Here is a 72,089-nt window from a genome sequence, read left to right as displayed (position 1 = left end):
CAAATACAGTTTCTTTTTAATTTAAAAACTTCGGTCTGAAGCACCTTTTTGAATCATAGTATGAGTTTTAATAAAATTTGTAGTAGTCCGAATTTTTAAAAGTATTTAGAATTACTGAAATAAAAAAAGCTAACTTTTTTAGAATTTCTTTATCAAAGTATTACATCTTAGGCCAGCAAGACTTGATTAGTAAAATCTGGGAAAGGATCTATGATTGTTTAGTAAGAAGTAAAAAAATAGTACTCTAGGTCTAAGCAGTAAAAAAAAGCTTGTCCCTCTGTAGAAAATTGTCACGTATGTTAGAAAAGATTTTGCAAGACATTAATATTTTAGCTCAAATAATGTTTTTTTAAATTTAGTCTCTTGTTTTGGAGATGGTGTTCAAGCATTTTACCAATTTTATTTTCACATGTGCAGAATTTTTATATTTTTTATTGATCGCTGTATTTTTAACTTCCATAGCATAAATTAAAGAAATACACATAGCAACTTCAGCCATAAACAGATGACTTAAGAGAAATTTGTTTTGACATATTATGTGAAAGAATAAATGTTAAATGCTTTTGCATTTATGTTACATGACAGTAATTAGAAAACAATAAGTGTAGATGCGCAAAAAACCTGTATTTATAAACCTTCTGCATTTTTAAAGAAAGTACAAAATAGTTCAGAATAGCAGATGGCTTCCAGATCATTCAGTAATGTCATCGTAAGTATATTCTCTTCACGTTTCGGAAGAACTGCAGTAGTTCAGATTTATCGTAAAAGACTAATTACAACCCTGGGGATTGGCGTACTTAGGGAACGGAAAAACAAGCTTTGAAACATACTCATACAAAAGTCCTACCTTTCCTTCGACAGATAAATGACAGATGTGATATTTGAACACATGCTTTCAATCAGTTGTTTCCTTCTAACAAAGCGTCTAGCGCGGCTAGCAGGATCCTAGCAAAGTCTTGTAATAGTCTCTCGTTTTAAATATGCTGTGTTCGAACTCAGACTCAAAGACAGGCATTTAAAGATTTTATTAATGCTTTCTTTTACATTCGGCGATTCAATATTTATTAAAAAAATAAACACATAAATAAACTTGCATAGCAGATCAAAATTATGTTGCTGTGGAAATGTTTCATCAACAGTTATTAGTAGTTATAACAGCATAACTAAATAAGCCCATTTCGAAATATGGATGAAATATGCATTCATTACTTTTAATCTGAAACAATATCATGTTGTTATACTAGATAAAATGGCTTAAAATAAGCTGACACATTATAAGAAAATTTTTTTAAATGAAAATTAGATTCACTTTCTTTCACATAATTTATGACCAGTTCTTCCAAAATATTTTAAAGCTTACTTTACTACATAACAGAAATGTTTCCACGTTCGTTGTTTTTATTTAGTTAGCAATTTTAATTGGGGCTGTTATATAAGAAGGCTATTTATCGTTGTTGTTGTGTTAGAGTACTTATTTTATTGTATAATGCAAATTTTGATCAATTGGTTAATTTTATAATGTATAGAGGAACTTCAAAAAGAACAAAAGTAATTTCCACCGTTATAATATGTCCTTAAATGGTTCCCAATAAAAACATAGTTAAATAAGTAGTATACTACATTATATTAATTAATTTACTAACCAAATAGCAAAAACATTTCAAATTCGAAATCCATCTTTTTACTAATTACTTTTTGCAAAGTAACAAAAATTCTAATCCCTTTGCTGTTTAAATTAAAGATAAACAAAAAATGTTGTATTTTTTCCCCATGAAATGCTAATTTTATGTTATTTGTTAAAAACTGGGAAGTGCAAAATCAAAATCATGGCGAAATACATATACTTATGAATGAACACAGCACACAAACATTTCTTCACCCTAAGCACGAACACAAATAATATTTTAAACAGCTTAAAATGAATCCAATTTCAAAGTATTTAATTTGTGATAGATAATGACAGCTGAAAACATTTTCCAATATTCCAAGATAAAATGAGGTTATTTCTCACATAGTTTCACAAATAAACTCACAAAATAAAGAACGCTTTTTAAAATTTTTAATTTGCAATATGTTAGATGCTTTATTGAAGAATTTGCAATAATATCATTCTGACTTTATTTTATCCAAGATTGCCGTTATTTTTCCCTGATGAGCAACTTGCTAATTATTAGTCCAATGTAGAGTCCTCTTTCTGTTTTCTCATAAAATCGCCTTTGTAAATTTAGAGTTTAATTTAGCAAAACGTTTTCCACCTAAGTGGTAAAAAGTCTTCGAAAAGGATTCCCTAAAGAAATCTGCCTTGTATTTATGTTGCATTTAGGGATATTTTCAAAAACACACGCTGCTGATTGTTATTTTTAATAGGTGAACAAAATATTTTTTTAAGAAAGAATATAACTTAACTGCATCTTATTCCTAGATAGCGAAGCTTGATTACAAACTCAATTTTTAAAATACATTTAATTATCTTTATGCTTGCCTTGTCTGGTAATTGTAAATGCATAAATCACTTGTTTTTTAAAACTAAGTGATCCACTCTAAGTTGAATAATTACAAATAGCATAATGTGAACGATTAATGAAGCTAGACCCGCCAGTTTATTCTTATGTAATTAATAAAAATTTCATTGTTTCAGCATCCTAGTATCTTTCTTCTTCCATACTAAAGCTCACATTTAAGCTTTAGAAAATAATCATATTTCTTTCAGTTACCATAGCTCAGTGGAAACTGATGAATAATAGTTTTCATGCATAACAAAGGTGTTTTACTGGGTATTCGGATAGAAAAAAAAATTCTCGAATAATCTGAGTTGTTAATATATTTTTGGATAACATCCTGAGAGGAATTCATTAATAATAGCCATGAAACAGGTAAAAGCCATGAAACAGGTAAACTCCAAACGTCCTTGGAAGGATCAAAATCATGATCGATTCAGTTATTTAAATAACGCAAAGCTGCCAGGGCTACCTGCCTATGAGGAAGGATGCCTTCGTGGAGGACATTCTGAAAGAAACTAACATATTATACAGGGGGAAAACTACAAGAACCAACCATGCAGCCGGTCAGTTCGCTTGTGATCGAACCCGAAACAGGTCGAACTGCCAGTATTCAGAGGTGTATCTTAACCACTGATGAGGCTTGGATCACAGTCATGAATCTTCAAACTTATTCATCTAGACGTGCTGTCAATTTACCTTACAAGGGCACCAAAAAAAAAAAAAAAAAAAAAAAGATCTTTCCTTATATTCTCCTCCCTTAAGAACCGGGATTCGAACCACAGATCTTCCAATTTTACTAGCTGGATCTGCTACTACTTGCACCACCACAGGACGCAAGGTAAACCAGTAAGTCTTTATAAATGTACTAGCACGACAGCATTAATTATATGAATTGTTGAGCATTTTAACTTCGAAAATTAGATAGAATAGTATTTGAAAATGAATATTATGCTCAATTATTTTTAAGTTTGTTTGTAAACTGATCATTGCCTTTCCAATTCAAAAAAATTTCGAATCATATCTAGATGCTAGATATATCATTAAAATATTTACTTGATTTGGCCACCCACTTAATTTACACGTTGACCATTTAAATAGAGCACTACCAATTGGCACATTCGCATCACTTTTCTGTTTCACATCTCTTTCTCGGAAACAAATCTACCTCTGTAGTAGATTAATGTATAGGTAGCAGACATTCTGTCACTGTCAGCCGAGCGGTAAAGTCGCTGAACAACACTGGTAGTTCGGTCCGAGGTTCGAATCCCGCGAACGGGCTGGCTGCATGGCTGTTTTCGTGGTTTTCACCATGTGTAACGTGTATACGAGCCAGTTTCCCTTAGAAAGTCCTCCACGAAGCCATCCCTCCCCTTAGGCAGATAGCCCTCGAGGCTTTCCCGTAATTAAATAACCTAACCTTTAAAAAGTCCTCCACGAAGAGACCCTCCTCTTAGGCAGACAGCTCTAGCATGCTTTGATGAAGTCAAATAAGCCAAAACATTCTGTTGGCGAAAAAGCAAGATTGCATTTATCGTGAATAATTTTTAATGCAAAAGTTATACTTGTTACTAAGGAAAAAATTTATTTTTGTGTAAAATTCAGATTGCCTGAATTTTAACAATTCTCAGAAACGAAACACAAATAACAAGAAACTAAAAAAATATTCATAATTAATTAGGATATATAAACGATGTAATCATTAAGCATATTTTTAGTAAGAAATAAATAAATGAATAAATTGTAATAAATAAATGAAAAATATATTTCATATTAAAGAATCTTCTATATATCTCTACAAAGTATAAAAATTACAAATATTTTTCAAGGTGCATGTGTATATATATATGTACCTGATAAAAAGATTTACATTGTTTATTATTCTAGCGATATTTTTAACCAGATGCATATTTTCCGTGAGGCATTTTCCGGAGATTTTTTTCACCGATATACATTTTCAAAATATTTTCTTGGCATTCGTTTTACTCAAGTGGTTAGATTAAAGTGTTATTTTGTATGCTGTGAAACCTAACTAGAATTTATTTTGATTCTATAGTTACTTCACATAAATTTTCGATTTCATGTAATATTCAGTTTCATAATGGCATTTTGAGATTTACTATACTTTTCAGTTTTTTTTTATTAAATGTCGTCTACAACTACTTTCAATAAAATACTGATATATAATAGGGAAATATAACATACACGCGCACATACATGCTCACAAACATACATCACCATATGTATACACAGTGTTTTGTATGTGTGTTTACATATATAGATATAGTTTACATACAAAACCGTTTTAATAATTCCTACGAAAAATGTGATAAATTTTCACGAAATAAACTGCTTGCGCTTTTTATAGTTTAACATAGATGAAGATTTTAAAGTCTGAATTTAAATAATGATATTGTGTTTATATGTACTGTAATTACTGATGAAAGGATGTTTCTGAATTTAAAGTCAGGGTAGTTTAAATTACTAACAGACGGCAAATACACAACTTGAAATCAGAGCCTTTGGAAGAAGCAATAAATTTAGAATTTACGGCAGCTCCATTTCTCGTCATAGTTAACAAAAGGAACAAACTGAGAAAGATCAGAGTTATAGATAGCGGATGCTTTCTTGTCCTTGCACAAAGGTAATGGTCTCCCATACAAAGTAGAAAATGTACAAAGGTGGTAAGCTTTTAGTTCAGTACCCCCTGGAGGTATATTTAAGTTGAAGTCAACTTGGAGATTCCGCTATTAGGTGTTTTCTTTGAAAAGGGTAATATCTTTTTCAGCACATAACCAGAAATAAGAGTTTATGTTTTCATTACTTAATCTTCAGAGCTGTATAATTTGGAGCATCTGCTCGGAAAACTGTTAACTTATTTTTCATCATTCATGAAAAGAATACACACCTGCGTAAATGTCTTGGAGAAATAATATCGTTAACAATTTTGCTACAAAGAATTTTTTTTTTTGGGTTTCTATTAACATCTCGATAATACACGTAGTATATAAATACTTGCATTGTAATTCTTATATAGTTAATTACAAGGAAATTGCATTGTAACTCGAAAATACATTTATTTTCTCAAGAAGCTCCTTTGACCAAGCTATTTACTTGTTTTCTACCCCCAAAGTGATTTTACTCTATAAAAGCCGAACTGCCTGATCTCATTCATCAGCCACTTCATCTAGTCTGCTGTTGTGTTATCTGCTGCTGCTATTTCGTGCTGTTTTGAAAAGAAGCATATATGGCTAGTGAATCTGAAGAAGAAAGTTTATTATCTAGCTCAGAAAACGAGTTTTTATCTTCATCTGAAACTGAAAGTGATTCAGATGAAGAACAATTAAGCAAAGTGCGGGATTGGTGCAAGATAGACACTTCTAAAACTCTACCTGTTCCTCCTAAATTTCCATTCAGCGCTTTCCCAGGTTTAAAAATGACAATAAAGGATGCGAATGATCCTTTACAATTCCTCCTTCTCTTTATCGATGACGAAGTTGTAAACATTGTAGTTGAAGAAACTAATAGATATGCCTCCCAGTATTTGGCCGCAACTATATTAAGTCCACGAGCAAGAACACGCGCATGGACTGAAACAAATCCAAGTGAAATAAAAGTGTTTTTTGCATTGTTGTTATTGCAAGGAATTATGCAGAAGCCAGTGAAGAAATGGTTTTGGACTCAAAGACCAATAATAAGCACTCCATCTATAGGCAAAATAATGACAGAGAGGCGATACAGTCTCCTTATGAAGTTCTTACATTTTGAAAATAACGAAACTTTCGACAAAAGTGTACATCCTCAGCCTAAACCGAAAAAAAAATTATACCTTTTCTGAAAGGCTGCGACAAAAATTCAAAAACGCATATATCCCTGACAAGTATATAGCTATAGATGAATCTCGGCTGGGTTATAAAGGCCGCCTAGGTTGGAAACAATATATAGCGACTAAAAGAGCTAGATTCGGAATTAAAATATTCCAATTATGCGAATCGTCAAGTGGATATATTTGGAATTTCGTACTTTATACCGGTAAAGGTACTAAATTTGATCTGCGATACGAACAATTTGGAGTTGCAACGAAAAGCGCAATGACGCTGATACATGATTTACTAAACAAAGGCTATAGCTTAACGCTAGACAACTTTCACTTGAACTTTCGGAATTACTTATCGCGGGAAAAACAGATATATGTGGCACTTTGCGTGCAAATAGGAAAGGTCTTCCTCAAGAACTGAAATCAGAAAGATTGAAGAAGGGCGAAATTATGGCCTTTCAGAAAGGCAAAATATGCGTTCTGAAATGGCAAGACAAAAAACCCATTTCATTTTTAAGTACCTACCATGGTACAGATTTCGAAACTCTTTCGAAAAATGATAAACTCATACGAAAACCTACTCCTATAATTGAATAAAAAAATGGAAGGAGTGCATAAAGCTGACCAGTGTCTAGCGTATTATCCAGTCATAAGAAACCAACAACGAAAGTATTATAAAAAGATTTTTCGGCATCTCTTAGATCAAGCCGTATGGAATGCTTTCGTCATTTATACGAAGTGTGAAGGCCTTAACAGGCATCTTGAATTTAGACTAAGACTGATAGAGAGATTAATTGAAGAGCATTTAACACAGTTATAGCACCCAAATGACGCATCACAATATGGTAGCATCGTACGTTTAACTGGAAGACATTTTCCTTCTGTTATTCCTCATACTGGTGCTACTCGAAACAATCCTTCGCGTAGATGTGTTGTGTGCAATAAATAAAGAAATGATAAAGGAAAAAGAATTAGACGCAAAACCAGATACTGGTGCGAAGAATGTAATGTAGGACTATGTGTTCACCCATGTTTTAAAACATATCACACTGTTCAGGACTTCTAAATTATGGTATGTTTCTTCATTACTTTTACTTTTAAAGTGAGAACGCTATTATATTTTGAATTCATCTTATCATTTTCATTACCATAACTCCGATATTTAGATAAAGAACTTTGTCTTTTTAGAAAATCTTTAAAAAAATTTTGGTTAGATGTATGCGAATTCAGTGAAAAGAAGAACTTTTAATTGGTGGTGAATCCCTGTCATTAAGTATCAAATCTGAGTGTAAAATATTTTAATTTTGAATGTATGTATTAATTATATCGTAAATTTAAAGATTATTGTAGAATATTGTGAAGCGTTAAATTTTCAAGTAAAAGCTAAGTACAACAGTAAGAACTTATGCTTTTGCTAGTTAAAGAATAACTATTTATTTTCCCACTTTATTTTTAATTCACAATATATTTCATATTATTTTACTCATTGAATGTACTTAGTTTGCCTTAGATTTTGCTGAAGTGTATTTTTGTTCCCTGTATAATTTTTTACTTCATTTTAAATTTATTTTTAGTGTCATCATTAAAAATATTTCATTCTTTGTCTTTGATATTTACGTTATAAAAATATTAAATTAATTTTTGCATTATATTTTAGAAATGCTTTTCATTTTCATTTTAATTGACAGTCATTTCACCGTATTTACAATTGTAAATACTTATCTAATGAAACATAAGAAAACTTTTCATTATATTAAGCAAAATCTGCCTATGTATGATACTTAATATTTTTAGTGACTCAAAGAGATATAATACTTAAATAATAACTGTGTCGTGTCAGAACTCTATTCCTGGTAAAGAGGAATGGCTACATTAAGTATTTCGCGGTATTTTTTACATTTAACACGTATTTAACGAATTGTAATCCGAAAAATCTGCATGAAGGGAATTTTATACTAATTAGAAGCCAGAATTACTATATTTGACTGCTACTAAAATGCTTCAGAATTTTTTTTTCATTTATTGGAACTTAAAAGGAAAGGTAGCAGCCTAAGTAACAATTGTTTTGCACATTCGTAAACATTCTTTGAATTATGATTTTGAGGTTTTGTTAAATAACAAATATTAGCGTATTAATTCTTCGCTTCCATTTCCTTGAAAATAAATTTCTAAATCAATGTAAAAAGGCAACTAAATTAATAAGCTGAGTTTTTTTAAAGCATTAATGTTATTCTTTATTAACAAGTTTGATATCGTAACAAACCTTGAACTGAAGAGGAGGCTCATACAAATAGCAATTAGGGCTAGAAGCATTACTTATATATATGTTAGATGCAGAAAGTTGCTCAAATCTCGAGGTAAGCTAAAAGGATAAATTAATGAAGGATGCTGTAAAAATCTGAGGTAAGTTCCCAAATCAGTTGGGTTGGATTAGATCCGTAAATTACGGAATAACACATTAAGATTATAAGAGGGACTTCTTTCAAAGAGGGCGTTCTAAAGAGAACTTACTTAGGTTACTTATGAGAAAATAATCATAACCTTTTCATATGGGCTCTAGATTTTATTTTTTTAAATACTGAAGCCATTTAGTCAACTATTCAGTCAACAAGGAATAGAAAAACGAATCGACATAAAAGTATATTAAAAAAGACATATATTTTCTAATTAGCCTTTGATTAATTCAGAGCGAAGTGTCAGATTTTGTTTAAGAAGGGGCTAACCAAGTTAAAGATTTAATCTTTGACATGTTTTTATGTGTAAAGTAGCATAGATATATACTAAATTTTTAAGCATGTATTTACACAATCTTATATGTTGCAAAATATATTTTGTGAATATCCATAATCAGCATGTTAAATATAACATATTAAAATAAATTAGTATTTTAGATAATTAGATTACATTTATTGATTAGTAAGGAAGCGAAACAATTTTCTAAAATATCGATATAGTAGATAAAACCGAAAATTGAAACTAAATTAATCACGAATCCAAGGCAGCAAGCAATACACAGTGCTAGTGTATTTTTTAGGAACGAATTCTTTTTTTCTTTAAAAAAGAAGCCGTATATTCACAAATCCATCGATAGTTTCTTAAACATTTACGTATTAACGTTTGTAGCATTCTGCGTTGTGATTAAGTTCACTTGAATAAAATCAGGTATGATGTTTTAAACTGTCTTTAGATCAGACCATAATTTATATCATTTCTGAAAACGTAAAAGGACTTGTGAACAGAAGAAATATTTCAAATGAACTAACAAGGATTTAATAGTTTTAAATCATTGTTGTTATTTTAACATAAATATTCACATACAAATAAATGACCCTTGAATTTTTTCTGTGTTAAGGTAAATATTTTTCTACGCTATGTAATTATTAGATTTGTCTCTGCTATATTAAAAACACTTTTTTGGAAACAAATGGGGGGCATTTTGTTACGATTTCCAATTTTTTTCTGTTTATTGGAGTTGCATGAATGAGTTGAATTTTAAAGGAGAATTTTGAAGGAAATTTTAAAGTTGAATTTTAAAGGAATTTTAAAATGAGTTTATTGGAGTTGAAAGAATGAGTTAAATTTTAAAGGAGTAACCTGATCTTTTAAAAAAGACATAATTGTCTGTAATGTAAAAGTTTTTAATTCGAAGGTAAAATAATGTACAAATTAGAGAAGTAGAATCGACGCTCCTTACTTTTGTGCACTTTCCAGGAAAAAATATAAACAAAGGTGAGATGGACAGTGCAGTGTGCGTAGAAGTTGCAAATGAGTTACCAAAAATAGTTTAAATCAGCTTTTCAGGTTCTCGTATAAAAATTGTTAGGTTTTTCACATACGATTAGTATACTAAAATATGCTCACCTTCGAATTAATTTAATTAAATCAAAAGGATAGAAATTTCTCCATTCACCACCAGGACAATGTCATCGTTAATCCATCCTTTTAGCATGTTGAACAACAGTGTGAAATTACAATATCCGCGCCATCGAATTCTTCAATAAAAATAAGAAAATGAAAAAATCAGAGCCCTGAAATTCTTCTTAACCCCATTGCATAGCATGCACTACAAGTGAATTACATACCTAACATAATGTTGGTAAACGAAGTAAAAAAGAAATATTTAGTTCAGTTATTATACTTGTCGCAGATGTGTTCTTTAGTCCTGCGCTACGCTCAGCTGTAATATTTAATCATTGAAATAAACTGCTATACGACCTAATTCGACGAACCTTTTTATTTTGTTTCAAAAACAAGGCTTTGAAATGTATGATACTACTGTTTTTCGTTACAACTCTACAAATCGGAAGCCAAATGCTTTGCTATCCTAATAATATGTTTCATATAAACTTTACAAATTAGTTCAAATACCTCTAATTTAATGTAGAAGAGATGTATTCTTGCACATCTGTTTATCAGCAAAACCAAATCAGTTGCTAGAAGTCATGTGTGTTCAAAATTTCAGACGCTAGTGCCATAATTTCCATAATCTTTTAGTTTTCTGCATAAAAACCATACTTAATACTCAGTCCTTCAGTATTTAAAATAAAGATAGATGTATGCAATATAAATGATATTAGAAGTCTTTTAATTTTCCCACTACTATCACTTTAGCAGATTTTGTTTCGTGGGTAAGATTAAAAACACGATTTTACTACATAATATATATGAAGGTAACTGAAAAAATAAATGGTAAATACTGAACCTATGTGTACGTGAAAGAAAGAGCAAAAAACAAAAACAATGTTGCTTTGAAAATGATTAAACTTTGTTGTCGCAGATGAAATTCGAAATAACACTCGAAATATTTCCTCTGCGTAAGCCTTAACGTTTAATATATATATGATTATTACAAAATGATAATTCTTTAGGGCCTTTCTTTAATCGATAAAAAATAAGTGACAGTTTTAACATATTTTCATTTAATTTTTAAAAATTTTTACATATTATTTACAATTAAAAGAAATCAATGCGCAGAAAAAAAATCTGAAAGGTTTCAGATTTTAAATTACTTCCAAAAGGGCGTTTCTTTTTAGTCCAAAGGGATTTGAATCCCGAAGGTCTATTAGTTTCGTTTTGGCATTTTGCGTCGGACTCATAAACGTCGGTTCACTTTTCAAACTGTTGCCACAAAATGTTAGAGTCCTGCATTATATTTGAAGAAATTAAATAATGAAAAATCTGCATAAATGTATGTATATTTCTCGTATTGTGATAAAACAACGGTACATAGAGTCATCGAATTTTGAATAACGTAATCCTCCAACGAATATGAGCATGTGGAAGACCAAATTTGAAATTTGAAATTTGTTTTATGATCGATTTCCTATTTTTTAAAACTTTGACGAATTTTTGATTAACAAACTCAAGGATTTCAAAGCGAGCAATGGCAACGTTGTGCAGAAAAAACATTTTTATCTCCAGCGCGTGAGTCTCTGTATCGGAAATTCTAAAGATATGCTCGTTTTAAAACTATTTTGCGATATTGCTGTTGCACTGGATCTTATGGTTTAAGTGCGAGGAACATGATATTTAATAAAGAAAGGTAACACACAAAATGTTACAAAAACGCCCCTTTGGACGTAATTTAAAATCTGAAACATTTCAGATTTTTTTTTTTTTTTTAACGTTTTGTGTTTACTTTTATTTATTTACCTTTGTTAACGTTTTGTGTTCACCTTTATTTATTAAATATTATGTTGTACGTACTCAAACTATAAAATTTAGTTCAACAGCAATATCTCAAATTACATATCTTTAGAATTTCCGATAGAGAACCTCGCGCTGGAGATATTTTTTTCCCCCGTACAGTGTTGCTATTGCTCGCTTCGAAATCGTTTCGTTTGTTTAATCAAAAATTCGTTGAAGGGTTACAAAATCTGAAATCGATAATAAAATTAATTTCAAATTGAAATTAGGGCTTCCACGTGTCCATATTCTATGGAAAATTATGTTATTCAAATTTGGGTGGCTCTAGGTACCGTTGTTTTATCACAATGCGAGAAACATACGTACATTTATTGAGATTCTTCATTATTTAATTTCTTTAAATATAAGACAGGGCGATAATACATGGTGGCAACGATTTCAAAAGTGATTCAGCCTCTTAGCAAAATGCCAAAACGAAATTAATAGTCCTTCAGAGCCAACCTGCACTTTTGGACTTAAAAAAAAAAAAACGACCGAATGGATGTAAAATGCACAATTTAAGGGAAATTTCCTTGCGTGACAAGGTATTCCAGATTACCTCAGCTTAAAGGTAATAATTTTATCAGATTTTAAATAATGAGAAAAGGGAATTTAGACTCCCAGGTATATGATATACCGATGAGACAAATAATATGTACGTATGTCCGATCTGTAACAGAACTGCTATAGACAGATATTAAGTTGCATTATACATAAAGTTTTGCTTAATTTAATAACATACATGTGAGACATCAGATAAATAAACAGCTAATGAGCAATATATCGAACAACTAAGCAGTGAAGAAAATCACGTCATATCATATGCTCCTGTTTTAGAAGGCGGCTGAAAAACCGGCAAAAATATTTTGTAATTATGTTATTACATTAAAATTGCATAATTGAAATGGCGATAACCGAAGAATCGAATTATCGCAGTTAATTTAATATACAATTTTAATTTAGCTGTATTAAAATTTTTAATACTTATAAATTTCATTACATTAGAAGGTATTTCTCCCGCCTTCGTGGTGTGGTCGTCTGCACGCTCAGCGCGTAATTGAGAGGTCCGGGGTTCGATTCCCGGCAAAGGCGTTGCATATTTTTCATCACTCCTGCTTTCCAAAAATTACCTAATTTCTCTACAGTGGCGCCCGAACTAAAAGGGTGTTGGATGATGATTCTCTTCTCCCTGGATTTGGCGACCTAAAAACCCAGTTGCCAAATCCCACCTTCTTGGTATGCCTTCGTGGTGTGGTAGTCTGCACGCTCAGCGCATAATTGAAAGGTCCATGGTTCGCTTCCCGGCATTGCTTATTTTTAATTTTTTCTGCTTCCAAAATACCTAATGTCTCTACAACGTAAAAAATAACAAAAATTGTGTTTATGATTTCTCATTCATGAATAAGTTTTTTGATAAAATTATTCAAGCTAATTTGTTTTAAGTGCATTCTGCACTCTCATTTATCCCAGTTTGGAAAGTGTGTCTAGAAGCAAAATATTGTTTGCATTTTATTCTCCTTCGAAAAAAGTTTCAACACTTCAAATGTATTTACTGCCTTTTTTATGTCATACTTTCTCTGTGTATGTATATCGTACTTCCTCAGAACGATATATGTATATAGAGGACTGTCGTACTTCCTCGGTCCTACTTTTACATCGCACTTTATCGGAAGCTCATTTGATTTAACTGTAAGCGATGAAAGATACTAAGCTTATCTGCCTAAAGAGCGTAATGCTTTCGAGAAGGATTCTGTAAGGAAACCTAAATCACATTTGTACTCCTTATGGAGAAACCCACAAATGCAGCCAGGCATTTGCCATGATTCTGGCCCAGATCGAAAACTCAAATTCTTTGGGCTTATCCAATCGGCCATCAGAAGGCCCAGTTTTATAGAAAATTACTTGAATCAAGTCATTGAGAATTTAATAATTTGTTGTTACATAGTATCTGCTAAATAACTTAAAGATGACATAGATTTAAAATTCTAACATAGTACAGCGGTAATATCTCTGAACACTAGTACTTCGAGCCAGTGTCTAGTTCTGGCGAACAGGCTGACTCCATGGAGACTTTCATGGTTTTCCTTATGTGTTAACGTCAGTGCCAGCCAGTTTTCCTTAAGCAGTTCTCCACGAAAGCATGCCTTCATTAGGCAGATAATACTTACGAATACTTGTTTTGCCGCAATCAAATAAATAAAACTAAACCTAAAACACTTATGTGTTTTTGCCACCTTTTAAAGGACGTTTTACACACAACATCCTCCTGTAACAGCAATGAGATAATTTTACTTGATCGCATATTTCATATTGATATATTTTACCCATTCCAATATTCAAAAGGATAATTATAACACTATTTTGGCTGATTATAGAGTTAGAAATAGATTATAGAACAGATGGACATAGATGATAGAAATCGATCTTTACACAGCGCTTGTATAATTGTTACATTGTGGTTGAACTGACTGCTTATATTATATACAGGTAGATAACATAAATTTAAGCATACCAAATTTATGAGTAAAAATATTACTTTAGAATGAATATTACACAAATATTTTTCAGAAAAACAATTTAAGGTGGAAATATTGTGCGATATGCATTCTAAAACAATATTTTCCTCCTTAAATTGTCTTTCTGAAAACCGTAACTGGTTTTATATGTAATATTTTATAAAAGGATTTAAAGAAAATTTAATCAGTTATTCTTTAAAATTTCAACTTTCCTTGAAAAGAAAATGTATTTAATGTGTTTCTTCTCAAGGTATGCTATTTAGATTATTTCTTGACTTCCTTGTAGAATATTTACAAACAAATAAAGCTGATACATTTGAGATTCAAACCATATATTTATTTATTTTGAAACATCTTAAAAAGTCTGATGCGGACACCACATGACTTCCTTGTACGACAAATAAATGAAACGCAATTTTTGCTAAACTTCATTTAAACCTATTTCGTTTGAAAATGAGATATGATCTTCCATTTCAAAATGCCCCTTTGGCACTGCCGAAAGCAATAAAAAAGGGAGCTGCACAATTAGGTGTTATACAGATGCCCCATACAGAAACTTTCAACATTCTACGGTTAACCGTTTTTTGAGTTATGCGATATACATGCATACATACGTACAGACATACGTTGCGCTAAATCTAGTCATAAGTCCCAAATATAAAATTTCAACATTTTATGTTAAGTTATGCGACATACGTACGTGTAAATGTCATGATGGAACTATTCAAAATGGAAATTTCCTTTGAAATATGAAAATCGAAATGTTTCGTGATTACAATATTTATTTCTCACAAGTCAAGTCATAAATAACTAACTACTAATAAATTTATGATGCAATCTAAAGAATTATTTAAATCTAACACTTTAAACTGGAATAAAATTATAATATTTGAAAATTAAATATAAACATAATACTAAAATAAGTTGCGAATAATTTGTATTCGAAAAATTGGAACACGAGAGAAAAAAATTCTCACAAATTCCCTTTGTATATTAAAAAGTATTTCCTCAGAAAATAAGGATAAAAAAATGCAAGATTAATTTTTCACCATTATCGAAGCAATTCCTTAAAGAAACTGAAAATTTAAAGCATTTTACGTAGTTTCTCTTACTGATGTATATTGACTAACTTTCTGTATTCGGCACACATCTTGATTTAAGGTACGAGTAATATATAGCATATGTGTTAGTGTGCAAATTATAAAGTAGTCAAATAGGCGATAAAATACTATTTTAGCAACCATTCTCGTGACGAAGATACCATAGGGAGAAAAACTAATTTCACTCGCTAAATTCAACGGAGGGGAGAATTAGCTTAATTATATCCACATGGTAAGGGGGGCCCGCTTTTGAAGCAGTTTGAGTAAAAATGCTTGCCGCTTTTGCGACAGTCCTGGTAAGAAAACACGATTATTTTTACGTCGTTTCCTGAAAAAACCCGGAACGCTCGGGGGGTTAAATAATATTGCATAATATGATACATATCATATGCTTAAATGCTTGAAAGTATTTAACTGAAGTGGTTATGTAAAAATAAATTATTTGTTCAAATATGCTACACGTATTTTAATACACAGCTATCATTCTGTCATTGTATATAGTATGGTAATTTTAATGTGTTTCATATTGACAAAAGCTTATGCAATTTATTAGGATTTATACTTTTTAAATATATCATTTTGAAAATAAACATACTATGCACTTTATTATTAGAAAGTTGTATACTGAAGTATTTTCATCAAAACTCGATTTTCTTAAAATACGTTTTTTCGCAGTTGTATGCATAGCATTTAAAGTATGCTAAAGTTACCCCGTGGAAGAACTATTAAATGATTTATATGTTTGATATACAATAATACTTTACAGAGAACTTTACCTGAAACATTTGCTAATAAGTAAGTTCCAATTTGTAAGAAAAATTTTAGTTGTATCATTGATTGCGTAGAAGTTTCAAATCACTTTTAGTTGATATGTTATACTTTGATGAAGGCAGCTTATTTTACATTAATTATGCTTATACCAACTATTGGAAATTGTATAATATTACAATATCTCTCAGAAAATAAGCATTTTATATATTTCATAACAAGAAAATTATTTTAAAAAAATATTTACATTAAAACTTGATTATCTCAAAACATGAATTTTCAATGTTGCGCGCATGATATTTTAAAAACGGTTCTTAGTACACACTTTAAATTTAATGGACTTCTTTATATGAGTATTATCATCTAAGTGAACCAAAAATATATTTAATATTTTAATAGTAAAAAATTTTATGCATGGAAATATTAAAATTTTTTTATTAAAATGCATTGCCCTACTAAAAATGCCCCATAGAAACCAGTAAAACTTTTTATGGGTACCCATAAGATTTTATGGGTTTTTATTGACTTTTACTGGTTTCTGTTGGTCTCTGTGGGTTTTTTTTACTGGTTTCAAAATGACCCATAGAAACCAGTAAAACTTTCTACTGGTACCTATAGAATTTTTGATGGTTTCTATTGACTTTTACTGGTTTCTATTGATCTCTGTGGGTTTTTCTTACTGGTATCAATTGACACCCATACAACCAACATTCAATGGCAGAACTTTGTACTGGTTTGTATAGGTTTATATTGACTTTTGCTGGTTTTCTTACTGGTATCAATATAATAATAAATCTTCTGTTGTTTTATATGGGTTTGTGCTATTTTTTTATCTGACGTTAATATACTTCTTGTAAACAAAATTATGAAAATATGATCTCTTTAAGACCACCAGAGTAACCTGTAAACGCAGGTGGTCGTTTTAGAGAGGGTTTTTACTAAATATGCTATTTTTTTTATTTAAATTTTTTTTCGGAAGCAATAACAGTAATCATATACACTACACACAACGAGGTCTCTCCAAGGCGACCAGCCGCAAATAAAAATTCATCTTTGCAAGTGGTCGCCTTAGAGAGGTGATGCTCAATACCAATAGATACTCACGTTCTCAGAGATACGTTTACCTTTTAGATGTGGTCGTCTTAGGGAGATTACATCTACGGAATGAATCTCTCTAAGGCGACCAGACACACTTGCAGAATTTTCTTTGTGAATGGTCGCCTTACAGAGGGAATATTCAATACCAAAGTATACTTATGTTTTCAGAAATACTGGTTTCTTTCAGAGGCGGTCGTCTTAGGGAGGTGGTTTTTGCTACGAGTTGGTTCTCTGAATACACACACATAAGCACTTACATTTCTGATATTACAAATAAACACCGGTATCAACCAACATCTCTTTAACGCGAACAAGTTCATTCACAATCGCAAAACTTTTCTCTCTGTTAACGCTGACGTGAAGAAAAAAATTCTCCCTCCCTCTCCCACTCTCAGAAGTTTCCCAAACAAGCAATATGGCGCCGCGCTAGTTATTGTTGTGTGATGGTGGTGTTATTTTCTTCGTGGTTGTAGTAATGCAATATATTATTTACTAGGATTTACTGTATTACAAATTTTACTGTTTTACTGTTTAGAAATTAGTAATAAATAATAAAATACCAGCACTGACTATGAATATACCACTAAAGCCATGCATGTGTAATCGTGTCTAATGTTTGAGAGAACGTTGCTGATAACTGACTATTTGTGAAATGTAGTTTCTGAGCGTGAAATTGATTTTCCATCTTTACTTTTATTCTGAAAAACAATGTGCTTAAAGACTGAAAAGTGATAATTTCAGGCTTGATAATTTGTTTCAGTGTGCAGATGCAGAAATGTAGTTTTTGCATTCTACTGAAACTGTATTTTGGAAAATTTATTTTTTTGATTGCAGTTTAGAAATACTTTTTTAAAGCTTGTTCATGTAGATGCTTTATCATTTGAATATTATGTACTAATAAATTTGAGCATACCTTACTTAAAAATGATCTTGCATGATTTAATTTTGAATTTTTCGACTAATGTGATGTGGCCGAGCAAAAAGAATACTAATTATATTTCGCGAGCAAAAAAGGTAAGTTTTATTAATGAAATAAACATTGAAGTATTTAATGTGTTTATTACTTATTGAATGGGGTAGACAAGACATACAAGCTTAAAGAATCTTTTTTCCACTACTAAAATTATGTGAAAATTTAGATGATCATAGTAGCTGACATTGTTTTTTCTTTTTGGTCTATTTTTCAAGTATGAGACTAGAACCACATTTTTACATTAAATATTTTGTGCTATTTTGTTAAAACACATATAATCATTTTTATGCATACTTTAATTTTCATTATTATTAGTTTGATGAAGAAAATTTCAAATGTGTTTTTCATAAATTGCTTTTGAAATAGAAGTAGATTTAATTAAATAACAGGACATAAAATTCATTCATAGTTTTGTCAGGCTACAGGAAACTCGCATTATCTCGAATTGTGGAGTTGATTGTTTTAGGAACGTTTTGCTGTATAATTAATTGGTGTAGTAATTTTTACGTGGGTATGAATTTTGCAGAAGTAATTGAAAGTTTTTACGAGACATTTAAAACCAAAGCTTTTCGGATCATGAGTCTTATAAGGGCACTGTTATAGCATTGCTTTCAAATATAGTTAGAGTAATATTTAAACATTTATTTTCGGAATCACTTCCACAGGGAATCCGGTTGTTCTCTGTGGATGAAAACCCATATAAATAAATCTTCTGTACAGCCTTATACAAATGCAGTTAAACTTACTGTCATTACAATTAAGCGAATGTAGCCACATTTGTTTACAAAAAGTTATTATTGCTAAATACTGCACTATATCAATTTCATTTAGCATTGTAATTTCAGAAAATGCTCAGCATGAGGTATTTTTATATTATATAATCTACTGTCAAAAACAATAGCTACCTTTTCAGTACTTTAAATTTTACTATTGAGAAATTTTATGTTCAAAATAATATTTCTATACATTATTTCAAGTATTCTTTCTACAATAGAAATCTAAATAACTTGCACGTAAAACACTGACTCAAATTTATTCCAATAATGCATCGCTTTAATTAAATTTATGTTCCTTTGAGATGATATATGAAAAACCTTGTGTAATAATAAATTATATATATATATATATAGGTAAATGGTATTTTTATATATTTTTCGGGTAAAGTGCAGAATCGCCCACTTATTTATTTGGCACTTTATACAAAAGTAAAAGGAATTGGATTTTTGTCAATTTTCTTTTGACTTTTTAAGTGAAAATAGGTTGATGTGTACATGAATAAAGTCAAAGGAGTGCACAATGGCATTTTTGTGCAATTCTGAGATGTTTTTTTAAGTGAAAATAGGTCGATGTGTACATGGATACTGAGTATGTGCAATTCTCAAAAACACGCCAAGCAGTGGACGATTCTACACTTTCCCCATTTTTCTATAGGAATTTAGTTTCATTAAATTAGTTATTTAGTATAATTATGTGTATATGAGTATATTCATACTTATTCACATAGATGGAATTTTTACAGTACGAAAGTTATCTTTTTTACATCAAGAACTACATATACTATAAATACCCATTACGTTATAGATTTTAATTATATAAAATCTGTGGAAGATTATATAGCACTAAAAGTGAGATACGGAATACAACATTATACGCTATGAGATATTTTCTTAATTCCCGAACTGTGCGTTGAGAATTGGTATTTGTTGACACTTGTAAATTTTTTTAAATTCATTTTGTTACAATATAATTTATTGTATTTTGGGTACTATTAAGTTTATTATATGTTATCTTCATGTTTCATTTATCTTTTGAGAGATACAGATAACATTCAAAGTATTGTAATAAGGGGTCGACACAGTATTTGTATATTATTATTTCTTCACTACATTATATTCTTGGATTCATCCTTTCTTCCACGCAAAACATCTATGTGTATGCATGTCATAATAAGCTGCAGGGTGTTACTATCATCGGTAAGCGAGCTTTAAGGGGATAGCAAGTATGCTAAATTTGAACTCTGTGTTAAGTTTCTAATTTGCAAGTCCCGTATTCTTTTTGCTTGCTTGTTAATAATGTTTCTCTTCCTGAAAATTTGGGTTTCTTCTAGTTTTGTTTTTTAATTTGGTTTAGTGCATTGTAGGTAACTTAAAATTTAAGCAGATGCTAGAAAGTACCATCCTTTGGCAATACATTTCTCATTAGGTATCAAATTGTTAAACAAGCTGATGTGATTAAATACAATTGTTTAATTTCCCAATTAAAGAACTGAAATACAAATATATGCAGTGAGGTACAGTACTATATGTATATATTTATAATGAAATCAATAATATATATAGAGTCAAAGTAATGATTCGCAACCATCAAATGAAATGATATTATATATATATGTAAAATATTCTGTAGTCAAATACAAGCAGCTGAATCCGTAATGAACAGCAAGAATTTTGATGGCTTAGAGATGTTGAAACTCCAATCCACAATGAATAAGAAATTTTGCAATCGAGGTAGATTTAATTCAACTTTTCTTTCAGCAAATATGTTGCAGCCACAAACAAGTTGGCAATTTATGCCTATTCCAAAAATTAACATTTTTGATAAATGTGTAGTAAGAAACAAGGAGCAGACAGACTGCAATCCAGCTAATACAAAGCGTAAAAAGCAAATGCGTTACGTTAAGGGTGAAATCTTAATTCAGACCGAGTTAATTTTCGTTCTCGATGAATTTTTACTCGTCTTTGATAGTTAATACTGCTGTAAAATTACTATTGGCTGTTTGAGTTTTAGTTTCTTTTACAACATCAAATTATGTAAGAGTCATATGACATGAATTAATCTCCAAATGATGCAGTGCAGAAAGATTATTGTTTTTAGAATAGAGAAGGAAAATTAATTTTACGCTGCTAATTTAATCTTTTGCATATTCCTTATTTTTCTTACATATATATATGTACATATATCATTCGATGGTTGTGAATCATGACTTTGGTTATTATCTTTCTATTCATTTTATTTTCAGAATTATATAAAGGTAGTTTAAAATTTTGTAAAGAGAATTTATACAAATATTTTGTAATATGTTTATAGATATTGACGTGCATTAAGAAGGACGGGCTCGTAGGCTTCTAGATATTTTAAAATTTTTATTTATTCGCACTGAGTTTTATTTAAAATTACTTTACATGCTATCTCCGCAATTTAGTTCTGTACATTTGATCAGTGCTAATTATGTACTTCTGCTGGTTTATGTTTTTATGGAAATTTGATTTACAGTTCTATTTTTGTGTATTGTTTTTTATAGGGATTCTGTATATGGATACCCGTTCTATGTACGATTGATTCTATGTATGGATACTCCACTATGGTATAATGCTATTGGTTCTGTTTATGGGTTTTGTGCAGCGATTTTTCCAAGAGGTACCTTTATTGGTCTGTGGACTTTTGTGTAGTGTTTTTACAGGATTTGGCGTATGGGTGCCTGTATAGGTGTACATGCTTTTGTTTACTGGTTTTTACAAGGCATAGACCTACGGAATATCCATTTTTTTAATGGAAATTTGGCCAATGGATATGCATATAAAGTTTTGATTTTTGGCTATGGGTTTTTACTGGGATTTTGTTTATAGTGCCTACAGTTCTACAGAGATTTGGCCTACTCGTAACCGTACAGTCGTACGGGTTTCCGTTTACAGGTTTTTTACGGGTATTTCGCCTACAGGTACCTATACAGCCATGCATGTTTCTTTCTATGGGTTTTTACGGGTATTCGGCCTATGGGTACCCGTACAAACGTACAGGTTTCTTTTTATGGGTTTTTACGGGTATTTGGCCGACGGGTACCCGTACAACCGTAATGGTTTCTTTCTATGGGTTTTTACGGGGATTTGGCCTATGGGTACCCGTACAACCGTACGGGTTTCTGTCTGTGGGTTTTTACGGGGATTTGGCCTACGGGTACCCACAGAGCTGTATGGGTACCCGTAGGCCAATTCCCCGTAAAAAAATTTTATCGGTTTCTACGGGGCATTTTTAGCAGGGTGTATAAATTGAGTTCTAAATAAAATGAGAATTTAACATGAAATTCTTAAGATTTTTGGTTCGCAGTAGTCTTTAGATGCTATACAAGCCATATATTAACTATGAAGTTAAAATATATAACAGAATGTTTTAAATTGTGCGCGCAAGGTGGGAGTATTACGTGAACATATAAAAAATTACCTCACAAAGAATATTAAATTATAAAAATATTTGTGGCAACACAAACTATTTGCTTACTAATTCACAAAGCAGCTGTGCTATGTAGTCAGCTGTAGAAAACTGGAAGTAATTGCTTTCAAAATAAATAAGCTATCCAAATTCTTACAACAGGATCATATTCAGAGATTTTGAGGGTTTTAAGGTGTACGAGACCATTTAAGGTAGTTCAATGGAGAACGTGATGCAACCACTTCGCATTCCCCAATGACTTTCGCTTTGGCACTTACGTTTCAACCGTCACCGGAATGACGGCCTTGATAATTCAACGAAAGCACATATTACTATTACTCCTTTCCTGCTCTTAACGTTCTTAGCATATTTCATAATGCCTTACCGGAAATTTCTGTTTTCAGCTATAATCCTGGAAGGAAAAGTTCTGTTCATGCTGGTTCTATCATCTCGACTTGAGGTTTTTGAGAGTTTTTCGAATAGCCTTAACTTGTTTTTAATTGCTAATAGGATTACATAACCAGATGCTGAATGCCATTCCATACTTTTAAAGTAAAAAAAAAATTAAAACTATATTTCCTTAGAAAGACTAATCCGAGCAAGGGTCGGTACTGTTTGCCCCATAAGCCATGTGATGGTTGTCAAAAATTCCAAACGGGACATTATCGTATAATTTTTCATCGATGTCGCTTTTATCACCGAATACTTTCAAGGCAGGGCAACATTCAGATACGTTTACCTTCAATCGTTGAGCCAGAACGTTTCGTATGATGGTAAATTACTCCTGTATCGATTGTTATATTAAAATGCCTCATGATTGAAAAGTCCATTATTGCCAACAACCATAACAGAAATCTGAAAGGATTTTATGTGCGACTTCTAAATATCTGGCAATCTCTGGCAAATTACGCTCGACATCCACGATTTGTTTTCGTGACTTCTTGCTGATTAGCAGCATTATCTTCTGTGTCTTAATGTCTTCTGCAGTTCTTTCGTAAGTGTTCATCACCACTGCAGTTCTAGCATTCTAAGGTCGCTTTCGTGTAACGTCTGTTCCGCCTCAAGGCACTTACTTAAGTGGGTATACTGTCTGGACGAGCTGTCACTTGTCTAGTAGCTCCTGGGTTGGAGTATTTCCGATTGGGCAATGGTGTGTGCAAGTTTCTGAAAGGACTGCCAAGTTTTTCAGGGCGTACACTCTAGGCATTTTTTTAACTCCTTGAGATCCACTATTCGCAGTTGTTTCTATACCTCAGGTTCCCGTATGCCACCGAGGAAGTATTTCATGGATTGTACTTCACGTATTTCTGTTGAGCAGTCAAAAAAGGAGAGATGGGAGAGCATTTCGATATCAGTGGCGAGCTTCTGGATTATTTTGGTGGGCTTCTGCTATCGAGATATTAACTGCAGCCTTCTGTAGCCTTTCAAACACTTCTTAGTAGAGCTTTAGCGTACTGGGTACAGCATCAAAATCTAGCCTCTGGTTTTTCTGGAAGAGTGGGACCGATATCGTCTTCTTCTATTCTCAGAGAAGCTGCGAAATTTCAGGTTTGTCTTCGGAATCCTACCCATTTCCATTTGGAGCTATACAGAACTGAGCCTTGTACATATGCCAAATGTTTTTTCCATCACACGTGGAAAGCATGAGAAATGGGTCGGAAAACATAGGTACCAATTTAAAGGTATCAGAATCGTCTCCAGTTGTCTTTATGAATGTGTTCAAGCTGTCAGATTCTTTTGAGACAACAGCAGAAACTCTGTCATCGATTTGTTGTTCGACATCGGAAACTCTTCCTTTGATTTGTAGTTTGACAGCATTAACTCTTTCTTTGATTTGCTGTTTGACAGCAGAAACACGTTCTCCAGTTTCTCTAACTCTCCTTTCGACCATGTTATTTCTGCTTTCAAAATCCTGGAAAATCTTCTACTGTTTTCTTTTATTTCTTCTTGACAGGCTTAAGTATCAATTTTGGATAGATTCCGTCTTTCCTTGAACTGATATTACTTCCCCTTTCCCTCTTTTGTTGGACGCATTTATCTCTTCTGTAAAGGAATCAACCTCTCATTTTATATCTTCCTGGAACGCAGCAAAGACTGTCATAAGCTGCCTCAGATGCTCCTCAACCGAACAGATAGTAGCCAAAGGATACATCCTCCCAGCAAGTCCTCAACTGTGACGAGACAGGGCTTTTCTGGAAAAGGATGCCGAATAGAACTTACATAACGGCAGAGGAGAAGATGCCAGGTCACAAACCTATGAAGGATAGATTAAATCTAGCAATTTGCGCGAATGGGAGTGGCGACTGTAAAATCAAGCCTCTGCTAGTATACCATTCGTAAAACCCAAGAGGCTTTAAGTCATATAATATTTTAAAAGAAAACCTGCCAGTTATAATTTTAAGAAGTTATGTGGAAGGCAAATCCGAAGGCGTGGGACAGAATGAAATTCTTTGTGGGGTGGATAATTCTGGTGTTCTGTTCTGGTGTTGGCCTCGACAGTGCCCCTACTCACCCACCAAATCTCGAAGATGATTTACTCGAAGAGTTCAAGTATATAAAATTTCCCTACCTACCACCCAACACCACTCCTATCCTGCAGCCCATGGATCAGCAGGTGATTTCTAATTTTAAGAAGTTGTACACCAAGCACATTTTTCGCCGCTGCTTTGAGGTGACGGAGAACACAAAACTTACCATTCGACAGTTCTGGAAAAACCACTTTAACATCGTGATATGCCTAAGAATTATTGATCAGGCCTGGCTGGGTGTTACAACGAGGAACTTAACGTCTGCATGGAAGAAGCTGTGGCCTGAGGCTGTAGCTGAAATGGCATTCGAAGGATTGGAACCCAAAGTGTCAGTGGTAGAGGAGCTTGTTTCTCTGGGAAAATCCATGAGTCTGGAGGTGGATGAGAGAGATGTGAACGAAATCATCGAGGAACAGTCTCAGGAGCTGACAACCGAGGAGTTACACGATCTGCATTTGCAGCAGCATACGGTGGTTCAACGAAAAATTAGTTTTGAAGAGGAGCCAGAGATGGAGGAGGTTATCCCTAACAGAGATATAAAACAGATCTTGGGAATGTGGGAGAAAGTTGTAGAGTTCGTGGATAAAAATCACCGCGAAAAAGTTGCAACTAGTCGTGCATCGGAGTTTTTCAACGAAACTTGCGTAACTCATTTCCGCAATACCTTGACAGGGAGGAAGAAACAAACCTCCTAGGACAGTTTTTTTAAACGATCTGCGGGTGAAAATGAGCAGATCATGACAAAAAGAGCGAAGACCAGTGACAAAAATTAAGCGCTTCCGTAGGCACTTTTTCTTTTAATTATGTTTTTATAGAATATGTATTTGTTATTTATAAATAAATGTTTCTTCTTGTTTTTGAATAAGAAACTACATTTTTCTTATTCAAAAACACTTAAAAAAACAGCTGAGGTCGTGTTTTGGGAGCTGGAACAGATTAATGGCATTTCGATTACTTTCAATGGGGAAAATTGCTTTGAGATACGAGCAAGGTTACGAAACAAATTAAACTCGTATGTCGAGGTACAACTGTACTTAATTATATAATCGTTAGCTAGCAGATAGTAATAAATAATTTTAAAACTGTGCTGCTATCAATATACAGATTATGTTGACTAGTATAATTAATTTAGAATTATGCGCCTGCATATAATAAGATGATGTATGTTACTACAGATACGTCTTAATATAATACATATATAAGTCTGTGCATATATATGAAATCATAATTCTTTTTATACCAGTTAACAGTTAGAATTACTGAACAACCATGAAAGGTTCCCCAAGAATGAAATATGGTGTAACAATGAACACTTAGTTTATAAATTCGATTCTATTTTATATTGTTGTAGAAGTCATTGTAAGAGTGAAAATTCTTCATTCTGCCTTAATGCGATTTTTTGCGTTTAATGCGTTGTTTGGAGATTTTATGATCCCGAATTATATTGATGTGATATATTAATACTGCATTTGTAGATATACGTTTTTTGAGAAACGAGTCAAAGCGATTGATTTTTTGTAAAAATTTGGATTTATCCTTATTTTATTGATGTGCACCAGCACTGAATTAAGAATGGCTTGTGCTATGCTTCGATGGATGAAGAAGCGTTTGTAAGTAATGAATATTATGAACGTTTGAACATATTTAAATGAATAGTATTAAAAGTATATATTTACTAATGTCATATATTAATAGTTTATGGTAAATTTTTCATAATAAATATCATCACAGTTTCATTTCTCATTCTATTGCATTTCTATAGCGGTACATAAATTTTTTGGTTTATATATTGTAGATTGCATCAGTTTTGCAGCGCAATTTATTCCTCGGTATGTTACTTGTAGTGTTATTAGAAATTCCATTATTTTTGTATTTTTTCTGCAATTGGTAGTATCTGATTAGGAAATTTATGTTTTATTTCAAGATGTATATGAAGTTGGTTATATCAAGTGTTAAATAAACTTTGTTATTCGGGCAATAGCGTTAGCTTTATCGAGATAGATAAATGCAGTTCTTATTTCTTAAATACTCAAGATATAAAGACACACTCAAATAGTAGATTCACTCACTTTACGTTTTTTAAGGGTTATATATATACATTAAGGGCGTGTTCAAAACAACCATTGATGAGTAGTCTTGGCGTAATTCGTATTCATACCAAGATTATCCATTTCTCAAGGCAATAATTTTTGTTATTTTTGCTAAACGGTTTACAAAAATATAATTTTCCGAATCCTGAACTCTTATGCATGGAAAGGCAGATTTTAAGATACCGTATTTATGCGAATCTAATGCGCATCCCCATTTTAAAACTTTAAATAATAAAAAAATTGTTTGCCGGCGAATGTAATGCGCATCAATGATATGAGGAATTTATTGAATCTTATTTTATACAACAATGGATTTGTATATAAACTATCAATTAATGGTATGATAATTTTATTTAAATTTAGATACCATATTTTATACAACAATGGATTTATACATAAAGTAGCAGAACATAGAATTAACCTATTAGTGGGCAATTGTTATGTGAAACAATCATTGTTAATTACTACTACCGTATATCCATCCACGGCTAGCCTTAAACTCTTGTTTCGGTATTCCAAGAACTTCAGCCTCCTCTTTTGCTTTATTTCTCATGGTGTCACTAGTCACAGGTTGTCCATTCTTCCTCCTTTCACGTACAAATTCCAAAACTTTTTCTTCAATTTTAGGGTGTCTTCCTTTGCGAGGGCCAGTGAATTTCTTGGTGCTACTTTGGTAGACGGTTGCACGGATTTTGGCGATTTCTTGGCGATTTTCCTTTGGCGATTAATACAACTTATGGTAAACCCATTGCTGGATACGTTATTTATGGTAACCGATACTTTGTTGTCATTTTATTTAAAAAATAAGGCGTTTTATTGTGCATAAATTCCGTGTTTAAAATATTATTTATGACTTTTAAATATTAAAAATCAATTTAATTTTGCATTTTTATTTGAAATAAAAATTTTATTGTTTATCATATTTTATGAAATTTTATGTTGTGGATGATGTAATCAATGACGTCACCTTACTTTAAAAGTAATTCGTTTTAATATGTATAAATTTAATCTAATGTTTTAAACATTATTTATGGCTCTTAAATATTAAAATACAATTTAATTTTGCATTTTTTTAAAAAATGATTTTATTATGTATGAATTTTTAAATAATTTTAATTCTAGTCGTGATGTAATAAGCTCTCTGATTGGTTATAGAATATTTGTGCATTAACGAGCTGTAATCAGCTCCCTGATTGGTTACTGACAATTTGTGCATTTCCGCGCCGTTTTAAAATTTAATTCATATCTTCGAATTCCTTCAAAGATCTCTTCAAAGATGTTATCTAAGTTATGATTCTGATTTTTTTTGTAGTACTTATCAATAAAGAACAGGTTAAATACTCAAAAAAATGTAAGTACATATTTTCTTTTATTTTATACTTGTATACTTCAATCTTTGTTAAAAAAATTAATACACTATTTTCAGAAATTGCTGAGATAATTATTGTCCATATGTTTTAATGTTAATTATATTCTGTATAACGTATTTTAAAGTATTTGAATTTAATAATATTATAATTCTTTTAAATGTTGATATGATGGTTTTTAATTCGATATTCAATTTCAGTAATATTTTAATCTAATTAAACGTTGGCCCAATGTTTTTATAGCGGTGTTTTTATTCTCTTCTTTGCTATATGAAAGCCTTACTTTTACTAATGAGTATTTTATACTCATAGTAAATGTATTTATTTACACTTGCCTTCCATCCTAAAAAACGACATTTTCAACAAAAAATTAATCCATTACTTTTAACGATATTTATTTATTTATTTTTTTAAATTTCGAATACTTTACTATGCGTAAAAACAGCGTTTTCCAAGATGGCTGACGTTTGTAAAAATTGCGCCAACGTAAATCGCCAAAAATCCGTGCAACCGTCTACCAAAGTAGCACCAATTTCTTTCTACTAGCTTTAGTTGCAAACAGTGCCAATTTCTGTTGCCGCCACAAGCGAACATTGCTCTCAGTTACGTTGAACTCTCTCCCTGCCTTTCTATTGCCATTTCTTTAAGCACAAAGAATTACTTTATGTTTGAAAGTAGCGTCATATGACATTCTTCTCTGTTTGCCCTCCATTTTGTGACTACGTACTCTGCAGTTTGTATCCTCTATGCAATAATGTGTCAACGATAAATGTAACGGTAAATGTAGTCGAGAAATACAGTAATTCGTTGTTACGATTTAAATTTGGTTGACGCCATCAGCGAACTGCTGACGTCATCGGCGAACTTTGCACTCGAATCTAATGCGCCATCGAATCTAATGCGCACCCCAATTTTGAATACTACATTTGGCTAAAAACGATGCGCATTAGATTCGCATAAATACGGTATTTGTTTTGCAATTTGATGTTAAATTCGTATTTTTAAAACACTCATGTTTATGTTCTTATTTTAAAAGTCTGCCAGTATATAACATTATATAACATTCTTGTGTTATCACCATTTATAGATGTCGCTTGCTGTACAGCCTGCAGAATACATTTTACTTTCTAGGTATCTACAATTACATCGTGTTGTTTCGGTACGAACAGGGGCGAAGTATTCATCACTTAGATACATTTAAAGATAATTAATTAATTTTTTCTGATGTTGATATCTATAATATATAGACAGGATTACTGATAAAAAATTTAAGAAAATAGTAAATGAAGAAGTAAATAGAAAAATTTCTTTCAGGTATTGTGAGATGTCAATATAAACTTCATACATTTTACTAGGGTGCTGTTGGGTGTCCGCCGATAACATCGCGGCAAAAACATCGTGGACGAAAACGTCGCGGAGAAAACAACGCAAGGCGAAAACGTCGTGCTACAAAACATCGTGGGAGAAAACATCGCAAAGAGAAAACATCGCAGTTCTAAAACATCGTGGCACAAAACATCGTCGTCGAAAATAAAGCGGTTCAAAAACATCGCAGTTTAAAAACATCGTCGTCGAAAATGTGTTAAAAAATAAAGTATCTACAAATCATCGCATGACGATAACATCGCAGACATGCTTTTTTCAGGTTTTAATAATTGTAAATGGATATTCCCATAATGATTTGTGAGCGCAAGGTGTAAAGAAGGATAAATTTTACTTTCACATTTTTTATTAACTAATAAATTTTTGCTGAAAACGTAAGAAAACTTAAGCATAGAAAATTAAATGTAACTTATAGATTATACTTTTCATGAAATATTACCAGTAAAATCTTTATAAAAATGATTTATTAATGGCTTTTGTTAGTTAACTATGTCGGTTTAAAATTCTATTAAGTGCTATAAGTTGCATTAATTTTCTATGTTTAAGTTTCCTTTTTATTTTCTCAGCAAAAATTTATTAATTAATAAAAGATATGAAAGTAAAAATTATCCTTCTTTCCATCTTGCGCTCACAAATCATTATGGGAATATCCATTTACACTTATTAAAGCATGCCTGAAAAAAGCATGTCTGCGATGTTATCGTCATGCGATGATTTGTAGATACTTTATTTTTTACCACGATATTTTCGACGACGATGTTTTTAAACTGCGATGTTTTTGAACCGCTTTATTTTCGACGACGATGTTTTAGAACTGCGATGTTTTCTCTTAGCGATGTTTTCTCCCACGATGTTTTGTAGCACGACGTTTTCGCCTTGCGTTGTTTTCTCCGCGACGTTTTCGTCCACGATGTTTTTGCCGCGATGTTTTCGGCTGTAACCGGGCTGTTGACAAAGCAAAATTTTACTATATATGTCTACGAGCTCTACGTATACAGTGTGTTGCTGTAAGTAAACTTCCTGCAATGTGAAGAGTACTACGTGTATGTCGTGATGCGTTCATGCGAAGCTTGTTTCCGCGCATAAGCTCTGCCTCTTCGAACCGAAATTGTCCGTAATCTGCAGCGTCTTGAGTTGTTTATGCAGCTTCTTGAGCTGTTCTGGTATTTCCTGTCGAATCTGACGATGACGCGGATAGTCTTGTATCCTTCGTTTACTTGCGACTTCTTCCCTTCATCGCGCATATTCTTTTGACGTTCCGCTTGCCTAAAGGCCCATTTACACTAGCGGAACTTTGAGTCTAAGAAATGCACGCGGAAGTTGCTATCTTCACTAAATGGCGAAAATGTTACTCTTTAAAAACATTAACTGGAACTGAATATGTACACATTTAAATAAACAGCCTAACTTATAACATTATTCAAGAGTTTAAGAATGATATATTTTTTCTCATAATACGAAAAAATTGCTGTTTAAAAGCTCTTAAACGAGTCTTCAAATTCGCCTGCGTTTCTTAGGCTCAAAGTTCCGCTAGTGTAAATGGGCCTTAATGGGCCTCCGTTTCGCTTCTGCTTACCTTTCCGGAGCACGCAGTGTTTCTTGGTTTTCTGAATGTCTTTTGCGTCTGCTACCAGTTTCTGATACAGTTTGAGCAAGCGAAGTTTCTTGAGTTGTTGCTTGTCTGCTGGAACTCCTATTCGTTTCTTCTTCAGTTTCTTGAATGCGTAACCTTTCTTGTCACTATGCTTGCCTGCTGATTTTCTAGTTGTATCTTCATTCATTTTTGAAGCTCGCAAATTGTATTGTACTTGCCTGTTGAGTCTCCTAGTGTTTTTTACTTCATTTTTTCTGTAGCTCGCTGTAACATTATTGCTGTCTTCTTGCGTTCAGACGTTTTAGTAAATTAAAAAAAAAATTATGTAACTGTAGTATAGTAACATTGCATCTAAAATATGTTAAATACCTACAGAAGTTTAAACGTCTACTCAGAAAGGAACTATACAATAGAAGAAATTAAATTTTTATAAATAAAATTAGAATAGCATAAAATGCATAGAAACATTTCATTATGAAGAAAATGTATTCATTCTTTCCAAGCAATAAGCGATTCGTAAATAAATTTTTCTTGCCAAGTCAGGAAACAAAGACCTTTGACATTTCAGGTAATACATTTGATGTTATAATTTAGATTTATTTTAATATAACAAATTTGCAAATTCTCAATAAAAGAATTAACATAGCGATAGCATATCGTGTCACGTATCTAAAGGTGAAACATTAAAGTTGCCAAAAGCAGCTATTCATTTAAAATACTGAAATTAACGAAAGATTTTTCGACATACAGTGACGTTATATGGAATCACGTGCTTTCTTCAACTCAGAATATAACTGTAAATAATAACAATAAGTTTGAAGTTTGGCAATACTATTTATTTCATATTTTTTTAACGTAAAAATTTCTCTTAAACACTACGATTTGAGAGTGAGAAGGGCCATCATTTTTCTAAATAAAGCAATTTGATCTCCAGCGCTTTCCGAAATTTTATATAATATGTCGAGTGATAGTCGTAGGAAGATAACAATAGTCGAAAAGTTTTACCAAGAATTTTTGAAATCCGAGGGTACCTCCTTCTAAACTCAAATCTCCCCCCTCCCGTTCCGTAGGATATGATGTTACAAAGAAAAAAAACAAAGAGGCAAAAACCCACATATATTTATATTGTTGATTTCTGTTTACAATATTCAATTTCCTTTAAAAACATTAAGCTTCATTTAAATAAAAGGAAATTAAATTTAGACATTTTCCCTAGCTTTCAAGCTGTTATTGTATTTTTAAATATTCTTTTTGTCAATGTTGCGCAAGTTTTCCGCGGCGTCATTAGGATCCGTAGGACGAAATCATTTAAGAATCATTGCTGTAAATAATGATCATATGATAAATTGCAATACATATTCGAATCTTTTGATTAGAATTTGAGCACAATTCTTTATACATCAGCTACTATGCCTCTTTATGTAATAACAAAGATTATTTTCAATGATTATCCGATGAGAATGATTCTTTACAATGATTATTCGATGACAATGATTATTTGCAACGAATATTAAAAGCTGATGACTATGATTACTTAAATAGAATATGCGATGACAACGATTATTTCCAAAGAAACTTCGATCACGTCACTATTGTATATCGCTATACTCCTGGGGTTGGGGGGGGTTGGGAATTGTACTACGGCCCTGTAATTAAGCGTTTTAAATGACATCAAAAAAGTCACTGCTCCAGATATTTTACTAGTAACTGCTGCGTATTGTGATCGAAACCGTTATTTAAATCTTCTGAATAAAATTTGGGATAATTCTTTTACATCAGAGAATAAAGCAATTTGTAACACGAATTTCAACAAAATTACATGCATCGAATAACAGAATTACTTAAAAGGAAATATCATACAAAAAAATACAACAAATCGCTCTTTGCAGCTCCTCTTTTGTCCGATACTTGTTTTTAGCTATCGTATCTACCCATTTGAAGATACCATGTGAAGAATACTTTTTTTAGTGTGTAAATTAATTACATGTATGTTATGTATATATATGGAGATATTTTTTTTGAATTAGGAAAGCACCAACTTCTTTTAACGGAAACAACCGAGACATTATCTTCAGTCCAATTTAATGTTTCATCTAAATCATTTCTTAATTACAAAAGTTCATGTTAATTTTCTTTGCAAAGGAGACTAGGTGTTGCTGGAAACAAATGAAATACCAAAGATTATAAATTTATTGAAGTCAACAGCAGAAAATTGTTAAACAATTAATAGATGACTTCAGTGAAATGTAATTGCATTTAAACGTATTAAATTGTTTTCAGCAGATGTAATAATCAGGAACATAGGAAGATCCGAAGAGATATTGTGCGTTTAATTCTTCTTTTGTTTTCCCTAATTTTGTATACATTTGAGTTAACGTGTAAATCTATGTTTTGAACGCATGGCCCGTTAAGTGAAGAAGTGTGTGGGAAGGCAATTTTTAATCCTGTGCGGAAATTGTGCAAACGATTGATCAGTCATCGGCTCAGCATACGCAGTCATGAGGTTGAGAGCCCAAACATTGCTTAATTGCGTTCGACTGGAAATTTGATCAGCTTGGTCAACGGAAACCACCGTTTAAAAATTTGCATGTTCTTAAATACTTGCTTATTAACTCTTGTAATATGATTAGATACTTATAATCACATTTCCTTCATTTTAAATAATATATTTCATTAATTGTTGAAGTGCAGGTACACACTTCATATTGTAGAAAAACTTTTCTATGGAATTTTTTATGCAAATCCTGGTTATTTTTTTCTAAGAATGGAAAGTAATGGAAAGTACCATTTATAAAGCTTTAGTTTTGCTAGATTTGCAGGTTTTTCGCGCTCGCATTTTACGTGCCTTCTTAAGAATCTCTGGAAATAAAATGGAAACTTTTCATGATTTGCTGCCAAACTAATTGGAGAAAAAATTTATTCTTTATAGGGATACTTGCGGGAAGTAACCGTGAAACAATCTTCTTGTATCTGCCTCGTCCCATCCTGTATGTTATTTTATTAAAAGTGTTGGGAAATTTTTTTCCTGATTGAAAGGTGTGATCTGAGATGATAGATGTCAATCAGACCTTTTAATATGGCATCCTGAGCTGCTGGTGCCAGCAGCTTCATTTCCTATTATACCTGTATATCCTCAAAATGGAATTTAGGCTAATAAGACGAATATTCATTTCCATATTTATTGTTTTTTTTTTGAAGATTTTGAATAAGTAAAGATATTTTCTTCGTGGAACATAGCGCCTTTAAAAATATTTGACATTCTGTAAAAATGCTCGCAAACTGTAACTTACTACTTTTGACAAAAACGTATAAATAATCATTTATTAAATTAATGACTTCAAACATATGAACATATATATTTAATAAAATAAAAATATTTCAGCGCAAATAATTATCGACGTATATTTGAAGAAGAAGAAGTATACTACAGCGAACAATTACTAGAAGAATTGGATTCCTAAGGTTTAAGATTGCAATACGTATCGGAGAACGTATGTCATTTCGGAAAAATAATAAAACAAAACATAATGTTTCAGGTCCAGTTTAATTATAAAATTAATAATTTTTTTGACAAAAACGCTGTCATTCCGTCATTACAAAAATAGACTGTAAATGTTTAAGTTGGAAAATCACATTGTGAAGAATTCAAATTTATTGTAATACCTTTTGATTATGAGGAAACTTTATTGCATTAACTAATGAAATATCTAAACAGAAACCTAATATACAAAATACACGTGTTTAAACGGCCAGCTTGTAAAATTTGTGAATGAGAAGTAAATATCAAATAGTTGATATAATTAGAGTAACAAAGACAAAAAGGACTTTATGTTTATAAATAATATGCATATATATATATATATGTAAAACAAATTAAATAAACACTGAAATCCATCCCATACTCTATTCGTAACAAATCTTATATAAATTGTTCTCTTCACCTGTTTCTCTTAGACTATATATTTCTACATTTACAGAGATTTATGATATTATTTAGCTCGAGTTTTGAGAATGTATTCATCAAACACAATAAAAATTTTGAGATTCTGACTTTTCATTGCAATTTTTATTTTAATATATAACATTAATTAATTTTCAATTAATAACAAATTAAAAAATAAAAATTAATTAATTAAAATATATATATATATATATATATACTCATTACATGATTTTTACATAAATATATATATACATAGATAGATAGATAAATAGATATATCTATATACCCATCACATGATTTTTACATAAAAATGATAACTTAGCTTATCAGGACTTGTATTCCTCTTTACTTGCTTTGGAAACATGAACTGTACTGACTCGATACAGGGAGCTTACTCAAGCTATGTTCAATAATTTGTGAAGTAGACAATACGCACAGGAAGGGTATACAAAACCCTTTATTTTTCTATTTTTACAGCGATTTCCAGAACTTCGGAATACAGAGACCAACCACTTGTGGTCTGAACGTAAGAATAAAAAAATATTAACTAAAACTCTAACTAAAACTAACTTTGGATTAATAAACAAGTGCCTAACTTTAAGATTGGCCGTTATTTAACAAAAATCCGTATGTAGTACAGAGAGCTGCTAACACTACGATACGTTTAAAATTATCAAGAAGATTAAAACTCTGGCCTTGAAGGCAACCAACAACCGAGTAAAAGTACTATGGCTAGTGGCCTCCTTCTAATAACTCCTTCCTCTCTCTTACTTGACAAAAAGCCAAAACTTAAGTACTTGGCGTTAGCAAGACAAATTTGCATAAATAAGTTAAAGCTTTTAATTCTGGCCGGAAGTAGAAAATAAGAAGTGATAGTAAAGATTTAAAACAAAATAAACGTTAGTAAAACTTAGGATCCTTACATACTTCCCGCCAGGGTTAATTAGTTTGAAACTGAGGTCTAAAACGACCTTGTTGAAAACTTTTAGCTCTAGAATCTAACGCGAGGCCAATCTTTTACAAACATTTCTCTCTACAAACTAGAAATTAAAAAGTCTTTTTTACATTATCAACTCCATGGACAAGTATTTTCATCTGTACTGCATCTATAAACAGGAGTTTCTTAGTTGAAATCTGGTTCCTTCTAGAAGGAAAACTAGTATAATGAAATGTTACACAATCAAATGGCAAGTAACATGAATATTTATATTTCTCCTTTAAAATTCTTATTTCATTCATGACGTTATTTAATTATCTCCTCGTGCCCTCTGACATGTGTTGTAAATAAAAACACCAAACACGAGCGTGTCTATGTACAAGTGTTCAACACTACCGCCTGCAATCAAAACACTAACGTGTTAAAATTCAACAAAACAAGACCTCAGAACACATCTTATATTCATCTCTAAACCCTGAGGTACTATTCTGAAAAGTGGCTAACTCTGAAGTGTAGCGTCAGAGAGCCTACCTACATTCATTCAACCTTTAACACATATTCACAAAAATTTGCTCTTTTTACAGTCACACGAATAAGTTAAAATTTTTGGCATTACTCTAATATTTTCACTTTTAACATATCACAGTATTTCTTAACTTTTAAGATAACAGTTCACATTGTATATAAGGACATATTAACATGCCGTTAATTTTACGCATTTTAAAACATACATTAGTAGTACATTGTTAACTTCTATTCTTTTCCAAGCAAATGCCAATTCTTCTACATTGAAATACTACATTTCAAAAGTCTTTCAGACTAAAATTTCTTTCTTGCCAGAATCTTTTAAATAAAATTTTATACAATAATTTTTACAATTTTCTTAAGGTACCTTTTTCAAAGATTATCAGTGCTTTTCAATATTCAAGTATTTACACATTCCTATTATACATTAATTTTAGTTTTACTCGCGAGTAATTGAAAAACAATACCAAAATAGGTAACAACTCATTTCTCGACTTTTTGGCGATAAAGGTAGGCCTCATATGAGGTAAAACTTCTTGAATTCTGCCACTTGCAGTAAGAATGGATTGGATTGGATTATTTAATAATGGCAAAGCACACGAGGGCTATATGCCTAAAGGGAGGGATGCCTTCGTGGAGGACTTTCTCAGGGAAACTGGCTCGTATACACGTTACACATGGAGAAACCACGAAAACGCCCATGCAGCCAGCCCGTTCGAACCTCGGACCGAACTACCAGTGTTCAGCGTCTTTACCACTCGGCCGCTGGTGGGCTGCAGTAAGAATGGAAAATTAACTTAAGGTTTTAAAGTAACATAAAGTTTTACTTATCTTTGTGATATTCAGATATCCTTTTTTCTGCCCAGTCCTGGAAGGTAGCGAAGACTACGGTCTGGTTGATCTTCCTTCTTGTGCGGGTTCGCCCTTCGGGTCCTTCCTCCATGAGCTTTCTTTTTCTTCCAGTGCGGTCACGCTTGAAGACCTTCTTTTTAGCATCTGCCTGTGGTCTCGGCCGTTTGATGGCAGCTGGTCTTGGCGGAACCGGGACAACTGTCTCTCGTTGTTGCCTGGATCTCGTTGCTGGCTGTTCAAATTTTTCTTGCTTCTTTGCATCTGCAGCTGGTCTTCCTTGATCAATTCGTCGACATTTGCTGCGAAGACTTCTATCCGATGGGTAGATCTTCCGTTTTGGAGCCGTGTTATAGTTGCTGTCATTTCTCCTAACTCTCTTTGCATTAGTCGTACTTCTCCCTTCTTCATTCTGGGGGTGGTCGTGCCCTCTCTTTTCTGGTCGGTGGAACGGCCTCTTTTTCTTGTTACCTTCAGTTTTCCAACGGGGGAACTATCTTTTCAATTGCTCCTGTCTACCAATGGCTTGCCCTTGGGATTGTCGTTGTTCCACCTCTGGAGCTTGTGCCTGCCGTGCCGGATCCTGCAAAAGATCTTGAAATATTGGCATTTTATTACGATTATAAAATGGTTTTATCTGGTCAACGTTTGCGGTGCAGGTTTCACCATTCCTGGCTTTTAACACCACTACAGCCTGAGTTACTTTTTCTACGACATATGGTCCTTCAAATCGTTAATAAAATTTGGCAGTTTTATCTTCTGGTGCTGAAGAAAGTGAATGCTTAATTTTTAACACTTCATCTCCTAATTTATAAGTTACTCCCCGTCGTTTCATATCATAATAAAGCTTCTGTTTTCTCTGTGCTACTTCAGTGTTCTTTTTTGCTTCTTTAATTAATTTTTCTATATCGCCCATTTTAAATTATGGGGCTTTTTGTTGAACATAAAATAATTTATCTAACGGCGTTATAATCTTTCTGCCTAAAAATAACTCAGCAGGAGTTTTGCCCGTCGTATCATGTTTTGCGGTCCTAATGACGAAAGCATTGACATAGTTATCCCAGCTTTTATGAAAATTTTTAACATAACTACGGATAATTTTCACTATATTTCTATTGACCCGTTCCGCTATATTTGATTGCGGCCGATATGGGACCATTTTTAAATGACGTATGCCCAGTCTTTGGCACACGTCTTCAAATATATTACTTACAAATTGAGGGCCATTATCCGATATAACTTTTAGGGGATATATATATATATATATATATATATATATATGTATATAATATATAACACTTTCAATTGCACAAGAGGCCCTTGCTTTTACAACTGCATTTGTTTGTGGAACACTTTCTTTTGCAATAACAGTGTGTACATATACTCCTCTCTTTTCAATCTACACCTGAGCATATCTGTGATTGTCGACATACACCGGTGAGGGTCCGAATGTAGAAGAATGTAATGCAATATTCGATCTTTCACCGACGTATTTGGTGAATGCTGACATTCTCCGGTGAAAGTCGACATTCTCCAATTTCGGTCTTTGACGGTAACATATGTTTATAAGATTATATATATATATATATATTGTTTATATATATATATATATATATATATATATATATTGTTTATATATATATATATCGTTTATATATATATATATATATATATATATATATAATCGTTTATTGCAATGCATTGTCGGAAACGCTTTCCTGGCGCCATAGTGACGAGAGACAACACAAGAAAAATAGGGTACGAACATTGTAAAGATATTTGTTTATTATTCTTAGCGCAGCGGAAACTAAAAAATAAGAACAAAACCAGGGGATCGCCATCAAAGAAAGTATTCGAAAGTTCCTTCGAAACGTATCCTAAACATGGGTTTGGTAGGGATAGTCCAGTGCATTGTTCAGCAAGATCACGAGACCTCACTTGCATTATCAGTTCCTCTCGGGGTACGTCAACACATTAGTGCACGAAACCCCTGTTAGAAGTCCAACAGGAACTTGTGGCACATATTGTGGCAGGTGCTGGGAAAGTCCTGGGGATGCACGGTATTTTCCAGAACATCTCATGTTGGATGTGCGAGAGATGGGATACCTGTAACAGGGTGCAGGTCGTAATTTCGAACACCTTTTTTGAAGTCCATAAGTGTCTAATTTTGTTCCTACTTTTTAATTTCTCTTGTGCTAAGCATAACTGGTGTCCGATCTTTCTTGTGTTTTGTGTTGTTTGCACCGACCAGGAAAGTGTTTTCGGCCATGTTTTGCCATTTAATTTTTCGTCGTCGTCGTCTCTCTCATATATGTGTATAATTACTTATGACTCAAGTGTTGCTACTATATGATGACATTTACAAACTACAAACACGGTGTTTAAAATGCTACATATTCCCATCCGAAAATATCTTTTTCTTTTCCTCTTGCCCTTCAAATAAGATATATGTGTCCTTCATTGCAAAATTTCCTGGAACTTTAATTTTTCTTTTTTCAAGGAGAATGGAGAACATATTTCAGTATAGGCAGGTGTCAATATTCAAACATCAAATTGGAAAAGCCATTAAAGTGTGGCCGAAATGCTCAGAAAGTCTAAATTAGAATAAGGATTTAGGAAATACATTTTGAAAGATTTTGCAAATTTTCCTTCAATAAATTTAATGGAACAGGCAAAAGAAATTACAGGAAACAATAAATATAGGAGAAAACAGGTATTTCGTTTCCTAATTTGCTTTGCTTTGAATGATTTCTTTCTTTCTTCCTGTATAAATAAATAAACTTTAAGAATGCAACTGAAGAATGAGAATAAAAGTTTCAATTGAAAACAAATGGTGGCAAAAATCCTAGTGCGGGTCTGCTGGAAGACGACAACGACCAGCACTAGGATCCGAATTTGGAATAACGAGAGAAAATTTGAAATCTGTGCAGCCAGCGATGCAAAGAGATTGATCTGAGAGAAAGATGACTTAAATGAGGAAACTCGGAGATAATTTAATGATATTTAAGGTTACCTCTACTGGGATAATAATAAGAAAAGGTTAACATACAAAATACGTATGTAAATTATACAAACATTGAAGAAATTTAAAATATCCGGCATGCGTAAGAAATAGTAATTGATTCAAAAAATAAATGAATCCAAAGCTCTCAAACTTATACTCGTTTAAATACAGGTTTTGCTGATTCAGAAAGAACGTTGCGTGTATATCTTCTAAAATGCTTTTTCCATCCTTTGTTTGTAGTTGTTTCCATTTTCATTTCAGTTTCCTTTTTTCCTCTTATTTTGCAATTTTCGTCATTGTTTCCCTCTGTTTTTAAGCCACCTGTTTATTATTTCTGTTATTATTATCTGTAAAAACTAAGTAAGGAAAAGTAAGGCACTGAAACTTTGCAAATTATTACGCTCTACGTGAGATTCATGGAGGCCGCTTATTGCATACAAATAACGCAAAATGCTTTAACTTATCTGCTTGGCTTTAGGTCAGAACAAAACAACAAATTCACCCTTTGTAGAAAACCATTCTGCCAGGCAATAATCTACGGGGAGTTTTTTCCCTATGAAACTGAGCCAAAAGTGTTATATAGTATCGAAATATGGAAGTGTTGTACATGTTAAACGTGATCGTCATTGCATTACTTTCACTATTTTACTACTGAAATAAAGATATAGCGATTATTTTGTAGATTGGAAAATCCTCCTTGTGATCATGAAAAGGAGCAAAAACTGAAAAACGAGAAAGAACTGGAAAACGAGAAGGAACTGGAAAAGAAGCGAGAACCGGAAAAGATGCAAAAACTGGAAAAGAATCAAAAACTGAATAAAAAGGAAGAACAGGAAAAGAAGGAGAAACTGGAAAAGAAGCAAGAACTGAAAAACAAGAGAAAACTGGAATTGACACAAAAACTAGAAAAGAAGCAAGAACTGAAAAAGAAACAAAAGCTGGAAAAGATACAAAATCTAGAAAAGAAGCAAGAACAGGAAAAGATACAAGAATTAGAAAAGAAGCAAGAACTGAAAAAGAAGCAAAAATTGGAAAAGAAGCAAGAACTGAAAATGAAACAAGAGCAGAAAAAGAAGCAAAAACTGGAAAAGAAGGAATAACTGAAAAACAAACAAAAACTGGAAAAGCAACAGAAACTAGAAAAGAAGAAAGAACTGAAAAAGAAGCAATTACTGGAATGGATTCAAAAACTAGAAAAGAAAGAAGAACTGAAAAGGGAGAAACATATTGAAGAGATACTAAAACAAGCACACAAAAATGAACTGGAAAGGCAGAAGTTGAGGGAAAAATTGCAAAAACCAAAAAAGAGAGACCTGAAAATGAAGAAGAAACTGGAAAAAATGCAAAAACTGGAAAAGAAGCAAGAGCCGGAAAAGATGCCAGAAATGGAAAATATAGACGAGTCTGAAAAGACGCAATACCTGGAAAAGAAGCAAAAAACGGAAAAGAATCAAAATCTGAAAGACAAGCTGGAACCGGAAAAGAACTGTCAAACCCGAAAAGGAAACCGGTTGAACTGCGAAAAGAGCCAGAACTGGATACCGACTGTAGAACGATTGATTTAATGACCAAACGAAGCAAGACCCGGAAAAGAAAAATAGAACAAATAAATCATATACCTGCTTCATTTTACCAAAATTTATTATCAACAACATTTTTATTATCAAGAACTTTATGGTATTCTTAGTATATGGACGGCATTTGATAATATTTTGCTCGGTAAGTGTAACTACTGATATATTATTAGCTAGTAATTAGTCATGCTAACTTTAAGATACCAGTATTATTTTAGCAGCAACTAAATACACTCTTTCGTAGTTCAGATCTATGTTTTCAGTGCCTTTCATGGCTGCGAGGTCTTCCGGTTTTACCTGGAAAGTCACAGTTTATTGACTTTTTTAACACATAGCTTTACACATGACAATATTTTTCAACAATAAATTTATGTTGTGCTACTGGCTTTAAATTGTGCAAATAAATATTGCACGGCATATATTTCATAATTGAACTCATGAAATTAATTTATACAAATTTCATTTTAAAATTTGTTTGACCCTGAGCTGTCTTATCCAACTGCAGATATTCATAGAACTTTATATCAAGGTTCAAAGAAACGTTCAAAAAGGAATGTTTATCCGCTTTTAATTATGTGTTAATCAGCATGATTTGCATTACTAAGATTGTAATTCTAAACAAATTAAAAGCTATTGTAGTATGTACATTAGCTTTTCATTTGCTTTCACCTTGTTTAAATTCAGTTTGACATACCACAGTTTCCGTCTCTACTCAGGATTTTTTCAGTGTAAAAATTCAAGATTACAAATTGAAATGAGCGAAAGAAATAACTTTTAAAATGTGTGTATACATTACATCAGAATCATAATATAATTAGATAAATAAACTGAATAATATGTTATAAAGCGAATTTATATCAATTTCGATTTCTTTCAAAATAGAGATTTCTTCGCACCTCACAAATCTCACAGAAACTCTCGGTTTGTGATTCGTGAGCTTTAGTTTTTTATATTTGGAATTTGGCAGCAATATGATTCACTGTTACGATGCAAATTCTTGCTCACAAATTGGTTATCTAACTAGAAAATGGTATAATTAAAATAAAATTAATATTATTAGATGGAAATGTTGGTTTCCTTTGCGTTTATCTGAATGGTATCGTATATATAAACCTGTTGGAGACGTTTTTTCCCACACATCGAATAGACACACATAGTCACATAATATAAATAATCTGACTACAATACTATAGTGTAAGATGAAGCTCTACCACATTTCTCTATTACTTAAGACTGCGAAAGATTTGTTAAAGCATTACAGGATAATACTCTCATGGATCTCGCCGTTCTGTTTCATTTTCTACCCTCGAAAACACATTATCTTAGTACAATAGATTACTTTTGAAGGAAGGGATTATTTGAAAACATTGTAACTGTAAGAATTACTCTCTGACGTTATTACTCAAAGAGCGGTTGAGAGCATAATCTTTGGCTATCCGCTTTAAGCTGTATTAAAACCATTTTGAAATGTAACGCCTACAAACTGAAACGTAACTTTATCTTAATTCTGTACTATTCATTAGAGTTATATACATTCCCATCAATAGATACTGAATGGCTAAATATTCTGGTTACCCAAATCAGTTCTTTTTTTCCTCTCTTCTTTTTCTTAATTTTAATTAGTCCGGAAAGTAAAGCTATAGAGAATTTCACTTCTTCATTAGAAATCTGATTTAGAATTTTGTTTCCGAGATATTTGTTTCCTTATCCCTTTTCTCAACACAAAGATTGAAAAACGTAACATCGAAATTTTGAAAACATTTATACACTAATAGAAGGGAAAAAAAACAGAATATAATGGTTCAGCAAGCATGTAAATATCTCTATCACTTAAGTTTCAGCTATGTTTGTTATAGTATATTCAGGCGTATAAGGCGCACTTTTAAAAGAAAATGCAAGATGAAAATTTATGGGTACGCGCTGTACGCCAGCTATAAAAATGTTATGTTTAGAAATATAAAAAAAGTGAGCATACGAAAATTAGATTTCTGCGTGTAATTAAATGCTTTTTATTTAAGAGAAATAACATAGTTTATGTACTTAAAAATTTTCGTTATCGGATTCTGTTTCATTTTCACCTTCACCTCTGATCCATACTTGCATAGACAGATCCAAGTTCCTCATATACGTCTCAAGCTATAACTTCAAGCACATCATCGAATTCTGTTTCATTTTTGCCGTTACTTTTACTCTGATCCACAGATAAATAATCATCTTTAGTTGCATCTAGACCGTCAGATATACCACATAAATTAAACGGGTTTAATTTTATTCCGTGAATTTATTATCTACTGACACACTATTTATGGACTGGCATGACGTATTTGTTCTCCATTTGTAATTGCGTTTTCACCTTCACTTTTGTTCGAGTATTCCACTAACGTTTAAAATATTTTTTGATGATTTATTGACATATATGTCTAATATCTGAACTAATGGCAATAATCCGCCTGGATAAACTGTCATATCTGTATAACACTCTTTCAACAACATATTTGTGTTATCCGTTAGATGGAGGCTGAACATGTCCCAAAGTATTAGACTTTCTTGATTATCTGAGGCAAAAGGAAGCTTTTGCCAAATATTTCTTATCCACAGTTTCACAACATTTTTCTCCGCTGATCATTTCTCGTGAATACGGATGAAAACACTTTCGGGAAACTGCACTTCAGCAAAGTCATTCTTTTAAAGATATCGATGAGCTTTTAATTTCGTACGGTCGGCTAAGCAGGAGATCAGTACGGTGAGGTGAGATTTCTCGTTGGCCTATTGATTTTATGTTAACCGTTATTTTTCTTTCATATCATTGTTTCTTTATCTCCTACTATATCAAAACTACAGGAATGACATCCATATTTGCAACACGTGATAGTAAATAAATTTTTACATATTTTTAAAAACTCATCAAAGTTTTATCTCTATATTTTCGAGGCCTTTGAAAAAATTTTATCTTCTTTTCTCGGAGAACTGAATTATTCCGTGAAGTAAATCGAAAACATAAACTCAGTTTGCTTTAGAGTTTTCACTTCCATTTGCACTCATTTTTTCTATTTTTAAGGCAAAGAAACGTACGCTGTTTCTTGTTACAATTAATCCATTCTAGTGATGATGGGGATTTTCTACAATGCAGTTTCCAACACTTTCGCCGACGGTAAGTTATTTCATTACTTCTTTATGCAATACACATTTATTCTTTGGCGCAATAATCATTGTAAAATTTCATGCTTCTTCCACTCGTGTACGAAGCATTCATGAAAAGCAAACTGCATGATTTCCATTTTCTTTCGCAAACTGAATGACTTAACATTTGAAACTTGCATTGTGTTTGTTTCGTTCGGCGAAAGCCATAACTACTGCTGAAGAAAGCACTGGATGAACTACACTTCACTAAAATCAAATGTGATATCGTTAAGTCTTTGTTGACATCAGAACCACGGCTTCAAATGACTACAGAAAGAAGAAACATGACTCCTAATTCCGCAAATTCACTTTGGTCGAAAGTGCACTCTTATCCAAATTATGTTCCTTATTTCTCGAAATCCTAGAATAACATTCTCTTCCACATCCAGAATGAATACAAATCACCTCCTACCTTGCAGAAATATTTCCCCCGATAATCATATTTCCTGCGCACCACCTTATCGCTTGCCAAACTGCAATGTTTCCACAATTGACATATTTCCTCGTGTTTCCTAAGGTATGAAATAATCAAGAAGAACTGTTGCGGGATTTGACGTTTTTGGTATTGCCAAACCACCATGTGTATTTTAATGCTTTCTTTATTTACTAAAGACCTGATGCATTGTAATTAAGCGATATAAGAACTTGATTTATATGCGATCACGTTTTCTTATACAAAATGTTCCAACAATGTGCTTATGCGTTGTAATTTCATTTATTCAAAACTCAGCCTAGTTATATTTATAAAATTTTCAATAGCAAACGAATGTTTTAAGAAAACGGTTTAAACGTTTTGGGTCAAGATACTTTTCAAAAAAATTCTAATCCATAAATTATTTATATGAGAAATTTTTATGTAAAAACAAATGGCGCACATTTTTACGTTTGAAATTTACTGGCATATTCCATGCAAATTTAGTAAGAGATTTCAGGTTTTTATCAGCTAAAGGAAGTCAAGGATTTCTAGAATAATTTACAAAGTTCTGTCTATTGTTAATTGGTTTTTTCATTTCCAAAATAGAACGTTAAAAATTAAATTTTGTGAGAAGTCTTTTTATTTTTTTGGCACGCTGCATAATGAGTTCATTTAAAAAAAGCTGAAAATAAAAGTATCAGTTTTCTACATTTTACTAATTATTTTTTCCTCCAATACCTAGACTTCTGTTTCGGAAACTTTCGTTTTGGTTATAACAAATAAATCACAAAACAATTGACTGATGTCAATCGAAATCAGTCGGAGATACTTATGTTCAAAATTATTTCATAACGAGTGCCAACTTTTTCCTCATAAAATTATGAGTGTCGGAGAAACATATGAAGAGCTAGGCTTCGTAATTTTTGCAAAACAAATGACTTTAAATTTAAAAGTACCAAAGCGCAAACATTTACGTTTTTCAAAACACTTTTGTACTTGGAAGTCAATGCCTACCACAAACGACCAAGATCCGGTCTGAACTTTTGCAGACAGTGCACAGTCATCCGTTTCGAGTACCTTTCATTTTGGTTATTTGCGTATGCCATATAACTTTCTCAAATATTCTCATGCTTGTGACTCAGAATTGAATTATCATTTTAACTGATATTTTTATGTGATGTGTAACAATAATTTTGTTTATTTTTCAGGATGAAGATTCAGGCCCCCTTTGCGCATACCGACTGTAATTTGAATAGCCAGTTTACAATAACAAGCTTAATAGTAACCGACCGTCATAGGAAAACGCCCGAGGCTTAAAGGAACGCGAATCTCTATCAAAGATGCAACTTGTGTAAATGCAATTTTGACTTTAAAATTCTTTTATTTTCCCTTTCTCGTGTCAAAAATATTTTTCTCTTCAATATTTAATTTTAATAACGTGAAACTTTTAATTTAAATTTTTCTTTTCGCGATTTTTACTTTAAAAAGATTTTAAGTTCTTTCATTTTACAAAAGTAATACTGATTTTAAAAACTATAAATATTTCCTTTTGGTTTTTTATTTTAAAAAATTGCTTTTAAATGCTCACTTTATTTATTTTACAGAAATATTATATACTCTTATAAGCTAAACATATTTCTTTTTCGTATTTCCATAAATGCCATTTTTTAAAAATATTTTACTCCTTTTTATTAAGGGGTGTTGGAAACCCTATAGCAACAATGTTAAATTGGCCATTTTTGGATTACCTTTTCTGAAAATCTGCTGTTCTTACAGGCTTGAAGGTTTTTACGTAATTAAAGTACATCTATCACCTCGCGCTCTTTCAACCACGAGGCAGGTTCGTCTATGCACTCGCCATAGTAAGAAAATAATCTCTATCTTTTAAATTTTATCCTCTAATTTATTACACATAACGGTACACAATATACAATAAAACAAATATCACTAGTATAGTATACATTTAATTATATACATAATATAAGGCGTGCAAAACATGTTTTAAGTAATCTCAACTATATACATAATATAAGGCGCGCAAAACATGTTTTAAGTAATCTCTTTCCACGCGGCATGGCTGCCGGTCCAATCGCTAAAGTACCAAGTCTCGTATTCACCCCACCAGCCTGCTTCGATCGGTTTTTCCGAGGAATCTCGAATTCTTTTAATACGGTGTCTTTAATCATAATATAGTTATTTCAATCCATTTCATCGAGAGTCGCGATCAAACTTTAAACTTTTGTTTTTAAAGTCTGCAAAATAATTTTCCCTTCTTCAGAAATTTTATAGAGATTAAGAATCACTTCAGCATGATGTAAAAAGAACAGCCATTTCTCAGCTTTCGATGGTGGGTCAATCATAACTCTTTTCATTATTTTCAAATGTTTCAATAATCGTTTCCCTTGCTCTAAGAATCTCTAAGAATCTCCTATATCTTGATAAAAATAAGATCCCTTAATTTCTCATTTGCATATAAAATATACTTTCTCGGTGTCTACTGGCTTTAACGCCTGACATTCGAATCATGTTATTAACAGACATAAAAACAATTTTTATTTTCTAAGTTAATATGGTTAATATATAAATTAAGAAGAACTTACCTTTGATCCCGATAGTCAAAATGTCGAACGAAGAGCACAACTTGACGCTGTAAACTTTAATCATGAGCACACTGCACTGGCACGTAACTTGACATGATTACAACACGGTAATTCACGTTACCCCTGATTTAATTTTTCACGATTTCACTAGGATGATGAACACTGATGATCCCATTTTACCACTCACTGGCTGTTAACTTTTTAGCACATCACGCTTTCACAAATCTGATGAATTTATTCGCAAACATGGCCTTAAACGCGCCATTTTCTTTCCTCATAAAAATCTTCTCACATCGTAGATCCATTCGTGAACTATCACCGAATTTCATTTTATAACTTTCAGTAACTTTTTACCACCATATTTATTGATTATTTTCACTATTTAGTGATTTCCTTTTTCACAATCTTATCCTATCGACTGCGTCGATTTGCACCTCGCGCCGTTTCAACTCCGAGGCGGGTTCGTCTATTTCTCATGTGCTCGCCATAATAGGAAAATAATATCCACCAGCTTTGAAATTTTATCCACTAATTTATTACACAATACACAATAAAACAAGTACCACTACTATACATTTAGCTTAAGTTATCTCTATGCACCCGGCATTACTGCCGGTCCAACCGCAAAAGTCACAAGTCTCGTATTCCTCCCACCGGCTTGGCTCGACACTGTTTTCCGTAACTACTTACCTTCCATTAACCGTTTTTCGCCCCTCGAGGATAAAATGTTCTGGAAACGTCTTCCGCTAAGTGAAGGAACATCACAATACCTAGCTGAGTATCCTGAAACGAGCTTTTGAATCATTTTAAATTTTAGAGTATTTTACAGAATATTTTGTTACGCATAGTAAAATTTAGCACTAATTATAATAAAAAGCTCATTTCGGCAAATATTTGGAAACGTAGTAAATAAGGTATAAAAATTTCAGATACCAGTGAGCAGTAGATCTTGAGAACAGGTACATCGAGTATAAAAAAAATCACATTCGGAGAAAAACGCGTTTTTATGTAAAACTTCTCAATTATCAAAGCATTCAATAACAAATTAAGGCTAGATTTTGTACAGTTCTAATTTTCATACAGATTAAAGAATGGTGTTTTAAGAAAGCTAAAATTGTAGAGAATTTGAAAATGCAAATATCAGAAATCCTCATTTTTTGACAGGTTTTGGCTTTCAACACCCCTTTAACTATTCTAATCTTTAAATTCCTTTCTCTTTTTTCTATTATGGTAAAATTTGATACATAAATTTAATTCTTTGTCTTTTAATTTTTAATTTTACATCTCTTGTCGCATTTTTCTTTAGCGATTAACATTTTGCATGTTGCTCATTAATATTATATTATAATTAACAAAATGAACAAATATTAAATAATGAGATGCTCAATTAAAAGTAAATACAGATTTAATGATAAAAGGGAAATTTTTAATGTCATTACAAACAAGATTTCAAGGGGTTCAAGAGGCCGTTGCCTAAAATAAAGAAAACAATTCGTGGTTTCCGGAAGAAATGAAACTTTAAAAATATTTTCGTTGTCACAAAAACAAAACATTTTGAAACATTACGTTATTCAAACTCTTACGTCACTTCCGAGTGTCACGTTATCTAAGATGGCATAGGTTTCGGCTACGTACCCAAGCCTCTGGAATATCCTGAGGGCGGTTGGTTACTACACCTGTACCAACGATAGTGAACCTCCGGTGATATCCTTCTGTCTGTACCTGAATGAAACTGGCTCTTTTTGATGGCACACTAGCGAAACACTAAAAAATCATGATTTAAACGACGATTATTTAAATAATTTAACTGGTATTTTAAGGACGAGGATTTAGATTAACTGCTGATGATTTTTTATTTAGGTGATCATGAGTATATGGTTTAGTGATGAAGAGTATGAATAATTGAGTCGGATGATAATAAAACTTTAGGTGATTGGGTTTTGTATCTAGGTGAAGATCTTTTATTTTGACGACGACTTCAATGATGATGATGAAGATGATACATAGGATGATTTAGAATGACTGATGTGATTTGGGTGATGAGGGGTTATCTTCTTCTGACGATGATCATGGTGACGCGATATACATGATGGTTAAAATGACGGTGTGTATTAAGTGATAATAAATATTTAGATGAATTTGATGGTGATATAGTTTTGACAGATGACGATTTTATACCTGATGTGAGAGTGATTTATATAATAATTTAGAGGAGTTAGACAATGAAGACGATGATTAAATGAGGATGAAGAAGATGATGATTTGTTTGATATTGCTTTCTATTTAGGTGATCTGGAGGATTATGATTTATCTATCTCAACGATGATAATGGTGATGATGACATATATGACGGCTTACACTGATGGTATGATTTCGATGATGATTATTATTTAAATGATGGTTTTGAATTATCTGGTGATAATTTTATAATTTCTTTCTTGGTTATTCAGATAATATTTTGATGATGATTTAGACGATTGAGGTGATGAAGACGATGATCATATGAGAATCATACTGTTGATGATGGTGATTTAGATGATACTGCTTTTTATTTAGTTGATTTGAGCGATGATGATTTCTCTAAATTTGGCAATGTTTTCAATGACGATGATGATGATAATATATATATGATTGTTTAACATGAAGATGTGTTTTGGGTAGTTATGCTTAGTTAGATGTCTTAGATGATGATTTAAATTTAGCAGATGAAGTTGATTGGATTTAGAAGGAAATTTATATAGATGATGATTTCAATGAGTTAGATATTGATTTAGATGAAGGTTAATTCCCTTGCTAATGATTATTTAAACAATACGAAGGGTCGTCCGAAAAATTACTTTGCCGCAAACGTTAAAAAAGAAAGCCTAATTACCTGGAAAGACCTATTGCAAAAGATACAGCTATATTTCTGCTACTTCTCAGCATAAGAAACATCGGAACTGTACCAATTGTCATAACATCGGTTACCTATTTCCATTAGAGTGTCGTAGAAGTCTGTCGGCTGGGAAGGAAGGCAGCCCGTCACAGTTGTCTGCAACATTGCAACTGTAGGAAAGTGTGCCCAGACAAGAACGTCTTCAGGTGCAATAACACGTGGAAGTACTTAACAGCAAGATCAGAGCCATAGAATGGATGGTCAGACATCTCCCAGCGAAACGTCTGCAACATATATTTTGTGGAATTCCCCGAATGCGTCAGATGTTGTCGTAGGACACCACAACACCAGCACTGAGCATCCCAAACCATTTCTTCTGAATGGCTCTTCAGATGTTCTCTAGTAAAGCGCAATAAAGATCAGCTTTCACCGGGGCACCACTCGCCAATACGTCAATGAGTAGACTGCCTTTACTAACCCAGAATACCGTGTACATCAATTTCCGTGCATAGACTGACTGAAGATCCTCCGGCTCTTGGATCCCTGTAACGCCAATCAATCGTGAGTTGCTGGTTTCTGTGGTGAAGTGAGCGACCCACACCTCATCACCTGTAACGATTCTGTTAATTTGCGTTCAATAAACTGATTTATGTATCTGCTGGCTCTAATTCTTTGTGTTTAAATTTTGAGTATTCGAAATGGAACTCAAATACAATCAATCATCTATATAGATTACATATCAATTCATATATTTGAATTAAATACATATTTACTTACCGGCCCGAAGCTTAACACGTTGATAGTGGCGCCGGTCTCTGGGGACCGGCAGTTAACTTTCCGTGTGGCCGGCGTTGGTCCTGGAATTTTCGTTTGGCTGGCGTCGGTCCGTGAGACCTACAGTATAAGTTAAAAAATAAATGTAGTCTCAAAGAAATGTGGTCAAATTTAGTTTTAATGAAATGTATTGAAACATTCTAAACAAAAATACGGCTTAGCTCGCTGCCGGCTGAACGGAAAGGACAACAAATTCGGGGCCGAGCTCAAGGTGTTGATTTAAATAACTCTTGATAACACAACTCTATAACGTTCTTCGTACGTTAAAGTACATATAGCACAAGAGTATACAAGGAAACTAGTGATTAACAAATTTATTTAATATTTTTCATATAATAAGTATAATTTCAAACTCTAAACATTATTCTAAAAATCCATGACATTGGACCTGTTTCGATGTCAGATATATCTCGTAAAAAAACCTGAAATTTTTTGAAATTTAACAACTAAGTTTTCGAAGTATTTTACAGTCCAACCTGTCAAAGTTTCATTTATTTGTTTAAATGTTTGTAAAGTGTTTATCACAGATTTTCATAAGAGATAAATGATAAAAATGTATGGATAGAAATGAAGGGAATATTATGCATCTCTTCAGAAACATAAACGTAGTATTTGTGAGATTTCTTGCACAGTCAAGTTATAATTGTTTTGTTAAATTCTTTTTTTCAGATTTAATTCTTTTAAATTAATCTCTCAAAGTTTGTCATAATTTATGTGACTCAACTAGGCACGGAAAATTCATTCGGAATGTAAAAAAAAATATATGTATTCTGTAACATTTTTCTTTTTGCAAAGTTTACTTTTTTTAATTAACAAGGTCTGTAATCAATGTTTGCACTGATTTAATGCGCGAAGTTCCTAGCGATTTCTCTCATCATCATACAAGCTGCAATAAATGCAAAATCATAACTCTGAAAATAATATATCCTAACAAGGATTGTAAAGCCAAGGGTCAGATCATTCAATATGATTTCTCTCACAGCTTATAGATTTTCAGATGACGTTCTCACGTTCGTGTTTAATGGTAATCAAAATAAAGTAAAACTGCAATTAATTTCGACAAATTGAGTAAATGAAAAATATATTCGCTGGTCGCTTAAGATTGCTTAAACGGTATCTAGTTCCAAATTGCAAGACAAGTATTCCACACACGGATAATCGAGAATATAGTATAACATTCTACAACAAAATATGCAAATTCCGTGCTTTTTTCATATAATGCATTCTTGCTGTCAGATTTAATAGGTCTAATCTCATAATATTATTGTAAAATTACTGCCGGTAGAAATCATTCCTTAAAAATAAAGGCCCCTTCCCACTTTTTGATGCCTAATTTCAAATGGATAATTCAAACGCGGCCAAGGGAGAAATATTAAAATTTTCAAAAAATCGTGTTTACGGTTTTCTTAAATACCTAGATTTACCACTGTTAACTAATATTATGATACAATAATATATTAATAATTAGTCAAATGAAATTTAGGTGGCTTACTGTCAACCAGTTGGTATTTTTAAAGCTGTGCTCGAGCAAAAACAGAATATTGTTTATTTAAGCGATAATAAACATCATACAGTAACATTTAGTTATTGTACATTGTTTTTTATCAGCACTTACGAGCTGAAGTTTCGACTTTTAAACTATTCCTATTGGTGTTTCTTATGCTCCTCAACTGTTTTTGTATATTAAATAATGGAAATTACAATTGGGATGATGAGTCTGATAAAACTGTCAGTATTCTGCAATCTTAACCACATGACCAATGGTGCCCCAAACATACAAGATTCAAACAGACATTTACAAGTAGGAATGATTTCCGTAACGTTTGATTGAACAAAATTCAAGACAAAATAAAAAAAAGGTTCGAATCAAAATGTTAATGTTTCATAAAAATGTGCAGGATAATTTTAGATGTAAAGCCTCTTTACGTTTTTCTGGCAGACGTACTAGGAAGTTTCATAAATGAAAGTTTTCTCTTTTGGGGGAATAGTGGCTATGACCTATACATCAAACATTCATTGCTGGACAGTACGTGTATAATTAGAGATAGATAGAGATAAGTAATTAATAGAGTATTTGAAATGTATAAACTCATCATTCAGATCTTCGAAAGTGTTCAAATAGTAAAAACACGATACCGTATGCTTTTACCACTTCACTTATGATGTATACTATGTCCATATGAGGTACTTCTCCCTGTTAGATTTAACTAAATCTAGGCTATTGAAATACAGCATTTTAAAATTCTTTCCATTTGAATTTAACATGAATAAATTTACTCTGATCTCTCTCTTTCTTTTTTGTTTGTTTATTACTTCTAGCCATCTATATCCAGTTCTATGTCTTCTACTTGTGCCTCTGATTTTTAATGTAACGGCATTTTGCTTTACAGTAAATAGTTTTAAAATAATTAAAAATTACATTCCTATTTTCAAGATACTTTTATTAATTTTTCAAGGTAAATATTTTGATATTCGTCAAATGGAACTCGAACCTAAAATTTAATTTTTATTAAATCTTTAATCTATTTCCAGCACTATGCATAAAAATGCCCTTTCTTGTTAAAATAACGAAACTGATTTCAGATTTACTAAAAATGAATCAAATTGCAAATTGCTTAGATGACATTTTTCAGGTCTCGGAAATACATTCCATTTAACTATGCAGTAACTCGAATGATTGTTTGCAGTTAACAATATGTAAAAAGCTGTTTGGCCAGTTCGAGAAACAGGTGGTTTACATCTGGAGGAAACGAATGTTTGACAATGTCTATATACTTTATCTAAACTGATTATTGGGAACTTCCACGTAACGCCCTTATGAAATAATTCACTGTATATTAGAAAAGTATCAGAAACAGACGCATAATTTTTTCGAATGAAAAAAATCGAAAAAATTAAATGCTTACTAAAAGAAAAAATCTGAGGCGAACAACACATAAGGCCTTATAAGGCCTTATGTGTTGTTCCTTATAAGTTATGTGAACTTCCTTATAAGGCCTATTAAATTATACACACTTTTTGCTGCTGATCATTTAAATTTATTTCTTCGAATTGCTCTTTCAAACTTGAATACCCGATTCCTAAAAGAAAGTTGCTGATTTTGAAATTACGTATACTGCACAATTTTGGTCGTGCGTTTATGAATTTTTTCTAATTTTATTTCTTTATTAGCGGAAGTACCCGATGTCAATTAAGTTAGATTGAAAGCAATGTATCTAACAACAGAGAGAACGATACCGTTGTAATCCTTCTCTAACGATGTAAAAAATACGATTCATAGTTATACATTTTTCAGTCTGGTGCGATATGCAACCCCACATAAAAAATTTCGATAGAAAAATATAATTCTCTCTCATTGTATCAGAAGCAATGCCACTCAGCTTTTAGTGATTTTCGTCTTTCTATTCAAATGGTCATAACAGCTCAAGTTCCATCCAATATTTCACCTATATTCAACTTTAGTCGATTGAATGTCGCAAAACATTTATCATAATTGATCAGAAATCAATAACGCAAACAAACAAACAAACACACAAACAGACATTCTTCTTTATATGTATAGGTTATGTAAAATTTGCAAATTTTTTTATTAACAAAATGTACGATTTGCAAGCGAGCAGTAGCAACACTTCTCGATATAAAGCACTTTTATCTCCAACGCCCGAGACTGGTACCACTCCCGGGAAAATGAGTGCGAAAATTAGAACTTTCAGAATTTTTAATTTGTATTTTAGCTCATGAAAGTGGTACGAAGATGGGAATAGTCGAAATGGCTTCCCTCGAATTTTTGAAATTCAGAATAATGTATTTAATGTTTGGCATTGCTATTTTTATTTCATCATAAAACTTAGAAATTCTTTATTAACAAACTCTAGGATTTGAAAGCGAGCAGTGGCAACAACTTTTCGAAATAATGCAGATTTTCACCTCCAGCTTGCGAGACTGTTGCCACTCGGGATTTGAGGAAGAAAATATCGTTTATCCGAGTTTTAAATTTATATCTCTGATTTTAGCTACTTTTTTTGGAGAAAAGTGACGTCGACCTTTTCCAGGACCCAGAAAAGAATTGTAGAAGGTTTGGTGGTGATAGCTATAGTAGTGACCGAGTTATGAGAGGACAAACACCCAAACCTTCTTCTTTATTAATATATATAACAAGTATAAAACCTTCCCAAATGTAAGTATACGAACAGCGAGACTGCATTAAAATTTGGAATTACTTATTTGTCAGAAAACAATTTTTTTTAATTTTAATTTTTTATTTTCACATGGCCAAAACATGAATATTTTCGTGATTTAAAAACATTTCGATAACTGGAAGTATATCACTACAACCAACGATTGCAAAAATAAAGGTCGTGTAGAGACTTTTAAGCCGGATAAAGGATGTTGGTGTACATATACGTGAGCATATACATATACGGTTGGTACAGCTAACCTGCAATATAAAAGAGAGAAGCACGCCTACTCTTTAGAAAATTTCAATATTCTTCGGCTAATCGTTTTTGAGTTATGCGAGATACATACACACATATATTATATCTACATACATACAGAGAACACGAAAAAATCCCTTTTGAATGCATTATAAAATATACCATGAAAAGGAAGAAGTCTTTATTCTGTCCGTATGAGATGTCGCACAAAAATCCTTCAAATGGATCCAGAAATGGACAAAATTGATATTTCCACTGAAATGTGATACTTGAAATTTTTCGTACTTATAATACTTCCTTCACATTGTGAAAGGCAGTAATAAAAAATTACCTAAATGGGAAATCTTAGAAAGATAAGAATTAGTACCAAAATTTCACAGGTATACTTTAAAAAGTGGTCGTAAAAAAATGATGGTTCGCTGAGAACTTCGTTCTAAAAGTTGAAGCAATAACTAAAGCATTTTCGAATAAAATGTGTCTGAAAATTGTATGTTCCGTCGTTCAGAAGTAGTGGACTGTAAATTCACTTGATATTCCCTCAGTGTAGAACCCAAGAAACCTCAGAGTCATAACGTTGACCGAAACTTCTTTATTGGCTTTCAAACATTAAGTTGGCTGAGGAACGGTGAAGAACACGTTGAAACTTCCGACTTAAGTAGCGGCTCACCAAGCAAACTCAGAAGAACCTCTGCTTAGTTGAAACACCCAGCAACCTAAAAGCTCTAAACGCGAGCTTTAAGATCCTAACAAATTTGTGTCTGCGCCGTTCCTCGGTACAAAGAGAGAAATACAATTTGCATAACATAGAACAAAAACATTTAACCATATTTTAAAATTATTTATAAAAATATCTAAATGTAAAGTTAAATATGAAAAATTCGTTTTAAAGACCATTGACGATTCCATATCCCTTTGTTCTTCCGTGGATGTGGTCATCTTAGAGAGACATTGCTATATTTACTTATTTTCTCAGAAGCATTGGTCATCTTAGGATGGTAGTCGACAAGAGGATTTATTGTACCTATATTTTCCTTTTGTAAAAATCTGCGTTTTCATTTTCTAGATCTAATTTTAAATTTGAGCTTTCTGAATAAATAGTGTGAAAATGAATGTATTTCCGTTAATAATCTATTTCGTTAATAACTCTATCTGGCTGCAGTGGTCCAGCGGTAAAGTCGTTGAACGCTGGTAGCTAGACCCAGCACAAGAACACGCTGCTTGAGAATTTTGTGGTTTTTCTAATGTGTAATGTGCGTACGAAACTTTTCCTGAGAAAGTCCTCCCCATACGCTTCCCTCCCCTTAGGAAAAGAACCCTAACGTGCTCTTCCAATAATCCAATAAATATAAATACGGTACTGAAATATTACGTAGTTCATCCTGACTTGTGTCATCACACCTAACGAATCGCAACATCCAAAGGATACTTTTATAAAAGAATTACTTTGAAAAAGCTGAAGGAAAAAGAACAAAAGAAGTCTTAATTTTATTCAAAGAACATAATATTAGAAATTTCAGACATGCATAAACCTTTTAAATATATTTAATCTAAAGTAAATGCTCCTTTTCCCTTTTTTAATTTTTTAAAAATATATTGTTCATGAAGAACTGCCAATACAACTTTATGAAAGGACTTGATTAAATATTAACGTTTAATAGTTAAGCTAAATAAATTTAAAATTCTCTTAAAATAAAAAATAAAAAACTGCGTAGTACTCCCATACATATCATTAATTTTCTACTTCTTTTCAACTTTCGAATGCAAAAGTTTGATTCTTGGAATATTAGAAAAAAAAAATAAAATCTATTATATGAAATATAGAGATAAAAATATTCCTCATTCTTACTCGCACTTAGAATTCATTACTCTAATACGCACCAGCACGTTTTAAAAGTAAAAAAGAAGATATATCTGCTAGAATTATCGTCGTGCGATGATTTGAAGTTGCTTTATTTTATAAGAATATATTTTCGACGACGGTATTTTTAAACTGCGAAGTTTTGGAACCGCTTTCTTTTCTTCCGCGATGTTTTAGACCTACGATATGTTTTCTTGCTTTCTTTTCTTCCACATGTTTTCTACATCTAAGTTTCCGCCTTACGTTGATTTCTCCGCGACGTTTTCGTCCGCGATGTCTTCGTCGGACCCCCTTCTAGACTTAACTCGCAAGCAAGAGAAGTAATCGTTCCATTTAGACTCTAGTCCTTCGACAAAATAATACCTGGCCTAGTATGGATTTATGCAAATATCCAGAGACGTATAAGATTATGGAGTTCATTTAAAAATGACTTTTGAGTCCACTTTCACATTAGTTTGATTACAATTAAAAGCGAACATGAGAAAGGTGTCTAAAAATTTGCGTCTTAATATTACGAATCTTTGAATAAGATTACAATCAGAATTATTTTTCTAATGGTTGGCACTTGCTTATGTCGCCATCGTCCTGTCTTAAGGCCAGATCGGTAGTCTCTTTATCATGGAGGCACCTAATAGGTGGGCCACTATTTTCTCCTATGAAGGCACAGATAATTTTAAATCCATGCTTTGTCCGGGATTCGAACCCGGGCCCTTCGGTATCGCACTCAGTCTTCCCTAACCACTATAACTCTGAGCGGCATAATCAGAAATATAAATCTTGTTTAAAGGTTTGCAGCTACAGATTTCATTATATTCATGACTTATTATTATAGTCGTTAGAATATTTTATTTTCACAATTACATATTGTTTTTTGAACTTGTATAACGATGCTTCAAGTTTTAGTGTTTTTCCAGCATGAATGCGGTGCGCACATTTATTACAGACATGTTGTTTAAAAATATATAATTTAAGGTAAAAAAAAAAAAAAAAAAAAAAAAAAATGGACCTTGTACGAAAATGCAGATCAATTTTTGATCAGTGTGAGTCAGTTTTCCGTAACTATTTCAGTCGTGTCAATTAGGTCAGACTTGTAGAGATTAATATTAAAATATTAAAACTAAGACTCGGTCGTTCAGAAAGTCTCACAAGTACTTCGTCTCTCTTTCCATAACAATGTATGTTATTGTCGTTTTCATTGATCAATACCAGTATTTACCTCTAATAACCTTTTAAGAAAATCTGTGATAACACTTTACCGACTTTTAAACAAACGAATGAAGCTTATACAGGGTGAGCTGTCAAGTACTTCAGAAATTGTGTTCTTAAATGTTTAAAAATATTTCTTATCTTTTAATGAAATGCGTCTGACACTGAAGCAGGTCTCCATTCGATGATGCCACTGATGCTTGAAATTGTATTCACAGTTTCAGATTGTTATAATAAAAATTGTAATCAATGTGTTACTCACCAGTTTTCTCATACACTACTACGCTTTATGTACTTTAAAATTACAAACGTTTACGTATGCTGTCATCGTCGTTCCGATTTATTTAATCAAACTGCTTTGTCTTTTATTGGCAGAGTGGTGGCTTTATAGTAACATGTACTTCTCATACTACTGCTGCTTTCTTCTGTGTTTAAAATGTTTCCTCAGTTTCCTTTGCATCGTAAATGCTTTCAGGAGAGTAATTCAGAGATCTGATTTAGAATGTGCGTTTTCATGACTAATTGGTGATTGATTCAGATGTTTGATTATTTTCTGATTATGCAAATACGATCTAATCAGGCAAGTGCCAATAATTAGGTAATAAATCTATGCAGAATTTTCGTCAGAACTCTTTGGTATGCAAGCAAACAAAATGCTTGCACAAATGAATAAAATGCTTCTCATATTACCATTTCGACGTTTCATATACAGATATTTTGACTAAAACCTGATAATAATTTATATTTTCTCTCTCATTGTAATGTTTCTTTATACTTTTATAAACGTTCTTCCAAATAAATGTTTCCACAAAATTATTACAATAGGTTCTCAAGCATTCCCCCCTTAATTGTATTCACGTTCACTCGGCTGGAGAACTCAGTAAAGGACTTCTTACCACAAAGCCCACAGTTGGATAATCTTCGGTTCCTGGCAAGTACTACCTACAAGTACTATCTTAGCTGGTATACCGCAGCAGACCAACAATAAAGTGCTATGTTCACATTCAATGTTCCCATTTTTAGCTATAGCCTATTTTGCCCTTTCTGCTCACTTTTCGAATATTTGATTTTGAGTGAAACGATCTTTAAGAGAGTAGGTGCTTTGAAAATTATAATCCTCGATCCTTTGGTATTTAATTAGGAAATTTCTCATCGGAAGACTCAGTGTGAAAGTAATTCAGCTTACAGAGAAGTACTGCTATATGCGGTAGAATTACATTTGCATAAAGGTATGAAACCGGCCCTTTAAAAGAGCTTCAACAGTCTCATATGAACGTGTATTTCTGTTGAAATTCAGGTAGTTGCAAAGGCATAAATCTTCATAATTTATTTTGAGATGGTGGGAAAACAGTGCTGATGTGTTATCAAACTACATGTTTCTATGAGCGGCCGAGCAATAATGTTGCCGAACAGTGGTACTTTGATGTGAAGTCGATTCTAGACAGACGGGCTGACTGCATGGACATTTTCATGATATGTCCTCCGTTTAGAGATATATATTAACTGTTTCCCTTAAAATTCCTTCCAAGAAGGCATTCTCTCTTAGGCAGACAGCTCACGCGTGCTTTGCCATAATCAAATAACACGCTTATTATGCTACATAAATTGTCTTGACAGTGGGTATATACACTCTTTCGCAAAAACATCAAAGCGCCATGAAAGAAGTGGTTGTTTTTGATGAAAATGACTATGCGTATAGCTTTTGCCAGATAAGAAAATGATTAAAAAATCAAGGTCATAGTACTTGTTCAAAGCTCACAATCACCCGTTAAGTGTTGGAATTACTAGTTGGTCGAACCGTTCTGGCGGCAATGCATGCTTAAATTTGTCGAGGCAAGGAGTGGTGGTGGTGTATTTAATTACGGCAAAGCACACTAGGGCTATCTGCCTAAGGGGAGGGGTGCCTTCGTGGAGGACTTTCTAAGGAAAACTGGCTCGTATACACGTTACACATGGGGAAAACCATGAAAACGCTCATGCAGCCAGCCCGTTCGCGGGATTCGAACCTCGGACCGAACTACCAGTGTTCAGCGACTTTACCGCTCGGCCGAGGCAAGGAGTGATAGAGGTTCCTTATATCATCCTGCGACACATTATGCCAGGCATTTATCAGTTGTCGCTCCAGATCTGCGATATTTTGTGGTGCCTGAATCTTACTGTCTACTATATCCCAGACATGCTCGATTGGTAAAATCTCTTTTGGTGTCCGACTTTGCTGTCCGAGCAAGAGTATTAACCTCCCGGAGACTCCAGACGACTACGCCGATGTTGTGGGGTCAAAGGCAAACGTCTAAAAGGCCTCTGTGAGCGTAATCCCCGCCTCAGACAACCGCCGTGAGATAGTGGATTATACCACGGGAGGTATAGACGTGGCTGTAGTGCGTTGAATAGTCGACAATGATACCGTTGGGGCGTTTCGGGTCTGGAGATCAATCATCCTATCTTGCCTCCCATTTGCGCTCCTTTGACTTCCAGAGCCTTCATTTCATCGGCAATTTCCTTGAAGCAACCATTGCTGCCAACATCGTTTCACAGCAGCTGCAGGTGGCGGCCTACTGCTCGGTATGAGCACCCAGCTTCACACAACCTTCTAGTGCTATCACGTTCTTCTAGTGCTTCTAGTTCAAGTCGTTTAGTTGTCCGTAAGGTCTTCGATATCGTCGTATTGGCATCTTTAGTTGCTTTTTTACGGAATTAAATTGGGAGCAACAACAAAAACTAAATTTTCCACCTCTGTTACTGGATCTATACTTTGCAAATTGCGCGCTAGAAATGCGCGCTATGATCGCAATTTCTGTTTATTTGCATGTTCGATCATGTTGTTTTTGCATACGAAATTACGTCACGAACGCAAAGGTCCTTCTTGGTGCTTCGATTTGCTTCGCAAAAAAAAAAAAATGTATTTGGCTTGAAGATATAAGTTGAAAGAATAGACAAACTATTATTTGTAGCCATAACGTAGAATCTATACCCTGTAAATAATGTGTTCTCTCCAAGAGACTTTGCCAATGCCAATGATTATAAGTTACGGATACCTCCACATCAGAAAAATATCTAAGTAGTGAGCAGAAATAGGAAAATTGCATAATTGGTTACCATGATGCACACTAGAGGGAGCTACATTAGCTCGAGAAAGTTTAGGGATAGGAAAAATCAAGTTTTGCTTTTTTTGGAAGTTTATGATTTTAAACTTTATTTGTATATTATAATTTTATATATTTTTTGGTATTTGTTTTATTAAATTTTATAACATAAGTACGACATTAAAGCAGTAGGAAAGATTTTACAGATTAATAGGCTCATTGGCATATGGCACTAATCATGGCGAAGAAAGAGTGGGCTTTCGCGACGAAATGTCTTCAACTAAATATAATTAAGTAAATGTTTGTTTATTTGTATACTGCTGATCAAAAGTTCACAGGAAATGTATATTCTGAACTTAAAACTTGTACTTTAATTTGAACTTGTACTTCATCTCAACTGGATTATTCTTCACAATTGCAGAGCAACAGCATTCCAAGCAGAATGCTAATATGCTTTCACGAATTGAAAAGATGAGTCAAATCATGGTGCATCTTGAAACTTTGCACGACAGACAAGTACGTCATCTGACAGCCCAAAATAGTATAAAATTATTGCTTAAAAACTAAGAAATGTAAACGGAACGAAAGTTTTAACAGATTAAACCAATATTTTTATAATATAAGACCATGAATAAAGGGTCATATCTGCTTCATTTAACGGTGTAATAGGTTCGGGATGGCCAACATTTTGTATATAAGATCTACTTCTCTTAAAAGTGTGTCGCGATCGACTTGTTGTCATAGATGTAGTCAAAGGGAGAAGAAGGGGGGAACACTGTGTTTCACTATAAGGTGCATTGCAGCGAGATATAGGTAGATAAGTAAAATATATGTTAAAAATTATTTTTATTTTTTAAATAACTTATTAAGTTTTCGAGATATAGGTTCATGAAAGAAAATAAATTTCTAGACCCAACTTTAAACAGAAGCATTCCGTACACGCAGTACGTGAAAAATTCGATTTTTCTGCACGTCTTCAAGAATTGATTGAAATGCTTGCACTTTGTTTTAAAATTGGTTTTGAAAGAAGTTGTTTCTTCTGTTTGCGTGCCTTTTCTTCTTTAAGCATTCCTCATAGAGTTTTCTTTTTTACGCATTCCAAAGCCAGTTCTTCTCTTCGTGCTTCGAAAACTGTCATAAGTTTTTTGTAGCTTTTTGGGAAGCCGATGAGAAAGAGTGCTGCAATATGGACTCTCCTTTATTTCTTCGCCCACCAGCGGCCGAGCGGTAAAGCTGCTGAACACTGGTAGTTCGGTCCGAGGTTCGAATCCCGCGAACGGGCTGGCTGCATGGGCGTTTTCGTGGTTTTCCCCATGTGTAACGTGTATACGAGCCAATTTCCCTTAGAAAGTCCTCCACGAAGGCATCCCTCCTCTTAGGCAGATAGCCCTCGAGGCTTTGCCATAATCACATGCCTTTATTTCTTCACCAATTTCTTGCAGTTCGTTCACGAGCTCGAGCCAACCGAACGCTCAGTGGGTACAGCAGTGCGGCGGAGCAATACCTGTAAAAACCACCGACGAAGTTCTGGTTGCTCCGTCCACTTTTGCCTGTTCCTGTACCGATGTGTTCTTTGAGCTTCTTTTCGTTTTCTGCCTTTAACGTATCTAGTTTTCTGAGACGGTAATGTTTATTGGAAATATTTTTTCTTTCATGAGTTTTCTTTAATTCATTCCATATCTGTTTATCTATTGTTTTATTTCTTATGTGTACGAATTGGTTGCCTTCTATGAGTAAAAGGTATGAGGTTGTCTTTTGTTTGTTCATCTCTTTTTATTCACTCGGCGTTGATTTCTTTTAGTGTTTCATTCGCGAGTAAATCCCATGAAATTTCTTTCTTCAGATTTTTTTCCCAGCAAGTAGCCATTTCTGCTACTGTTTTTCGAATGCGTAATGCACAACTATGTTAGTTTCATTTTGCTTTTTAAGACAGGCTTGTCTTTTTGCGGATTATCCAGTAACAAGTTATGTCACAGTATCCTTTCTGTTAATATTTTTAAGTGAGCATAAAATATTAAATTATGTTACACATAATGTATTGAGCAATAACAAACAAAAAGAAAAAAAGAAAAGAAGAGCATTTCACGTCACACTCTATATTTCTAGAGATACTTTAATTACCGTTACAGAGGTGAGAAACAAGTTGATATTTTATCAAAATGATTAACACATGCAGAATATATATTTCATTTATTAACATTTAACGAAAAAGGTGCAACCATACGCGGTCTGTTGAAAGCAAAACGGGGCAAATTTGTTCTTTGAGTTTCAAGGCAAGATATGCATTTTCGTATTGGATGAAAAACTTGAAAACGGATTTTTAGAAACAAGCTTTGACTCAAGAAAAGAATGGAAATTTTAAAATTCAAAATAATCTCACACTTAATAATTAAAATTATTTTCAAATTACTAACCACCAATTTTTTCGTATCTTTTTTAAGTATAAAAATTTGAAAATTTCTTTTCTTAGAAAGTAAGTTGTTCGAAATTATTGAGTTCTTTATCAAAGCTGCTTTGTTTGTTGAGACGAAGTGGTGGGTTTGGAGTTTAGATATTTATTCTTAGGTTGTTTAAAATTCATTTCGATGGGAACTTTGTTTGTGAGTGACGACGATTCACTGAACTCAAAATTCAGAGAACTTTAAATAAAATTAAAAAATCCTTAGAAAATTAAAAATTAAAAATATATTTGTTCCTCCGAAAAATATATATTTAAACCAGAATTCTTTTCAACTCACGTAAACATTTAAGAATTTTGGAGGATAGTATGAAGTTAGGCTAGACATAAACCGAGTTACGCTCAATTCAGAAATTTATTTAAAACTAAATTAAAAACTGAGTGATTTATAAATTAACCCGGTTTTATAATGATAGAGATTATTACTCATACTTTCCGAAAAATAAATTGGGGTTTGTTATAGAACTTTCTACATTTACATTGGCTGGGAGCTTTGGCAATTCAATAGCCAATCTTAATTGAAATTAACATTGATAATTCCACGAATCTTCATTAGGATTCAGAATCTCAACACTAGTACTGCAAATTACGTTAAAAGCAGGCATAAATATTACCTCTCACAATCAGTTTTAACATTAAGGTAACGCTTTATCTAATGAACATAATGTCCTATGTGCCGAAAAATAAGAACTTCCCTTTCTGAAAGCATTTCGTTTGCTGCGGAAAGACACTGCTCTATTTTTTAAGTAAATCTATTTAAGTAATCAAGTTTAATCGGTGTATTGAGGTATCTGTGCTAAAAATGGGTGTACTCGGTAATAAAATGAATTAAACCAGTGAGATTCAGCTAACTTAAGAGTAACAAAATACTAATTTAACATTTTTAGTGATGAGTTAAAAATAAACATAACCATAAAAAAAAGAATACTAGAACAAATACAATGAAAAACTGTACTTTCCCGAATCCAGTACCAATAAAAGAATGTCCGAAGGAATACTAATTCCCTTCAGTTAAGTGATCGGATCTCTAATGTCATATAAACAATTAATTTCTTGAGTTTTTGGATGGCTTAACTTCTTTTAATTTACAACATATTATGAACAGCAATTCACTAACAGTTTTCTTCGAATATCTGAGTAAATAATTACGAAAACAAATCTGCTTTCAGGACATTTATTTTTTTCAAAAACTGATGGTAAAGACCTTTTCATTATTTAGACACTATCCAAACAGATATTAAGTTACATTATAGCTCCACAGCGGACGAAAGAGCACTGTTCCCTTTATAATCTGAGGGACAAGAAAGTGGATTAGTGCCTTCAGGCAAAACGACAGTTTAAAATTCATCTGCTTTGTGTTCTGCTGTGGATGAACATTAAATAAATATAGAAAGACAATATTCAATGTTACTTTTTCTATAACTGGTTAGAATAGAGTATCTCATATTAGCAAAACCTATGTTACAAACGTAACTTGAAATTTTACAAAAACTAGATTTGCGCTCATTTTATTTTAAAAAGTGACAAAGATATGAAATTGCTACAAATGCATTTATTTCTATGCCCCGACTGCAAACGCACTGTTTTTAGCGCATCATGTTTTGAATAGTTAGCGGAATTTTACGGCGCATATACTCTAACTTGTAAGAGAAAAAAAATATTTGCATAATTTTGCCGCTTATAAGGTTAAAAATAATGGGAAGCACCACCCGTTCTCTAGAACAGGCTTGAGTTCCTATGAATGTATTCTTGGAATAGGCTTCTGGGCTTAGCACCCGTACCTCGTGGCCTGCGGTCATCTAATAAGAATTATAAATGTGTTCTCACAACTCACTTATCCATTCTTAGCAATTAAATTCACGGGCGACATCGCCAGAAATGGCAGAATGCCAAAAATTTGCGAAAATTCAAGAATTAAATTACCATGTTTGAAGATCTACGTGAAAATGGCGTGATTAATCAGTGTGTATATCATCAGTGTGAATAATGAGTGCAATTCTCAGAAGATCATCAGTATGATTTAAGAAAAACAGAAAAAGAAATCGCTGTTCTGATTCTTCCAGTTGAATAGTGGTAAATTGTGAAACGTTTGGACTTTTCAGTCCGACCATGTGGATAAATTCGACTCATCGCTGGTACCGGAATCAAAGCTGAGTTCCTCTGAATCTCTTGGAAAGCACAAGAAAAAAGTAAACAAAGAGAGAGCTCCCTCCTCATAATTACTATATTAAATGAGAAAATAAAAATTGCTTTGGTGTTTGTGATTTGAATGTCGAGCGTTAAAGCCAGCAGACATTGATAAAGTATATTTCTAATGCAAACGAGAGGTATGAGTATTTTTTATCAAGGATGGAGAATATACTGTATGGTAAATGGATGTTAAAATGGTTAAAAATATTAGATCAGAGGTAATTTTGAAACCTTTAATTGTTTACTCATGTTACTGGTTAAGGTCGAAATGACTGTGAAATGTTTAGTCATTGAAGTTAATAAATTAGTTGAAACTTAATTAGTTTAATGATTTGAGAACAATAAGTTAAATGTTTGTATCATTACACGAATCTGTAAATGTGTTACGGATATTACTTTTTTGTAATTGCGTTTACCATTGTATGGTGAAATACTTGTTAATGGTTTAATATGATAAATGTACTATTCATGATTCTGTTCCGTCATGATAGTGTTTGCTAAGTGAATAAAGGTAGTATTCAGTAGTGGGGAAGTTTTTATGTTTACCTGTAAAATCAAGTGTCTTTCACGTACTGTATGTGGCAAGCGGTAAAACGAAAACATCAGAGAATAATATGGTTCTAAAAGGAAAAATATGATGTCAGAAGAATCGGATGAAATCAGGAAGAGCATGCAATCTGAAATTAAATTAAAGGAAATGGAGCTACGGATAGAAAAGTGTAAATTGGAATTTTGGAAAAGACAGTTAAGAGGATTTTGGAAAAGACAGTTAAGAGGGAGAACATCAGATAAAAATTAAAGAGCCAGAAATGTACAGTAGAAAAACAGATAAATAAGAAAGCAAATCGGGCTTAGAGGATGAAGGGATATCAGAGTCTGAGAGCAAGGAAAAGTATTTTTTGAAACATTTAAAAATAATGAAAAGAGTTATGATTGACCCGAACATCGAAAGCTGAGAAATGGCCGTTCTTTCCCATTATGCTGACTGACATGATGTTTAATCCCAATAAAATTCTTGAAGAACGTAAGGAGAAAATTGTTTTGCAGAGTTTAAAAACCAAAGTTAAAAGTTTGATCGCAACTTCGGGTGAAATGGATTTAGATAACTAGATTAAGATTAAAGACACGGTATTGAAAGAATTCTAAATTGTATATTCCATTAGAACATAAAAAGAATTAAGAAAGATGTGTTAAAAGGTATGAGAAAACGCATACTCAACACATAGCGAGGGTTGAAGCAGCACTTGATTTCTACTCAGAATCCAGAAAATTTAAGACTTTTGATAAACTAAGAAAACTTTTGATTATGGATCAGGTAAAATATCAATTACAATCAATTTTCAATATGTTAAATTGGTAAAAGATCATTTATCAATGTGTTACCTTGCGCATATTGTTAAAAGAGTTAGAAAATAATAGATAAAAGAGTTTCGATAAGAGAGAGGAAGGATGTTTTCCCTCCAATCGATTGCGCTACAGCTGAAATGCCAACAGAAAGTCATTTTAAAATTCTTTTCTGCAGCTACATTTCAGAACTGCAAAATATAAATGAAATTATATGTTAAACTGAAATTAAAATGATTATTTGCAGTTAAATGCCATTGCTAAATTAGTTTTTCTTGTACTTTTAAATTAATTTATTAGTTTAAACACCATATTCAGTTATGATTTACCAATATGCTCTATTTTTAACTATAACTTTAATTATTATTGAAATTAAGGAATTAAGGAAATTATCATTGAATTAAGGAAAGCTGTAGCTATTATTGAAATTTTTCTTAGGCATATTTTCCCTTGTCTGTGCTCCCAATTCGAAGTGACCGTCAGCTACATCCTTTCTGGTTTTCGTAAGTGATTTGTCGGCATTTCGCATAAAAAATCTCCAGATTAGCATTAAAACACGAATAAGGATGTTATTTTGTATATTAGATTTTTTTCTCTATGTGGCCTTCATGTCAAAACTTACTAGAAATAATAAATAAGTATATAATGCTTTCCTTTCAAACGAAGTATTTTCAATATGTGTCCCATAGCAATATGCTCTGTGATTAAGATTGCTAAAAGTTTTACCCTGTTTGATTCCCCGCCAACGTGCTGGCTGCAGGGTTGGCTTCTGCAGTTTCCATTATCTCAATGCATATGAGGCAATTTCCCTTAGAACGTTCTCCGCAAAGCCGTCCTCGCGTCAGGCAGGTAACCATCCTTTTCTTTGCCCTTTTCAAATAACCTAACGTTTACTCAAACAAATCAGTCATGACATGAAATTTAGAAGAAATGAATTTGAATAATTTTTATAAAAATGTCTCGATTGGATATATACTGGAAGTTAAAGAATTTACAACCCCACAGATACACGAAAAACTAATATTAAACTGAAAGCTTTGAGACTTTGTATTACGCCGAAAGGGATCAGTTTTTTCATTTGCGCACATAGACGTTTGAACAGAATTCGGGTTAATATCCCTCTGGATTAAAAATATTTAAAAACATCGTATTTTATAAATTACAAAATGAAACTTTCATATATTTGAATAAATATTTATGAGGCATTATTAATAAAAACGAGAATAAAGGAAACACTATGAATAATCCTCAAACGTTTAGTCTGAAATTTAAAATTCAAATTAAGTATCGCAAATCACTGAGTACAGGGGGTGTTCAGGTATTTTTTTAAGGATTTTGCAAGGATTTAGATATATAAACAAACCTTATAATCTCATTTTCTAATATATTCCGTCTGAGAGCCCTTTTGTTAAACCATCATATTACGTCTTGATTTCCACGAGAAAATCCTTTTCCTGAAAACATCAAGGTTGATTTTATGCCACTTCTCCTTCACAATGTTCCACAGTCCATCCAATGTTTGGGGATGCCACGTATAAAGAGCTTGTTTTAAAAGTACAAATGCACATTAATTCATAGGAGACACATCAGGAGATTTCGGGGATATGCATCTAGAGGGAATAGCTTTAATTCCGGTTTCATATCTCACTTTTTTCAAACCATAAAGCAGTACATTTAGAGCAGTGTTTCTTAACCTTTTTGCCAAAACTTTAAAAATTTTAAATATGTCACGGACCCCTCTGTGAAAAAATATTGCTTAATCATCATTTATTACAAAATATATTCTGTTTTATTATTTAATTATTTTAATATTTTTATTTGTATAGTATAAAAAAATTGAAGAAATTAAAAATTTTAAATGTGAAGGTTGTGGCTGCTTTTCCTTGATTAACAGATTGAATTGAGGGATGGTTTTCGACAAAGCAACGCGCATATCCTGTTCGACATTCAGTCTATTTCGATGTTTTGTTATTATTGTGACAAGTGTGGAAAATACCGTTTCTCAAAGATATACTGTGGCAAATGGAATAATGCCTGCCATAGTTCGTTTTACAAGCAATGGGTCGGCTTCTCTTAAAGGAGACCAAAACTCTCCAAAAATTTTATAATCGAAATCCATTTTTAACAAGGACTTTGTTTTCAAATCAATTAGCTCATCTTTGGCAAGGTTCATGTCATCGATACAGACAATATCACAAAGAAAAGGATTACGAATCCACAACTCATCTTTTACATTTTTTCCATCCGAATTGAAATATTTTTTAAATCAAACTTGAAGTACATCCAGGTGTTCGCAGATTTCAGTTTTCAAGTTATTCAATAACAAACTATCTCTCCGAGATCCATTTTCAAAAAGTACTTCTGCCAACATTTGAAAGTTTGCATATATCCCATTTTGAATTCTAATTTTCCAAAGTGACATTTTCAATAAAAATGCCTGTAGTTTCTCAGTGGCATCCATAATTGTTGTATCAGGTCCTTGAATTGAAAGACGTATATCGTACATGTGGTTAAAAATGTCTGCCAGGTAAGCCAATTTACATATAAAATCTTTTTCCTTAAAATATTCGAAGAGTTATCGTTTTCTTCTAAAAAAGTGATACTTCTGTCTTCAACATGAAAATTCGTTCGCTAGTTACGAACTCATTGTGTATTCGAATTTTCTCTCCAACTGTTCGACGTTCAAAGACTCGAAAATCGCACACCTCTTATGCCGGGATAGCGTCGTAACGCGGGGACCCTTTTTGCGATAAACTCATCGAGTTTGCCTGAGCCGAAGAAACTTAAGACACGCTGAGGGCCGCACCCACGCTGACGAGAAGTGTAGTATAGGTGTAATACTTGTAGCTTCAAGTGGTGCGATAATTTTCAATGAAACCTTCGCAATAATGTGATTTGCGTATTTGCAAGGTCACTTGTTGCCACTAATATTAGAAATTAATTGTGTAACCCAAAATATCTGATATTCTTCCAGTGATGCCTAGGGAAGCTAAACGGGTAGGTATTCTCTGGGGGGGGGGAATGCGCCAGCAGCCGAGGGATAAAAATACTAAACATTAGCAGCTCTATCGAGGTCGAATCAGAAAAAGAAATAGGACGGATCTTTGTGACGTTAAAAAATGCACAAATGTTGCTCACGAAATTATTTTAGCACT

The 72,089-nt window shown here is 32.7% G+C and overlaps 1 protein-coding gene across 2 annotated transcripts; it reads left to right on the top strand.

Annotated features, from left to right (window-relative positions):
- The first annotated feature begins 17,878 nt into the window (after positions 1-17,878).
- Positions 17,879-52,173, top strand: LOC146994121 (uncharacterized). Of its 2 annotated transcripts, XR_015044014.1 has the most exons (4): positions 17,879-18,496; positions 27,907-28,048; positions 28,592-28,630; positions 47,259-52,173. XR_015044014.1 is itself a non-coding variant. In XM_085826864.1 (2 exons), exon 1 carries the CDS (start codon positions 41,667-41,669, stop codon positions 41,979-41,981), a length of 315 nt encoding a protein of 104 aa, XP_085682990.1. In that variant the 5' UTR covers positions 40,970-41,666; the 3' UTR covers positions 41,982-42,600; positions 47,259-52,173. The 2 variants fall into 2 exon arrangements, 1 of the variants encoding a protein (XP_085682990.1); XM_085826864.1 differs by lacking the exons at positions 17,879-18,496; positions 27,907-28,048; positions 28,592-28,630 and adding an exon at positions 40,970-42,600.
- The last annotated feature ends 19,916 nt before the right edge of the window (positions 52,174-72,089 follow it).

The sequence above is a fragment of the Stegodyphus dumicola genome, chromosome 11 (assembly GCF_044657685.1).
Source record: "Stegodyphus dumicola isolate Sdum_Otavi_A_Nest chromosome 11, ASM4465768v1".
Classification (NCBI taxonomy): Eukaryota; Metazoa; Arthropoda; class Arachnida; order Araneae; family Eresidae; genus Stegodyphus; species Stegodyphus dumicola.
This window is presented reverse-complemented; position numbering and strand designations above follow the sequence as displayed.

Coding starts and splice junctions, on each gene's coding strand:
- LOC146994121 (XM_085826864.1), top strand. CDS start 41,667: ATGCAAAAACTGGAAAAGAATCAAAAACTGAATAAAAAGGAAGAACAG.